The sequence below is a fragment of the Oncorhynchus gorbuscha genome, linkage group LG03, assembly GCF_021184085.1.
Source record: "Oncorhynchus gorbuscha isolate QuinsamMale2020 ecotype Even-year linkage group LG03, OgorEven_v1.0, whole genome shotgun sequence".
Taxonomy (NCBI): Eukaryota; Metazoa; Chordata; class Actinopteri; order Salmoniformes; family Salmonidae; genus Oncorhynchus; species Oncorhynchus gorbuscha.
In genome coordinates, this window is record NC_060175.1 from 46,584,110 (window position 1) to 46,656,198 (window position 72,089).

Genomic DNA, 72,089 nt, shown 5'->3' on the forward strand with positions numbered 1-72,089 from the left:
TGATAGGAGAGACCATGTGAGGTTATGACAGAGCCAAGTGACTTGGTGTATAGCGAGAATAGGAGAGGGCCTAGAACAGAGCCCTGGGGGACACCAGTGGTGAGAGCGCGTGGTGAGGAGACAGATTCTCGCCACGCCACCTGGTAGGAGCGACCTGTCAGGTAGGACGCAATCCAAGCGTGGGCCGCGCCGGAGATGAGTAAGTTGAGACCCCGACCCCTAGCAGCCCGGGGAACCTTAGCAACCGCTTATATAGTTTTAAATGTTTTTTTTAAAAGGAAAACTTTATTTAACTAGGCAAGTCAGCTAAGAACACATTCTTATTAACAATGATGGCCTACCCCGGACAACACTGGGCAAATTGTGCGCTGCCCTATGGGACTCCCAATCATGGCCGGATGTGATACAGCCTGGATTTGAAACCAGGGACTGTAGTGATGCCTTTTGCACTGAGATGCAGTGCCGGATGTGACACAGCCTTGATTTGAACCAGGGATTGTAGTGACACTTCTTTCACTGAGATACAGTGCCTAGGCCTGGAATCGGCCCTGCGCGTGCATTCACAATGACAATAAGGAGACTGAGAAGCTCTCAGGACAAAACAGCGCACAAATAGACCTACATGTTACCAAAATAAAAATGACCATAACTTTTACCTCATGAGTGTTGTGAACACTCATGTGCACTATAAGAGGGTAAGAAAAGGCAAATGAAAACTTGTAGTCTGTATCAAACATTAATCAGAAATATCTTAAATGTTGCAATAAACGGTAGGGGAATGGAATAGTAAAACGCTAGCAACTATTGCAGTATAATATGGAATATTGATTTACAACGTACGCATTTAAACATGTGAAAGCAACAGCAAACATTTCAACAACAGAACAAAGAGCTCTCCAATGGCGGGAGTTTGAAGAGAGCACAGTAGAGAGACGCGCCTATGGTGCATATTCGCCACAAATGGTTTCAGAAGCATTTTACTTGCTATGTCTGTGATATGTGGTTGTTTTAAATCACCAACACGTACTGTAAATGTAAAAATTAACACTTGCAAAGAACATTGGGTATTTTTCTAATGAGTTCCACCCCAAATTATTTGTATTTTAATAAAATGTGGTCTTGTTTGGGAGCAGAATAATACCCAGTGTGCATTTTCACATTTACATTTTGGTCATTTAGCAGACGTTTTTATTACACCATGGTGCCATTATACTTTTGACAGGAATGCAGCAGAGGATGGTAGGAGGAGTTACATAAGGATGGGCTTGTTGTAATGGCTGGATTGGCATAAATGGAACTGAGTCAAACGTGGTTTCCATGTGTTTGATACTATTCCATTTATTCCACTCCAGTTTATACAATGAGCCCATCCTCCTATAGTCCCTCCCACCAGCCTCATCTACAATGCAGTACATTTGTGTTGATAAGAGGCCACAAAATTGTGAATCGCTATAAATAAAAATGGTATAGAAAGGTATTTTGCATTTTGAAAGTGTGTAACTTGTTACAAAATCCATTGTATTGTAGTTCAGGCCAGTGAAATGTATATATACAGTACCAGTCAAAAGTTACGACACACCTACTCATTCAGGGGGTTTTCTTTATTTTTGTACTATTTTCTACATTGTAGAATAATGGTGAAGACATCAAAACTATGAAATAACACATATGGAATCATGTAATAACCAATAAGGTGTTAAACAAATCTAAATATGTTCTGGCAGGTTCTCCCATCTCAGCCAATTAACTCTGTAGTTCTGTCAAAGTTGTCATTGGGTTTTTGGTCACCTTCCTAACAGAAGTCCTTCTTGCCCAGTAGCTCAGTTTGGTCGGACAGCCAGCTCTAGGCAGAGTCTCAGTAGATGCATATTTTTTCAATTTCCCAATGATGGAGACCACTGTGCTCTTGGAAACTTACCAACAGCATAGAAATTGTTTTCTACCCTTCCCAGAGATATGTCTCATCACAATTCTATCTCAGAGATCTATGGACAGTTCCTTCATGACTTCATGGTATAGTTTCTGCTCTGATGCACTGTCAACTGTGGGACCTTATATAGACAGGTGTGTTTCTTTTCAAATCATGTCCAAACAATTGACTTGGCCACAGGTGGACTCTAGGATGATCATCTGAGTGTCATCTCAAGGATGATCAAAGGAAATTTAATAGACCTGAGCTCAATTTGGAGTGTCATAGTTAAAAGGTGTGAATACTTACAGTACCGGTCAAAGTTTGGACACACCTACTCATTCAAGGATTGCTCTTTATTTTTACTATTTTCTACATTGTAGAATAATAGTGACGACATCAAAACTATGAAATAACACACATGGAATCATGTATTAACCAAAAAAGTGTAAAACAAATACAAATATATTTTAGATTCTTCAAAGAGGCCACCATTTTCCTTGATGACAGCTTTGCACACTCTAGGCATTATCTCAACCAGCTTCATCTGGAATGCTTTTCAACAACCTTGAAGGATTTCCCACATATGCTGAGCACTTGTTGTCTGCTTTTCCATCACTATGCGGTCCAACTCATACATCTCCATCTCAAAAAAACATTCTGCTGACACCTTCAAAGACATTTCATCAAGTTCACCATTGCTATTTCCTTTAGATACGGTCTTGGCCTAATTCCAATACTTCCAAAGTATAAAGCAAATAAGGGCATTATTGTCACCATAAAAGATGAATGATGGATGTATTTCAGGTTACAATGCTCATTCACGCAAGCACAGTTTTATGACAGGTCTGATCTCAATATTTTTGTGCAATGGTGCACACAGATATTTAATGTAAAATGTACTTGTTTATAAGTGAGGCCACAGAAGAGGACAACAGGACAGAGGATACCTCAGGAAGCAGCCTGGTCTCAGAGCATGTCAAATGATTGTTTATGTAAATCTGAGACACTCCATTTAGTGTATGTTAGGTTTCGTATGGTTACATAAGACAGATGGTTACTTAAGGCAAAAATGATGCAGCACTCCAAGACATCAAAACTATGAAATAACACATATGGAATCATGTATTAATCAAAAAAGTGTTAAACCAATACAAATATATTTTAGATCCTCAAAGTAGCCACCATTTTCCTTGATGACAGCTTTGCACACTCTAGGCATTCTCTCAACCAGCTTCACCTGGAATGCCTTTCAACAATCTTGAAGGAGTTCCCAAATATGCTGAGCACTTGTTGGCTGCTTTTACGCCACTCAGCGATCCAACTCATCCCAAACCATCTCAATTGGGTTGAGGTTGTGTGTTTGTTGAGGCCCGGTCATCTGATGCAGCACTCTATTACTCTCCTTGGTCAAATAGCCCATAACTAGCCTGGAGGTGTGTTGGGTCATTGTCCTGTTGGGAAGAAAACGATAGTCCCACTAAGCGCAAACCAGACGGGATGGCGTATTGCTCCAGAATGCTGTAGTGTGCCTTGAATTCTAAATAATTCACTGACAGTGTCACTAGCAAAGCACCCCAACACCATCACACCTCCTCCTCCATGCTTGATGGTGGGAACCACACATGCAGAGATCATCTGTTCACCTACTCTGCATCTCACAAAGACACGGCGGTTGGAACCAAAAATCTCAATTTTGGACTCAAGACCACAGGACAGATTTCCACCAGTCTAATGTCCTCTGCTATTGTTTCTTGGCCAAAGCAAGTCTCCTCTTATTATTGGTGTCCTTTAGTAGTGGTTTCTTTGCAGCAATTCGACCATGAAGGCCTGATTCACACACTCCTCTGAACAGTTGATGTTGAGATATGTCAGATATAGTTACATTCCATTAACATGTAAATTCCATTGTAATTCAAATACAATTCCACACCAGTCTTTGAATTCAGAGATGATTCAAGTCATCCCAATTCCAATGTTAGGTCAATACTAAGAATTCAATTCCCAATTCAATATTGTTCTGAATAATTCCACAAATTCAAATTCAATTCCCACAGGCTTTGAAGCTGATAATGTCACTATTTAGACAGACTAGAAATATAAGTTGAAATTATTTAAAACCAATCCTGCAGTTCATTTTTTATACTAAGTGCATTAATTATATTAACTGAGAAATACACAAATATTTAATTGACATTCAATTCCAAATATTTTTGTCTTTATAATTCAGTTAGCCTAATTCCAATTCATATCCAATTCCATTTGAATTACATTTTACATAAATTCTCCACATCATGAGTGAATATAAGAATTTAATTGGAATTTCAAAATTAAATTGGAATTGACCCCAACCCTGCAAATTACACTACCCAAAAGGTACCCTATTGGTGAAACGGCATGCCTATTGTGATACTAGCTTGTGTTTTAGAGATTGTGGTCCTTCTGTAAGAGGTGACTGGGGATCTAGCGGTTGCTGGGGGTGGTGGTCAGTGGTCAGTTAGAGGAAGGGATATTTCTATATAGAAAACTTTTGAACAGTGTTTTTTCAGGCTGCCTGAGTCCAAACAGTGTAAAATAAATGTATAGATTTTTTCTTCCATAGCTTGCTTATAGAGATCAGCATGTATTGATTCTCAGTCCTGCATCACATTCGGAATGTACTGTATGCACTGACATGACCACAATGAAAAGGTTGGGAACAGGTTGGAGAGAGCTGAAAACATTCCTGTTTCGATTGCATCCCATGGATTCTTTACTGTTAACAAACAGTTGAAGTGTCTGACAAGTGTCTGTCTTTTTGGGAAACTGATGAGTCATTATAAACAGACAGAAAAAAACATGATTAACATGTGACTCTCCCTTAAGACCTGACACAAAGGGAGTAAAGACAAGATTTCTGTTCTCAAAGACTGAAAACCCCCTTAGAGAAGAGAGATCCATTGGTATCTTCCTCATTACTTTGTCCATGATCATTAATACGCTCTGTCTACAGAAGAAATGTGCTTTTTAGAGGTGTCAATAAAAGCAGATTGACTGAAACCTCTCTAAACTAAACTTTCATAAGCAATGTTTGATATGTAAACACCATCCTTTTACCTTGTAAACTCAAAAAGAAATGTCTTCTCACTGTCAACTGCGTTTATTTTCAGCAAACTTAACATGTGTAAATATCTGTATGAACATAACAAGACTCAACAACTGAGACATAAACTGAACAAGTTCCACAGACATGTGACTAACAGAAATGGAATAATGTGTCCCTGAACAAAGGGGGGGTCAAAAGTAACATTCAGTATCTGGTGTGGCCACCTGCTGCATTAAGTACTGCAGTGCATCTCCTGTACCAGATTTGCCAGTTCTTGCTGTGAGATGTTACCCCACTCTTAAACCAAGAAACATGCAAGTTCCCGGAAATTTCTGGGGGGATTAGCCCTAGCCCTCACCCTCCGTTCAAACAGGTCCCAGACGTGCTCAATGGGATTGAGATCCGGGCTCTTAGCTGCCATGGCAGAACACTGACATTCCTGTTATGCAGGAAATCACACACAGAACAAGCAGTGTGACTGGTGGCATTGCCATGCTGGAGTGTCATGTCAGATGAGCCTGCAGGAAGGGTACCACATGAGGGAGGAGGATGTCTTCACTGTATCGCACAGTATTGAGATTGCCTGCAATGACAACAAGCTCAGTCCGATGAAGCTGTGACACACCACCCCAGACCATGACGGACCCTCCACCTCCAAATCGATCCCTCTCCAGACTACAGGCCTTGGTGTAACGCTCATTCCTTCGACGATAAACGCGAATCCGACCATCAACCCTGGTGAGACAAAACCGCGACCCGTCAGTGAAGAGCAGTTTATGCCTGTCCTGTCTGGTCCAGCGACGGTGGGTTTGTGCCCATAGGCGACGTTGTTGCCGGTGATGTCTGGTGAGGACCTGCCTTACAACAGGCCTACAAGCCCTCAGTCCAGCCTCTCAGCCTATTGTGGACAGTCTGAGCACTGATGGAGGGATTGTGCGTTCCTGGTGTAACTCGGGCAGTTGATGTTGCCATCCTGTACCTGCTCCACAGATGTGATGTACCGATCCTGTGCAGGTGTTGTTACACGTGGTCTGCCACTGCGAGGACGATCAGCTGTTCGTCCTGTCTCCCTGTAGTGCTGTCTTAGGTGTCTCACAGTACAGACATTGCAATTTATTGCCCTGGCCACATCTGCAGTCCTCATGCCTCCTTGCAGCATGCCTAAGGCATGTTCACGCAGATGAGCAGGGACCCTGGGCATCTTTCTTTTGGTGTTTTACAGAGTCAGTAGAAAGGCCTCTTTATAGTGTCCTAAGTTTTGATAATTGTGACCTTAATTGCCTACCATTTGTAAGCTGTTAGTGTCTTAACGACCGTTCCACAGGTGCATGTTCATTAATTGTTTATGGTTCATTGAACAAGCATGGGAAACCATGTTTAAACCCTTTACAATGAAGATCTGTGAAGTTCTTTGGATTTTTACGAGTTGTCTTTGAAAGACAGGGTCCTGAAAAAGGGACGTTTTTTGCCGAGTATATGGGGGATACAATGATCCCAGCTCTGCATATTTGGCTGTAAAGAGACGGAATCATTAGATCATTTTGTCAGGACCCGGATACGAACCCGGGTCTCCGGAGTGAGAAACAGTCACTTAACCAACAGAGCCACGAATAGTTGGCAGAACCCAGAAGATGAGGCAGACACAGCAGTACTTGAGACGGTGTATTTAATGAAGTAAAAAGTGAAGTTCTTCAGGAAAACATGTAACTCCACAACCTCAAAAGGAATTCCACAAGAACAAAGGTAATCCTCCAAGACAAAAAGGTAAATCCACAAGGTGGAAGGTATAGCACAAAAAGCCTCAAAAGATACTCAAAAACAAACAAAGAAGAACAAAAAACAGAATTCCACAAGAGAGTCCACCGGGATCAACAAGAGTTCACAGAGTACTAGGGCTGGGTGCTAACATACAAACACAGAGCCAAGAACAGAGGAAAACAAAGGGTTTAAATACAATCAGGGGAAACGAGGCACAGGTGCAAATAATAATGGGGATCAAGGGAAAACAAAAGGTCAAAAGGCACAATGGGGGCATCTAGTGACCAAAAACCGGAACAACCCTGGCCAAATCCTGACAGAATCCCCCCCCTAGGAACGGCTCCTGACATTCCTACCAGCTCTCTCAGGGTGGAGGGCCCTGAACTGACGAATGAGGTCAGGGTCCAGTATGTCTTTGGCAGGAACCCAGGAGCGCTCCTCGTGACCGTAGCCTTCCCAGTCCACCAGATACTGCCAGGACCGCTGCACCCGGCGGGAATCCAGTATCTGATGGACGGTATAAGCCGGCTGGCCTCCAATGACACGAGGCGGAGGGGGAGGTCTGTCTGCCGGGACAAGGGGAGAAAAAACAACAGGTTTTAATAAGGAAATGTGAAACGTGGGATTAATCTTAAGGGATCTGGGTAAGTGTAGGTGATAAGAAACTGGGTTAACTCTCCTGGCAACCTTAAAGGGACCGATGTATTTTTGGGACAGCTTGCGAGACTCCACCCGTAGTGGTAAGTCTCTTGTGGAGAGCCAGACTCTCTGGCCGGGGCGCAGGGTAGGCCCGGGACGGCGACGTCTGTTGGCTTGTTGTTGGTACCTCTGTGAGGAACGCATAAGATTAAGACGGGTCTTCCTCCACATAAGCCGACAGTGTCTGACGAACTTCAAGGCTGAAGGCACTCTGACTTCTGCCTCCTGGTCCGGGAACAATGGAGGGGCATAGCCAAACTGACACTCGTGCGGGGACATACCAGTGGAGGAGGAGCGCAAGGTGTTGTGAGCGTATTCGGCCCAAACAATGAAGGACGACCATGTGGGCGGGTTGTTACGAGTCATACATCGGAGGGTGGTTTCCAGCTCTTGATTCATCCTCTCAGTTTGGCCGTTGGACTCCGGATGGTACCCTGAAGATAGACTGGCAGAAGCCCCCATGAGTTGGCAGAAGGCCTTCCAAAACCTAGAGGCGAACTGGGGACCTCTGTCAGAAACCATATCTTGAGGAATGCCGAAGACTCGGAACACATGATTAATTACCAACTCAGCCGTTTCCTTGGCAGAAGGTAACTTAGTCCGAGGGACGAGCTTGGCCGCCTTTGAAAACCGGTCGATAATGACTAGGATAGTAGTATTGCCATGGGATGGAGGAAGGCCAGTAATGAAGTCCAACGAGATATGGGACCAGGGTCTGTGGGGAACAGGTAAAGAGTGAAGGAGTCCTTGCGGGCGGAGGTGAGAAGATTTGCCCTGGCAGCACACGGGGCAGGCATTGACGAAAGTGGCAACGTCTTCTCTTATGGTAGGCCACCAGAACTTACGCTGGATGAACTCCAAGGTGCGACCTACGCCCGGGTGACAGGTGAGGCGAGAGGAGTGCCCCCACAGAAGGACCTGAGTCCTCACTGCCTTGGGGACAAACAACCGATTGGCAGGACCTCCTTTCGGGTCCGGTTCAATAGCTTGAGCTCGTCTCACGGTATCCTCAACTTGCCACGAGATCGGAGCCACGATCTTAGCAGCAGGAAGGACAGGCATGTCCGTGTCATCTCGAATGGCAGGAGCGTAGACTCGGGACAGGGCATCCGGTTTGAGATTCTTCGACCCGGGCCGATAGGTGAGGATAAACTGGAATCGATTGAAGAAAAGAGACCATCTAGCTTGTCTAGAGTTCAACCGCTTCGCCAGCTGGATATACTCCAGATTTTTGTGGTCCGTAAGCACTTGAAACGGGTGAGAAGCCCCCTCAAGCCAGTGTCTCCATTCCTTCAATGCCATCTTAACCGCTAGGAGTTCACGATCCCCCACATCGTAGTTCCTCTCAGCCGGGGTAAGCCGGTGTGAGAAGAAAGCGCACAGATGAAGTGTCTTGTCTTCACCCCTCTGAGACAGGACAGCTCCAACACCAACCTCTGAGGCGTCTACCTCCACCACAAATGGTTCATCCGTAGTCGGTAGTATCAGGATGGGAGCAGAGAGGACGCGCTGCTTGAGTCCTTGGAAGGCCGTCTCAGCTTCTCTTCCCCACAAAAACCTTGCATTGCCACCCTTGGTTAAAGCTGAGAGAGGGGCTGCCACCAAGCTGAAGTTCTTGATGAACTTGCAGTAAAAGTTAGTGAAGCCCAGGAAACGCTGAACTTCCTTAACGGATTTGGGGTTGGGCCAATCCGCTACCGCCCCTACCTTCCTGGGGTCCATTTGGACTCGACCGGGTTCCACTACAAATCCCAGGAATTGTACTCGGGATGAATGGAATTCACATTTTTCCGGCTTAACGTACAGATGGCTGTCTAGGAGGCGTTTGAGTACTTGTCTGACATGCTTTGTGTGTTCTTGAAGAGAGCTCAAAAAGATGAGGATGTCATCCAAGTAAACGAACACAAATATGTTAAGCATATCCCTAAGAACATTGTTTATGAGCGCTTGGAACACCGCTGGGGCGTTGGTCAGGCCGAAGGGCATCACCAAGTATTCATAGTGACCAGCAGGCGTGTTGAAAGCGGTCTTCCACTCGTCACCAGGTCTGATCCGCACAAGATGGTATGCGTTCCGCAGGTCAAGCTTAGTGAAAACAACTGCTTCCTGGATCAGCTCGAAGGCTGTGGCCATAAGGGGTAGCGGGTAACGGTTACGGACGGTTATGGCATTGAGTCCAGCGAGGATAAAGGTGGGGACTCGGAGCTGGGACTGATAGGGGCTAGAGGTCTACGGTTGAGTTCTCTCTCTCTCAGACGCTGGTCAATGCGTGAGGCCAACTTGATCAGGGACTCAAGATTGTCCGGTGGTTCCCGAGTGGCCAGTTCATCTTGGATAGTGTCGGAAAGGCCTTTCAGAAAGCACACCGTGAACGCCTCGTTGTTCCAGCCACTCGCTGCTGCCACCGTGCAGAACTGGATGGCATAGTCCGTCACGCTGCGCCCGACCTTGGTGAAGAGTCAGGAGCTGTTTGGCTGAGTCAGGACCACTGCTTGGGCCTTGAAACACTCGTTTGAATTCCTCAGCAAAGGCAGAGTAGCTGGCACAGCAGGAACTATGGGCATCCCACACAGTAGTAGCCCAGGCCAGGGCTTTTTCCGACAGCAGGGTGAAGATATATGCGATCTTAGACCGGTCGGTGGGGAATGACGAGGGTTGCAGCTCGAAGGAGAGAGAACATTGGGTGAGAAACCCTTCACAAGCACTTGGATCACCTGAGAACCGTTGGGGAGGTGGAAGACGAGGTCCAGCCAGAGGATTAACTGCCATGGGTACGTGAATCTGAGGTACTAGGACGGGAACTGTTGCCGGGGTAAGTCGATCAGATATCTGCTTTATGGAAGTCAGCATCTCCGACAGAGGATGAGAATGTCTAGCCATTAAGGCCTCTTGCTGAACCAGGGCGGCTTCGTGGCGTTGGACAGTCTCCTGGTGGTGGGACAGCATGGCAACAAGGTCCTGGGAACTGGCTGCCTCTGGGTTCATTTTTGCCTCTGTGTTTATGTCAGGACCCGGTTACGAACCCGGGTCTCCGGAGTGAGAAACAGTCACTTAACCAACTGAGCCACGAATAGTCGGCAGAACCCAGAAGATGAGGCAGACACAGCAGTACTTGAGATGGTGTATTTAATGAAGTAAAAAGTGAAGTTCTTCAGGAAAACATGTAACTCCACAACCTCAAAAGGAATCCTACAAGAACAAAGGTAATCCTCCAAGACAAAAAAGGTAAATCCACAAGGTGGAAGGTAAAGCACAAAAAGCCTCAAAAGATACTCAAAAAAAACAAAAACAAACAAGAACAAAAAAAACAGAATTCCACAAGAGAGTCCACCGGGATCAACAAGAGTTCTCAGAGTACTAGGGCTGGGTGCTAACATACAAACACAGAGCAAAGAACAGAGGAAAACAAAGGGTTTAAATACAATCAGGGGAAACAAGGCACAGGTGCAAATAATAATGGGGATCAAGAGAAAACAAAAGGTCAAAAGGCACAATGGGGGCATCTAGTGACCAAAAACCGGAACAACCCTGGCCAAATCCTGACACATTTGTTTTGGTACTTTCCATATGTAGCTTGTTTTTGGTCGCAGTTCCAGGAATGGCTGAAGAATTTCCCTGGCGCTAACCCTGCAGATAGCACTGCTAAGTGATTTGAAAAGTCATAGTCAATCGATCAATAATATAATAATACTTTCAGCAAAAATGTTTATCTTTAATTTACAATTTGTATAAACTAAGAGAATAGAAAGGTTCAGAACTTTTGTGAAACATCACAACACAGTTGCAGAATATATAGCAAATAGAAATTGTTTAAGAGATAGATGGGAGGGGTTGAGTGGAACTGAAGGGTGGGACTAAAAACAACAAGATAACTCATGTAAAATATACTGTGTCCGTAAAATGTATATAGGTTCAGAACTTTTGTGAAACATCACAACACAGTTAAAAATATATAACAACACCTGCACAGGATCGGTACATCCGAACATCACACCTGTGGAGCAGGTACAGGATGGCAACATCAACTGCCCGAGTTACACCAGGAACGCACAATCCCTCCATCAGTGTTCAGACTGTCCACAATAGGCTGAGAGGCTGGACTGAGGGCTTGTAGGCCTGTTGTAAGGCAAATAGAAATCAAACTGGATGGTCTTCAGGGATAGATGGGAGGGGTTGTGTGTAGCTGAAGGATGAGACTAAAAACAAACTAGAGATAACTATTGTAAAATATACCGTGTCCATAAAATGTATATAGTATGTATAAGCTGGATGTAGAAGCCTAAATGTTGATGTCCATTAGTTTACTTCCATTAGGGGAAGAGTGGTAGAGTTAGGGAAAAATAATAAAGGAAAATATATTTAAAAAATATATAAACTACTGTTCAAATGTTTGGGGTCACTTAGAAATGTCCTTGTTTTTGAAAGAAAAACACATTTTTGGTCCATTAAAATAACATCAAATTGATCAGAAATACAGTGTAGACATTGTTAATGTTATAAATGACTATTGTAGCTTTTTAGCTTTTTATGGAATATCTACAGAGGCCCATTATCAGCAACTATCACTCCTGTGTTCCAAAGGCACGTTGTGTTAGCCTTTTAAAATGATAGACTTGGATTAGCTAATTAATCATTAGAAAACCCTTTTGCAATTATGTCAGCACAGCTGAAAAGTGTTTCTCTAATTAAAGAAGTAATAAAACTGGCCTTCTTTAGACTAGTTGAGGATCTGGAGTATCAGCATTTGTGAGTTCGATTACAGGCTCAAAATGGCCAGAAACAAAGCAGTTTCTACTGAAACTCGTTAGTCTATTCTTGTTTTGAGAAATGAAGGCTATTCCATGTGAGAAATTGCCAAGAAACTGAAGATCTCGTACAACGCTGTGTACTAATCCCTTCACAGAACAGCACAAACTGGCTGTAATCAGAATAGAAAGAGGAGTGGGAGGCCCCGGTGCGCAACTGAGCAAGAGGACAAGTACAGTAGAGTGTCTAGTTTGAGAAACAGACGCCTCACAAGTCCTCAACTGGCAGCTTCATTAAATAGTACCAGCAAAACACCAGTCTCAACATCAACAGTGAAGAGGCGACTCCGGGATGCTGGCCTTCTAGGCAGATTTGCAAAGAAAAAGACATATCTCAGACTGGCCAATAAAAAGAAAAGATTAAGATGGGCAAAAGAACACAGACACTGGATAGAGGAACTGCCTAGAAGGCCAGCATCGCCTCTTCACTGTTGACATTGAGACTGGTGTTTTGCTGGTCCTATTTAATGAAGTCTGAGTGGTTTTGTCTGTCACTGTGACAGTGACATTTCGATAAAAAATCTTTGGCTGATTTTCTTTGTCATACAAAGCATTTTATTTGTTTATTTTATCAATATTGGTGCATATTATTTTGATATGCCTAATTTCCATTCATTTAACTACAGCCTTATAATCTGTGGATCTGTGGCGTGCCAATTTACCAACCTGCTTGACAGACCCTTCATCATTTATGTTTAAGTCACAATGTGCATTGCATCACCAGTAGTTGATTTATTAGACACAATTTATCCAGAAGCTGGATAAGAGCGTCAAATGTCAAATGTTTAAAAAAACAACTCCTGCAACCTACTACACATTTAAATGTTTAAACGAACCTCCTGCAACCTACTACACATTTAAATGTTTAAACGAACCTCCTGCAACCTACTACACATTTAAATGTTTAAACGAACAACAAAATCAAGAGGAGCGTATGTTGATGCGACTTGGTAATGCAGGCAGACAATGAGATGACTGTGTCTGCTGTTATACATACAATTTCCTTCCTCCCTTCAATGTGATACCACAAACAAGTCCATCGAGGATAAAGAAGGCATTTTCTGTTAGCATGAACAGTTGCTATCAGCAGGAATGAGGAAAACGGTTTGTGTTAGCAGTTCCAAGTCTGGGCATGGACAGTCTACCTGACTCCCTCCCTCCCTCCCCCTTTATTCTCTGTTTGGTCATGTTTGGCATTACAGTGATATAAAATGTGCCAGTCAGGGAAAGATGTACAACACCCAAAACAAGCACTCTTGGCATTTAGACTAATGTATAAGGTGCAAGGAGGGTGTACAAAAATCAAACATTGCTTATGAATGTTTAGTTTAAAGTAGTTTCAGTCAGTCTGTTGTTATTGACACACCTCTAAAAAGCCAATTTTCCTCCATAGACAGAACTTGATCGTGGACAAAGGAATGAGGAAGATACCAATGGATCTCTCTTCTCTAAGGGGGTTTTCAGTCTTTGAGAACAGAAATCTTGTCTTTACTCCCTTTGTCTCAGATCTTAAGGGAGAGTCACATGTTAGTCATAGTTTTTTCTGTCTGTTTATAATGACTCAACAGTTTCCCAAAAATAACAGTATTTTGTCAAACAATTCAACTGTTTGTTAACAGTAAAGAATCCATGGGATGCAATCGAAACAGGAATGTTTTCGGCTCTCTCCAACCTGTTCCCAACCTCTCCATTGTGTTCATATCAGTGCATACAGTACATTCTGAATGCGATGCAGGACTGAGAATCAATACATGCTGATCTCTATAAGCAAGCTATGGAAGAAAAAATCTATACATTTTTTTTTACACTGTTTGGACTCAGGCAGCCTGAAAAAACACTGTTCAAAAGTTTTCTATACAGAAATATCCGTTCCTCTAACTGACCACTGACCACCACCCCCAGCAACCGCTAGATTCCCAGTCACCTCTTACAGAAGAACCACAATCTCTAAAACCCAAGCCAGTATCACAATAGGCATGCCGTTTCACTAATAGGGTACCTTTTGGGTAGTGTAATTTGCAGGGTTGGGATCAATTCCAATTTAATTTTAAAATTACAATTCAATTCTTGTATTCACTCATGAAGTAGAGAATCTATGTTAAATGTAATTCAAATTAAAATGAATTGGAATTAGGCAGTCTGAATCATAAACAAAAACATCTTTGGATCTGAATAACAATTAAATATCTGCGTATTTCCCAGGTAATGGAATTAATGCATTTGGTATAAAAATTGACTGCAGGATTTTTTTTTAAACCTCTACAGGATTTGTGTCCCCCCCGTGGGATGTTTGAGCTAACGTGCGCTAATGCAATTAGCATGAGGTTGTAAGTAACAAGAACATTTCCCAGGACATATACATATCTGTTATGGTCAGAGAGCTTAAATTATTTTTAATCTAACTGCACTGTCCAATTTACAGTAGCTATTACAGTGAAAAAAATACCATGCTATGGTTTGACCAGAGTGCACAGTTATGTACTTCAAAATGTATTAATAAACCAACTTGGGCAGTCTTGATACACTATTTTGAACAGAAATGCAATTGCTCTTTGTATCAGTCTAAAACTTTGCACATACACTGCTGCCATCTAGTGTCCAACATCTAAATTATGCCTGGGCAGGGATAATACATTATGGCCTTTCTCTTGCATTTCAAAGATTATGGTACAAAAAAGAAAAGATGATGTGGAAGAAAAAATAAACATGTTTTTTTCTTTGTATTATCTTTTACCACAAACCTCAAAGTGTTCCCTTTCAAATGGTATCAAGAATATGCACATCCTTGCTTCAGGTCCTGAGCTACAGGCAGTTAGACTTGGGTATGTCATTTTAGTTTTTAGTTTTTTTTTAAGGGTTCGATCCTTAAGAGGTTGTTCTGTATTATGTCATGTTTTGTGTGGACCCCAGGTAGAGTAGCTGCTGCTTTCACAATAGCTAATGGGGATCCTAATAAAAAAATATATTAAAAAATAAAGAAACACACCAGAGGGATAATGTTCATATCAATCTTTTAAATAACAAAGATCTATATTTTTGGCCTAATGGCTATAGTCTGCCAGTGCAAGTCCATCCATTAAACCATCGTTGCTTGCATCTTGCATCCGCCTCTGTATTGTCACAGAAACATGACGACAATGGAGTGCTAACATGCAACTACACATAAACAATATCCCACAAACACAGGAGGGAAAAACAGCTACTTAAATATGATCCCCAATTAGAGACAACAACTACCAGCTGCCTCTAATTGGGAATCATACAAATCACCAACATAACAGAGCCATATCCAGGTGTTTGGCACCCTCGGCACGTTCTTCCTTGGGAATTGTGGCTATAACTTCCTGCTGTTAGAGATAAACTTGTGCAACCGAAGATTGCCGATGTTGCAAAGCTCTCTTGCTTCTGTCACCAGCTGGGCCGCTTCAGCTTCAGACGAACTTAAAAGTTCCTTTCTATGAACTGGATAGAATTCTCGCTGAAGCTTCCTCGTCCTTCGGCAGCAATATGTTTGAGACCATAGTTGGTGCAACCAGGAGATGAAGCTGCGCCGAAAAACTGGACCTTCATACGATACACTGAGGGTTGAGACTCTAGATCTCCGTTCTCCCACCAAAGGATAATCTTGGTCTTCTGCTTTCACATGAAAGTGGTGGAACATGTGCTCTACGTCACATATGATTGCAACTGGACCCTTACGAAAACGACAAAGGACGCCCAGCAATTTGTTTGTCAACTCTGGACCGGTAAGGAGATGGTCATTCAAGGACATCTCTCGAAACTTAGCTCAACTTTCCAGGCACTTGAGACGGTGAACTGCACATGTTTTATTGTTCGGCGGGTTGGGTCTTTCTTCCTTAAATGGCAGTGGCATCTCGTAATGTACATTGTCCTTGCGTCTGATGCCCGCTCTCATTTTTTTCAGGAACAGGATATCATCTTGAGATATGAGGTCCTCTTCTGCAGCTCTCTCGTTGAAGTCGGATTCAAGCATCTTGATAATGTCCAGTGCTGTGATTACCTCCCTTACGCGTGTTCTACAAACATAGTGTACTTGATTTGTGAGGTTGGAAGAAGATTGAAGGCTTGGCATCACCTGTCTAATGATAACCCGATGACTCACTCCAATAGCGTCGCCACAGTCGATACATGGGTTTCCATAGCTGACTATGCTCCAGCCAAGGTCTGTTCTCTGAGCAAAAGGCTGATTTCCCTTACCAGACACAATTTATCTTGGAAGAAGAGCCTGGGAGCAGTTGTAGCCAATTAAGAGACCGACATCACAGCTCTGTTGAGGAGCAATCTCCTCTGCAATGTGTTCAAGATGAGACCATGCTCTTGCAGTCTCTGGAGTAGGAATATGATCTCTGTTTGCAGGAATAAACTCTCTCGAGTAGGTCGTTGGCAGAGGGATGTTCTTCTCTAAGTAAAACCCTCTAACCTGCAAACCAGACAGCTTCTGGCAGGGCACGATGGTATTCCTTGAAGCCATTGTAGAGAGTTTCAGTTGGACTGGCTCCTTCATTGTATTGAGAGCTTTTGTTGTCTCTTCAAGGATAAAAGTGGTGTCGCTCTGGGTGTCAAGAAATGCATACACAAGAACTTCACGATCTGGCTCGCTTGTGGTTGACACCCATACTGGAATGATTGTGGAGGTGTATTGTTAACGTCCCTTACGACTCTGTTAGTTATGGCCTCACTTGACGCTCTTGTCCCCTTATCTTGTGGGGGCTCTGTCTTCCTATCCCTTAACCTTTCTTTAGTACGATCTTCGTGCAGGCAGGATGGATGCCTCCTCTGACATGTGTCGTGGGTGTTCCTGTTATCACAATCTTTCGAGCGATGCCCAGGCCTTAATTTCTTTGGAATAGGGGGCAGCATTTTCACTTTTGGATTAAAAGCGTGCCTAGAGTAAACTGCTTTCTACTCAGTCCCAGATGCTAATATATGCATATTATTATTAGTATTGGATAGAAAACACTCTGAAGTTTCCAAAACTGTTTGAATGATGTCTGTGAGTATAACATAACTCATATGGCAGGCAAAAACCTGAGAAAAAATCCAAACAGGAAGTGGGAAATCTGAGGTTTGTAGTTTTTAAACTCAGCCCCTATTGAAGTTACAGTGGGATATTGGTTATGTTGCACTTCCTAAGGCTTCCACTAGATGTCAACTGTTTTTATAAACTTGTTTAAAGCTTCTATTGTGAAGTAGGGCCGAATGAGAGGGGAATGAGTCAGAGGTCTGGCAGCAGCCTCGATCTCAGTCACGCGCATTCACATGAGAGGTAGCTCTCGTTCCATTGCTTTTCTACAGGCAATGGAATTCTCTGGTTGGAACATTATTGAACATTTATGATAAAAACATCCTAAAGATTGATTCTATACATAGTTTGATATGTTTCTACGACCAGTAATATACATTTTTTGAATTTTCGTCTGACCTTTCCGCTGGAAGTTGCACGCTCGTTTCGGTTTGTTTACCAAACACCCTAACAAAAGGAGGTATATGGACATAAATGATGAACTTCATCGAACAAATCAAACATTTATTGTGGGACTGGGATTCCTGGGAGTACATTCTGATGAAGATTACCAAAGGTAAGTGAATATTTACAATGCTATTTCTGACTAATGTTGACTGCGCAACATGGCGGATATTTATTTTTGGCTGTTTTGGGCGCCGTACTCAGATTATGCTTTTTCCGTAAAGTTTTCGGGAAATCTGACACAGCGGTTGCATGACGGAGCAGTTTATCTAAAGTTCCATGCATAACACTTTAATTTTCATCAAAATTTATCATGAGTATTTCTGTGAATTGATGTGGCTCTCTGCAAAATCACCGCATGTTTTGAAACTACTGAACATAACACGCCAATGTAAAATGAGATTTTTGGATATAAATATGCACTTTATCAAACAAAACATACATGTATTGTGTAACATGAAGTCCTATGAGTGTCATCTGATGAAGATCATCAAAGGTTAGTGATTCATTTTATCTCTTTTTGTGCTTTTTGTGACTCCTCTCATTGGCTGGAAAAATGGATGGGTTTTTCTGTGACTTGGTGGTGACCTAACATAATTGTTTGTGGAGCTTTCGCTGCAAAGCATTTTTGAAATCAGACACTGTGGATGGATTAACGAGAATTGTATCTTTAAAATGGTGCCTTATACTTGTATGTTTGAGAAATTTGATTTATGAGATTTCTGTTGATTTGTATTTGGTGCCCTGCAATTTCATTGGCTGTTGGCGAGGGGTTCCATTCCCAGACAGGTTAAACAGCCAAAGCACAATTTATTCTCTTTAACAAACTTATGTCGCTCTGCGGTGGGCTTATCCATGAATTTCCAGCATTTGTGGAGACTGTGACCTGACTTCTCACAGAAGACACAACTAGTAACAGTATCTTTCTCATCAGAGTTTATTGCTAATACCCTTGCTCCGGGGCTTTGAATCCTTGGCGTCTTAGGTTTTCCATCTTCGCTTGGATTCAAAGCATGAAGGGATGTTACAGGATTGCAAGCGATCTTTGCTTCTCTCGTGAGAAACTTCACAAACTGACTGAAACTTGGAAAGGTCTCAGTTTCTTCTAAGATATCTATAACCTTTCTATTCCATCTTGAAGTTAGCCAATCTGGACGTTTAGCGAGGATCTTTTGGTTTTCATTAGTCATTAAGCACATCCAGGCCCTTATTCTGAGACATAGCAGCCTCACAGCTGCGAAGAAAGTCTACAAGGTCTCTAAGTTCAAGACGGTCCTTGGATCCTATCTTAGGCCATGCATTGAGGTGATCTCTAAAGGACTTGGCGATGAGGAATTTGTTTTCATACCTTTCTTCAAGAATGGTCCACGCAGCATGGTAGGCTGACTCTGTTCCTAACATAAAGTATCTTTCGATGGCTTTCTTGGCAGTCCCACCGACATATTATCTTAAGTAATATATCTTCTGTTGCTGGTATGTTCTTCCTGTCTATCAGAGTCTGAAAAGAGACCTTCCAGTCAGTGAACGAGAGTGAATCTCCATTGAATGTTACTGGTTCTGGTATGGGGAGGCGGCTTTCACTGATTGATTCCGTTTGGAACCTGAACATGGTCTTGGTGCCATCTTCTTGTTGTGTGCTTGTCACATGTTGTGGTGAGACTGTGAAATGAGCCACTTCTGTGTATTACTTTTTTCACAGATTTGCAGTTAGAGAGTAGTTCTCTCTTCTCGTCCTCTTGAGTTTTCATCTTGCTCATACACTTGCATCAGCGCATTGGCAGCATTTAGTTTCTTGAGCACTTCTAGGCGCTCTAACTCTCTACGCTTGTCTTCTAGCATCTTCGCCTGGCAGCATTTTCTACCTCTAACTTGACTCGCAGCCTAGCTTCTTCTGCGTTTCACAGCCTCAGCTTCTTTCTCCACTGCCCTCTTCAAGTCTCTGAAGCTCTTCTAGTTGGCATTCTTGCTTAACCATTACTTATAAAGCTGCTTGGTTAGCAGCAACTTCCGCCACAGCCTCTTGTCTATTGACAGATGACACGCTTGAGCGTCTGGAGTTGACCTTTGAGTCTGGGAGGACTGGCAAATATTCAGAAAATACATGTATATTTATTGGAGTAGTACCTTCTTCACATTAAAGCTCAAAACTGTGCATGCACCAATTAAACAACTTGGAAGTATAATTATTACTGGGTACAGACATCATTTGGATGTTAACAAAAAATGTTCTGTGTAAATTGCAGAGTCAGCACATTCATTAACACTACAATATTTGCACAATAACATAATGGATATACAACAAGGAAAACAATTTGCCCACTCAGCCTGAAGTCTCAGTCAGAACTAACACAGAAGACATGTATTGTACAGGAAAACATTTATTCCGGTTGTGCAAAACCCCATGAAGGAGTTACTGCAACGAAATGAAAATAAATTAAACTCACAAGAAACTGTAAGAGAAATCAATTTAAATATGGTACTGTTTTTTTCTCCAGTGTAAGAGAGCTTGAGAGGTTGCAGTGCATATAACGCAAATGCATCACAAACAGTTGCAGGTATGATCAAATATGACAGGGGAGTAGTTTGGCTTTCCACAACCAAATGCATTCATAGACTTGAGTCTACAAGTATGTCAGAGAACTGGATATGAAATACATTTATTTACATATTCACTTAAATACACTGTAAAACTTCTAGTTTATTTGCCGTTTCAAATACCCGGTACTCTGTTAGAAAAGTAATAACAAAGACGTCTGGTGTTTGATGTTGGGGAGAACATGCTGGTCCTAAGAGGTAAAGTTGAGTTTGAAGAGCAGAGTCTGGGGAGTGGTGACATCAGCTACGGCCAGCTCCTGCCCATCTAACAGACCCAGCTCTGGGGAAAAAAATGTTAATTACAAGAATGAGTCCAACCACAAAGAGGACTAGAAGCACACACTATAGACAGTAATGAAGGCTGGGTAAGCATAATGTCATCAATATGAAACACTATTAAACCTGTATCAAACCTACATGGCATATATTACAATTAGGGACCTCACCTTTCAGTGACTTGCTCAGATTGGGGCGTGTCCTCTGTTCAATTGACGCGACAGTCTGTCAAAACAAAATATGAGTCAATAGCCATTCAACTACTTGTATGCCTGCTCAAGCCTATTATTTTCACCATGATCAGAACAAAAAAACTTTACATATTGCATATCAAAATGTGAAAATTCACCTGCAAATACAATGTTTTATTTTTTCCTTCCAATGTCGCAGTGATGGCTGGAGATTTCATTTGTCTGAAAAATGTACAGTTGTGCGTGTCATTATGACCAAGACGCAGTCCAAACTACTGTATAATATCACATTGGGGGTCACAGAATTCAGGAAACATAACACCTACGTGGCAGGTGAACTTACAGAGAAGCGTTTTCAGTCAGGTAATCGAGCACCTCCTGGAGCTTGGCTGAGGGAGAGAAGTGCAGGTCCTGGGGGACTTGGCTGCAGGATGAACAGTTCTCCTGACATTTCAAACAAATATAGAGGTATTAGATGTATTACCAGTTACCTTTCATCATACCATTGTTAACCTGAGAGCTGTACACAGAAATCCCAGTACACAGAAAACCCACCTTTCGCTCTGCCTCAAACGTATAGGTATACAGACCATCAACGTCATTGAACACCATGTAGTTGTTCAGAGGAATGTAGGCACTGCAGACAAAGCGGAAAGTCATGAAGCTGTTGTGAAATGCATATGCACTTCCATGTACTTATGGACTGGTTTTAGTAGTAAATCAACAATTGAAAACTCACCTTGATGCTATTTTGAAGACCTCCGTGGCACAAGCAGCTAAAATGGGGTCAAAAAGTAATTAGCTAAAGACATTTCTATTTACTAATAGTAAATACAGAAAGTCCTATCACAATGCTGCCTAATGTTTAATCTAGCTCGTAAAACCCTATATGCACAAATAAAACTAGCCAAATAAAACATTGACATTTCCTTTAGTGTGTACTCATTTACCAGCAATGACTGCATTTGTGGACGCCACAGCCGGGATGATCCTCTTTACAACACCTGTAGCACGTGAACAAAAAGAAAACATTCACTGTGACAATACTACCTGTCAACATTTTTAGAACACCTACTCATTCAAGGGTTTTTCTTAATTGTGTTGACTATTTTCTACATTGTAGAATAACAGTGAAAACATGAAATGGTAAACAAATCTAAATATATTGGTCCTATAAGAGCTATTTGTCACTGTTCTGACAAAAACTCACACTCATTCTTATGTTTAACAAATGTATCATATAGTGTGTGTGTGTTACAACGATTGCAAAAAACAACATATGAGAGTGCGCTGACCCTGGTGCTAGAAGGGCTACGCAGCTGGAGGTTGAATGTTTGAAGGGGTACGGGACCAGAGTTTCTCTGTGGAGATGGGAGAACTTTCCAGAAGGACAACCATCTATGCAGCACTCTACCAATCAGGCCTTTTGGTAGAGTGGCCAGACAGAAGCCACTTGTCAGTAAAAGACACGACAGCCCACTTGGAGTCTGCCAAAAAGCTCCTAAAGGACTCTCAGACCATGAGAAACAAGATTCTCTGGTCTGATGAAACCAAGATGGAATTCTTTGGTCTGAATGCCAAGCGTCACATCTGGAGGAAACCTGGCACCATCCCTACGGTGAAGCATGGTGGTGTCAGCATCATGCTGTGGGGATGTTTTTCAGCAGCAGGGACAGGGAGACTAGTCAGGATTGAGGGAAAGATTAACGGAGCAAAGTACAGAGAAATCATTGATGAAAACCTGCTCCAGAGCGCTCAGGACCTCTGTGGCAAAGGTTCATCTTCCAAAAGGACAACAACACTAAGCACACAGTCAATACAATGCAGGAGTGGCCTCAGGACAAGTCTCTGAATGTCCTTAAGAGGCCCAGACAGAGCCTGGACTGTGCAGCGACACTCCCAATCCAACCTGACAGCCCTTGAGATGATCTGCAGAGAAGAATGGGAGAAACTCCCCAAATACAGGTGTGCCAAGCTTTTAGTGTCATACCCAAGAAAACTCGAGGCTGTAATCGCTCCCAAAGGTGCTTCAACAAAGTACTGAATAAAGGTTGTTTTTGCTTTGTCATTATGGGGTATTGTGTGTAGATTGAGGGGGGGGATAAATTAAGGTATTTTAGAAAAAGGCTGTAGCGTAACAAAATGTGGAAAAGGTCAAGGGGTTTGAATACTTTCCGAATGCACTGAATATATAGGCTTATTATCTAGTAATCTATTTCTCTTGTTATTAGGTCTTTGGTTTACCAGAATATACCGTTAGACGATTAGCTTTCAGCTCAAGTAGACTATTTGTAGGTCTAGGTTTTGATTATCAGGTCAGTCTCACTGTGCATGCTGCAGATGCATCAGCTACTGCTGAACAATTGCAGTAGGACATTAGGCTATTTAGAAAAGGTGGGTACGTCGCCAATGTTAGTTGTGGTTTTGGGGGTTCGTTAGTAATACTGTATGTTATGCTATGTAATGGTACTGTATGTCATGGCTGAGCTGTGCTTTCAGCATGCAGTCTGCTCTAGAATCCATCTGTCTGCCTACTCTTCATGGCCTACGGAGAGGCAACAAACATGCATATCAGTATCGCTCCTCTCTCTCAGTAGCACAAGTTTGAGTTCACATTAAGGCAACGGTGTTGGGTTTACATTATGCTGTTCCAGTGGCGGTCCGTATGTTGGCATTTGGGGTACTTCCGTATGATTACACTAAATGTGCCTTCACTTCAATCTTGCATGATCTCTTAAGTTCTGTTTGCATTACGGAGTCTCATATGTGGAACATTGTCGTCATCATCAGAACTAACACTGCTTTGTCCTCTCATGTTGTGCTGCCTGCATGCTGAGCACAGGCAGCACCTGACGAACCTCTGTTCAACATTGATGATGGCAACCAATGACAAGATACTGGAACTCATCACAATTCTGGTTCCTTCATCAGCACTGAGGGATAGTGCAGTATTCTTGCTCCCACCCCAGCCTCCACCTGTTAGGTTCCCTGTTCCTGTTAGGGGGATTGGTATAGCTTACCGCACTCACTGCTCGTAGGCTATATTTTATATGGCTGCTTTACTCGGGCAGTGAGTTACCCTGAAGGAGCAGAGCCTATATCGCCAAAACATGCATTATTCATTGCTAAATGAATGGATGAACATATTTCTACGCAGCATTTTCTTTCTGAAATGAAACGTTCTGTTTTTCTTATCTTAATCTTTGTTATGGAATGCTTGAATAATATAGGACTAAAATAAGATGCAGACGTCTTTCACTTCTCTTCATGAAGATTGAATGGATATGGGTGTACAGGTCTGAGTAAAAAAAACATGTTACAGCCTACCGCCATCGTGCGTTCTCTCTTGATTCAAACACCCTGTGCATTCAATTGGCTGCTTTATTTAGCATTACATGTTCAAGTCTTTGAAAAAGCTATTAGTATAAGAAAAGCCCACCCTCCACCGATTAAGCTTTTCGTGGGACTCCAAGAGCTAAGGGGTGTTTTTTAAAGGAGAGGCCAAGGGAGCACAGGTGAGTATTGCGCAAGAGACAGAGGCTATAAGTTTGAAGCTCATGCATAACCCATCATTCCTTAGCTAAATATACAGCTAATACTCTATTGACTTTATTACCTGAAAGAGGTAGGCTAGGACATTGAGAGATATATAACCATCTTGAACAGGATGATCTATTTTGAATGCAATTTGAATGGAATTGATTAACAGAAAGATATGGAGTGGGTTTAAGCATGAAATCTCAGTAACCCGTTTCCCGGTATTCAACCCTAGACAGATCCTTATGGAGGTCCAAGAATAGGAGCACAATTCAGTATTGCAGAATGTGTGTTCTCACCCTGGGTGAGTCTGTAGGTGACTCCTGTGATGCTGAACTCTGCTGCCCGCTCCTGAGACTTCTGGTACACCCACTGGATGTGCTCCGGGTCATCTGCGTCCAGCCCCACACCATCTGACAATACAACACACAATCAGGTTAGAAATGTTAAGGGATCTTCATGTACAGTTGCAAAAAAAGTATGTGAACCCTTTGGAATTACCTGCATTTCTACATAAAGTGGTCATCAAAATGTGATCTGATCTTCCTCTAAGTCACAACAATAGACAAACATAGTGTGCTTAAACTAATAACACACAAATTATTGTATTTTTCTTGTCTATTATGAATACATCATTTAAACATTCAGAGTGTAGGTTGGTAAACGTATGTGAACCCCTAGGCTAATGACTTCTCCAAAAGCTAATTGGAGCCAGGAATACGATAACCTGGAGTCCAATCAATGAGAAGAGATTGGAGATGTTGGTAAGAGCTGCCCTGCAATTTAAAAAACACTCACAAAATGTGAGTTTGTTATTCACATGAAGCATTGCCTGATGTGAACCATGCCTCGCACAAGAGATCTCAGAAGACCTAAGATTAAGAATTGGGTTAAGGTTTACAAAAGTATCTACGAAAGCCTTGATGTTCATCAATCCATGGTAGGACAAATTGTCTATAAATGGAGAAAGTTCAGCACTGTTGCTACTCTCCCTAGGAGTGGCCGTCCTGCAAAGATGACTGCAAGAGCACAACACAGAACTCAATGAGGTTAAGAAGAATCCTAGAGTGTCAGCTAAAGGCTTACATAAATCTTTGGAACATGCTAACGTCTCTGTTAGAGGTCGACCGATTAATGAGATTGGCCGATTTCAAGTTTTCATAACAATCGGAAATCGGTATTTCTGGGCGCCGATTTGCGGATTTTTTATTTATTTTTACACCTTTATTTAATCTTTATTTAACTAGGCAAGTCAGTTAAGAACACATTCTTATTTTCAACGACGGCCTAGGAACAGTGGGTTAACTGCCTCGTTCAGGCGCAGAAAGACAGATTTTCACCTTGTCAGTTCGGGGGATCCAGTTCTTGCAGTCTAGTCCAACTAGTCCAACGCAATAACGACCTGCCTCTCTCTCGTTGCACTCCACAAGGAGACTGACTGCCTGTTACGCAAATGCAGTAAGCCAAGGTAAGTTGCTAGCTAGCATTAAACTTATCTTATAAAAAACAATCAATCATAATCACTAGTTAACTACACATGGTCGATGATATTACTAGATATTATCTAGCGTCTCCTGTGTTGCATATAATCTGACTCAGCATCCAAGCATACAAGTATCTAAGTATCTGACTGAGCGGTGGTAGGCAGAAGCAGGCGCGTAAACATTCATTCAAACAGCACTTTCGTGTGTTTTGCCAGCAGCTCCTCGTTGTGCGTCAAGCATTGCGCTGTTTATGACTTCAAACCTATCAACTCCCGAGATGAGGCTGGTGTGACCGAAGTGAAATGGCTGGCTAGTTAGCGCTTGCTAATAGTGTTTCAAACTTCACACGCTCTGAGCCTTGGGGTGGTTGTTTCCCTTGCTCTGCATGGGTAACGCTGCTTCGATGTGGTGGCTGTTGTCGTCGTGTTGCTGGTTCGAGCCGAGAGGGACGGAAGCTATACTGTTACACTGTTCTTAACTGACTTGCCTAGTTAAATAAAGGTTAAATATATATATATATTTTATATCTGTCCGCCAATTGAAGCTCAACAGAGGTTGGGTGATACAACAGGACAACAACCCAAAACACAGAAGTAAATCAACAACAGAATGGCTTCAACAGAAGAAAATACACCTTCTGGAATGGCCCAGTCAGAGTCCTGACCACAACCCGATTGAGATGTTGTGGCATAACTGCGACATCCTAAGAATATTGCTGAACTGAAACAGTTTTGTAAAGAGGAAGGGTCCAAAATTCCTTCTGACCGTTGTGCAGGTCTGAGACGCAACTACAGAAAACGTTTGGTTGAGGTTATTGCTGCCAAAGGAGTGTCAACCAGTTATTAAATCCGAGGGTTCACATACTTTTTCCAACCTGCACTATGAATGTTTACACGTTGTGTTCAATAAAGATATTAAAACGTGTAATTGTTTGTGTGTTATTAGTTTAAGACTGTATTTGTCTGTTGTTGTGACTTAGATGAAGATCAGATCAAATTTTATGACCAATTTATGCAGAACTCCAGGTAATTCCAAAGGGTTCACATACTTTTTCTTGCCACTGTACCTATGGCTGGTACTACTATTGAAATAAATCTGTCACTCCTTATGGAGCATGAACATATTTGAATCAAAAAATAATCTGTGAGAAAACGAAGGCACAGTAATATCTGGTCAAATAAGCATGTTAACAAGCTGATTGGGTACATACCTCCGAAGGGTTTCTCTTTAGGCCACAGCAGCATGCGGACATACTCAACACAATGTTCTGGTAACCGGGGCATGGAGGCTATCGTACACATGGGGAAGTTAATCTGAGAAAATAAACATATTTAGAGGAAGCAACACATTAGATCTCGGAATAAAAAGAATAGCCATCCTGATACATCTGGACGTAAAACAAAAGCTAGCACACCTGTGGTGGGTAGAGCTCCAGGGTGCAGTCGATGCAGGCAGTCATGCCAGGGAAGATGACCCGAGCGTTTCCCTTGAAGCCCTCTGTCCCCCCGTCAATCAGCGGGATGATGGAGCTGGGGTCCAGCACCCCGTCTTCATAAACCAGCAGAGACAGCTAGAGAGGAATGGGAAATCACACAGGGTCCTTCTGTAGCTCAGTTGGTAGAGCATGGCGCTTGTAACGCCAGGGTAGTGGGTTCGATCCCCGGGACCACCCATACGTAGAATGTATGCACACATGACTGTAAGTCGCTTTGGATAAAAGCGTCTGCTAAATGGCATATATTATTATTATTATTATATAAATTGTGGGTAAATTCTGTTTAACAATCAGTTTTTTTTATATCTAATGGACTGGCTTTTTATAGATTGATCATGGAAATCTGTGCAGGACATAAGGGTACTCGAACAAGTGAGCACTAGATTGCATTCCACTTGATCTATATTTCACTTAGAATACATTTTGTAATAACATACCAACATGCCATTCATCCATCTCCTGGCGATTATGGAGTCGAGTCCACAAACTATTATGTGGAATTCTGTGTGAGGGAGACAAAGCTGTAATTATTTAAAATGAAACATACAGCTAACTTGATATTTCCTATAATGAGTAATCTGAAAGAGGACGAGGATAGACGAATCCCAGGACTTACGTCTATAAAACGACTCATCAAAGTCTTGTATTTTCTTGAAATGGCTGTGCAATTTTATAAGGATATCAGTAGATTAGGGAAGCAGGTAGCCTAGCGGTTACAGTGTTGGGCCAGGAACCGAAAGCGTCCTGATTTGAATACCCGAGCCGAAAAGGTAAACAAAATCTGTCAATGTGCCCTTGAGCAAGGCACTTAAACCTAATTTGCTCCAGGGGCGCAGTACTATGGCTGATCCTGTAAAACAACACCTATCCGGGTTTTTTTATTAACCTGGGCTATAATAATAATGTATTATATATTATTATTATTATCATTATTATAAATCAACTCCCAAATCATCCATTTTACTTAATCTCCAAAGGATACGGGACCACGTTGCATCCTGGAATGCGTCCATTGATAAAATCCGCTGCAATGTCTGCCTTTGGCCGACCCACATCCTTTTGCCTTCAGAGATACACATACCATCCATTAGAAAAAGTACAGTGCATTCGGAAAGTATTCAGACCACTTGACTTTTTCCACATTTTGTTACGTTACAGCCTTATTCTAAAATTGATTAAATTGTTTTTTTCCCCTCATCAATCTACACATAATACCCCACAGTGACAAAGCAAAAACAGGTTTTTAGAAATGTTTGCAAATGTATAAAAAATAAAAACGGAAATATATCATTTACGTAAGTATTCAGACCCTTAGTACTTTGTTGACGCACCTTAGGCAGCGATTACAGCCTCTCGAGTCTTCTTGGTTATGATGCTAAAAGCTTGTCATACCTGTATTTCGGGAGTTTCTCCCATTCTTCTCTGCAGATCCTCTCAAGTGCTGTCAGGTTGGATGGGGAGTGTTGCTGCACAGCTATTTTCAGGTCTCTCAAGAGATGTTTGATCAGGTTCAAGTCCGGGCTCTGGCTGGGCCACTCAAGGACATTCAGAGACTTGTCCCGAAGCCACTCCTGCGTTGTCTTGGCTGTGTGCTTAGGGTAATTGTCCTGTTGGAAGTTGAACCATCACTCCAGTCTGAGGTCCTGAACACTCTGGAGCAGGTTTTCATCAAGTATCTCTCTGTACTTTGCTCCGTTCATCTTTCCCTCGATCTTAACAAGTCTCCTAGTCCCTGCCGCTGAAAAACAACCCCACAGCATGATGCTGCTACCACCACCATGCTTCCAAACCTGCTGGTGCCAGGTTTCCTCCAGACATGACGCTTGGCATTCAGGCTAAAGAGTTCAATCTTGGTTTCATCAGACCCGTTTGTGTACCAATGTTGTTTCTCATGGTCTGAGAGTCCTTTAGGTGCCTTTTGGAAAACTCCAAGCGGGTTGTCATGTGCCATTTTACTGAGGAGTAGCTTCAATCTGGACTGATTGAGTGCTGCAGAGATGGTTGCCCTCCTGAAGGCTTCTACCATTCCCACAGAGGAACTCCGATTGTTCAGTTTAGCCAGGCACCCAGCTTTAGGAAGAGTCTTGGTGGTTCCAAACTTATTCCATTTAAGAATGTTAGAGGCCACTGTGTTCTTGGGGACCTTCAATGCTGCAGAAATGTTTTGGTACCCTTCCCCAGATCTGTGCCTTGACACAATCCTGCCTTTGAGCACTACAGACAATTCCTTTGACCTCATGGCTTGGATTTTGCTTATATAGACAGGTGTTTGCCTTACCAAATCATGTCCAATCAATTGAATTTACCACATGTCGACTCCAATCAAGTTGTAGAAACATCTTAAGGATGATCAATGGAAACAGGATGCATCTGAGTTCAATTTCGAGTCTCATTGCAAAGGGTCTGAATACTCATGTAAATAGGGTATTTCCCGTTTTTAAAACATTTCTAAAAACCTGTTTTCACTTTGTCATTAAGGGGTATTGTGTGTAGATTCAGATATAAAAAATAAAAAAATAAAAATGTTGAATAATGCTGTAACGTAACAAAATGTGGAAAAAGTCAAGTGGTCTGAATACTTTCCGAATGCATTGTATGTACAAAATCAACGACACCAATAATGACAAGGGATGAGTAGAAAAAAGTGAAAGGCAAATGATCTGACCTAAAGAGGAACTGTCTGTTGAGGTTGGAAACGTCAATGGTATCCATGTCAACAACGTGTATGTGACGAAAACCTGACAAGGCCTGGTCCACAGCATCCCCAAAAGATGGGAAAATGACAGAGTGAATATCTATCAGAACCAATGTTGTTATAAGTGTCCTAATTAAACTACTTAAGTAAGACTACACTGGGTATCTTTCTCCTCAAGAAATAGGCTATTCAACATTTCCATGAAAGATATGATACGCAAACTGACGATTACTAGCAGCACAGTGTGTGCAGGTCTATCTCTCACATTGCCACTCATTGCAAAGGGAAAATATGTTGTAGAGTAGCATGTGCATTCAAGAGATGAAATCATACCAGATCTTTGAGAAGTTCACATCCAAGGCCACCTGCTCCAATAACAAGTATTTTGCAGGTGTCTAACAAAAACTGGAGCGACTGTAAGGAAATAAGCAACAGTTCCATTAGGGTTAGGTTCATCAGTAATTAAGGAAGCCATCACAGCACAATCAAAAGTATTCAGATGTGCCACTGAGCTCTGGTATGGCTTTTAGTATGAAATTATTTGCAACCCATTCGGTGCTGTTACTTGTTTTATTTACAAACGTTGAGTATGCACTGTGATGATTACCTCTGTGCTCGGCTCAAAGTCAGGGTGAGTGAAAGGTCCTGGTCTTTCCAGAAATGTATTGATGTGGTTCCATCGTCCGTCCCATTCGCCCCCGTCTCTGCTGCCCCCATCCACCACCATCCTGGAGAGAACACAGGACAGGAGTCCAGCTAAATATGTCAGTGGGGAGACATTTGAGGAATATAAAACTTCATTATCTAATAAATGTTTTATCAATTAGAAACAGCTGCCATACATGTTTATAGCAAACATGCAAATAGCAGAGAAGCACATTGTTATTTTATAAACAATCATATGTAGAAAGTACAGTCATGATTACCTAGCAGCAACCTTATGACATATCTTATTGTCTCATATGTTTTTTGTTTATAACTCTGTGGTGGTTTAAACGTGTATCGCTGCATCTAGGGTGCCATGCTACGGAAGAAGCCCAGTACCTTATTGACAGTCAGTAAGTGGATAGCTAGCTAGCCAACAAGCCTACACTACGGTAACTGTCTCAGCGCCTCTAGCACTGAGATGCAGTGCCTTAGATAGCTGGGCCACTCGGGAGCCCATTCAATCATTGAATCGGTTTAAAAGCAGCCATTTGTAGGGATACTATATTGTAGACAAATAACAACAGGGAATATTTACTGTAGGCTAGTTAGAACTAGCTAGCGTAGCTATATATTTATTTGGATTTAGCTGCCGTCTGAGTTATTCGAGACAGCGTTTTAATCCCTGCTCTATTCACCCTCTCAAACCTGCTGCCAGTTCTAGCAATTCATTACTAACTTCTCAGTCAGCTCCACTACTCTCCTTCTTTTCTTCTCCCTAAAAAGAGAGAATAAAAGAAGGTTCATACATGCTTTGCTTTCAGCAGGTAACCAGTTAATGGGATGTGAAAGCATCGTTCGGGCAGTTAACGGCTATGTCTTGCTTGTTTACTTCTACAGCTACTTACGGCTCGTCAGTATCCGCCATTTTCGTGCCCAGGAAGACCAATAGCTACCCACAATGCATTGCACGGACACCGGTGTGGAATGGACAATGCAATCCGAGATCCTTGGGACGTCCCTACCATAAAACCCTAACCTTAATTAATATAAGAAATTCTAAATGATTTATACTTTTACTTTTTATTTAAGTACATTTAAAACCAACTACGTTTAGACTATTACTCAAGTAGTATTTTACTGGGTGACTTTCACTTTGAGTAATTTTCTTTAAAAGGTATCATTACTTTTACTAAAGTATGAAAATTGGGTACTTTTTCAACCACTGCTGATTGGCTTCTACGTTTGTGGCTACTGGCTAGAAAATTGAGTACGGACCAAAACGTGCACGTTCGAGTTGCGTCAGGGACAACTGTAGCATTTTAGCTAAACCTAACCCTTAACCTACATTCAACGTTAATTCTCCTAACCTGCTACTTTAATTATTCAAACCTACTGCGTTAGTTCTCCAAACCTGTTATGCAAAGTCTGGTCATCAGTATTGAGAAACCAATAGTAGGCCTTTCATCTGTGTAAAACTAAAACGTCCACCAAGGGTGGAGGCGGCGCCCAAGACCGAGATTTGGAAACCGAGATCGAGACTGGAACCCCTTGGGAAAGCCTTTATTCACCATGATTACCAGTAGGTGGTAGTATATACTATGAAATGACAGAGAAACTCGTGGAAGATCAAACATATTGAATAAGGGTAGGCCGAGTACACAAAAAGCAAACATGCAGTGTATTTCAAGTACCCTGTTTGTCGTTCTCTTTCACATGTTCTATGTAACGTTTTACTTCTAATTGTGGTTCTTTTGTAACTACGTTTCTTTGGTCCCACGTGTTGGATGGATGGTGCTTTAATAATGGCAAAGAAGGTGAATGTGACTCATTGGTAATTACTTGATAATTACACTGCTGAAGGAACAGCTCTTTAAGATTAGCAATTACCCATAAAACCAGTAAACAGTCTCAGAGGGGATGGGAAAATAGCCTGTCTGAAGTACATTTCTGTTCAAGAAGAAATAGTCCTTGAGAGAGGCAATTAATGTCAGTTGTCCTTATTGGCCTGGATGCAATCTGTAGCACAATCAATTATTCAGGGATGCCTTGGCATATATTTACATCACTCTTCTCTTGGGTGTTATTTTTAGACGTAGGGCTATCTATTTACACCAATGGTTCCCAAACTAGGGTTCACGTCCCCACATGGTTTCACCCGATAAGAAAATGGGGTCTTGGGAGAATTTCCTAAATCCACAAAAAAAAAAATGATATACAGTACCAGTCAAAAGTTTGGACACACTAACTCATTCACTCATTTTTAATATTTTCTACATTGTAGAATAAAAGTGAAGACATCGAAAACTATGAAATAACACATATGGAATCATGTAGTTACCAAAAAAGTGTTAAACAAATCTAAATGTAATTTCTTTAAATTTACTGGAGTGCACTCGCAAAAACCATCAAGCGCTATGATGAAACTGTCTCTCATGAGGATAGCCGAAGGAAAAGAAGACCCAGAGTTACCTCTGCTGCAGAGGATACGTTTATTAGAGTTACCAACCTCAGAAATTGCAGCCCAAATAAATGCTTCACAGAGTTCAAGTAACAGACACATCTCAACATCAACTGTTCAGAGGAGACTGTGTGAATCAGGCCTTCATGGTCAAATTGCTGCAAAGAAGAGACTTGCTTGATCCAAGAAACACGAGCAATGGACATTAGACTGGTGGAAATCTGTCCTTTTGTCTGATGAGTCCAAATTTGCGATTTTTGCCAACCGTCGCGTCTTTGTGAGATGCAGACATGGTGAACGGATGATCTCCGCATATGTGGTTCCCACTATGAAGCATGGAGGAGGTGGTGTGGGGGTGCTATGCTGGTGGCACTGTCTGTGATTTATTTAGAATTCAAGGCACACTTAACCAGCTTGTCTACCACAACATTCTGTAGCAATACCCCATCCCATCTGGTTTGCGCTTAGTGGGACAATCATTTGTTTTTCAACAGGACAATGATCCAGAACACACCTCCAGGCTGTGTAAGGGCTATTTGACCAAGAAGGAGAGTGATGGAGTGCTGCATCAGATGACCTGGCCTTCACAATCACCCGACCTCAACCCAATTGAGATGGTTTGGGATGAGTTGGACCGCAGAGTAAAGGAAAAGCAGCCAACAAGTGCTCAGCATATGTCAAATCAAATCAAATGTTATTGGTCACATGCACGTTTAGCAGATGTAATTGCGGGTGGAGAAAAATGCTTGTGCTTCTAGGTCCGACAGTGCAGCAATATCTATTAAGTAATATCTAACAATTTCACAACAAATACCTAATACACACAAATCTAAGTAAAGGAATGGAATTAAGAATATACAGTGGAAAGAAAAAGTATGTAAACAATTTGGAAATACCTGGATTTCTGCATAAATTGGTCATAAAATTTGATCTGATCTTCATCTTGGTCACAACAATAGACAAACACAGTCTGCTTAAACTAATAACACACAAACAATTATATGTTTTCATGTCTTTATTGAACATCCCATGTATACAGTCACAGTACAGGGTGGGAAAAGTATGTGAACCCTCGGATTTAATAACTGGTTGACCCTCCTTTGGCAGCAATAACCTCAACCAAACTTTTCCTGTAGTTGTGGATCAGATCTGCACAATCATTTTGGACCATTCCTCTTTACAAAACTGTTTCAGATTAGCAATATTCTTGGGATGTCTGGTGTGACGTGCTCTATTGAGGTCATGCTGCAGCATCTCAATTGGGTTGTGGTCAGGACTCTAACTAGGCCACTGCAGAAGGTGTATTTTCTTCTGTTGAAGCCATTCTGTTGTTGATTTCCTTCTGTGTTTTGAGTCGTTGTCCTGTTGCTTCACCAAACTTCTGTTTCGCTTCAAATGGAGGACAGATAGCCTTATATTCTCCTGCAAAATGTCTTGATATATATATATATATATGGGAATTCATTTTTCCGTTGATGATAACAAGCTGCCCAGGCCCTGAGGCATCAAAGCAGCCCTAAACAATGACATTTCCTCCACCATACTTTACAGTTGGGATGAGGTTTTGATGTAGGTGTGCTGTCTTTTTTTCACCAGACATGGTGTTGAGTGTTCCTTCAAAACAACTCACCCGTAGTTTCATCTGTCCACAGAATATTTTGCCAGTAGCGCTGTGGAATATCCAGGTGCACTTTTACAAACTTCAGACATTCAGCAATGTTTTTTTGGACAGCAGTGGCTTCTTCCGTGGTGTCCTCACATGAACACCTTTCTTGTTTAGTGTTTTACATATCGTAAACTCATCAACAAAGATGTTAGCATGTTCCAGAGATTTCTGTAAGTCTTTAGCTGACACTCTAGGATTCTTCTTAACCTCATTGAGAGTTCTGCGCTGTGCTTTTGCAGTCATCTTTGCTGAACGGCCACTCCTCGGAGAGTAGAAACAGTGCTGAACTTTCTCCATTTATAGATCATTTGTCTTACTGTGGACTGATGAACATCAAGGCTTTAAGAGATACTTTTGTAACCCTTTCCAGCTTTATGCAAGTCAACAATTCTTAATCGTAGGTCTTCTGAGATTTATTTTGTTCTAGGCATGTTTCACATCAGGCAATGCTTCTTGTGAATAGCAAACTCATTATTTGTGTGTTTTTATAGGGTAAGGCAGCCCTAACCAACATCTCCAATCTCGTCTCATTGATTGGACTCCAGGTTAGCTGACTCCAATTTGTTTTTGAAAAAGTCATTAGCCTAGGGGTTCACATACTTTCCCCAACCTAAACTGTGAATGTTTAAATTATGTATTCAATATAGACAAGAAAAAATACAATATGTTGTGTGTTATTAGCTTAATCACACAATGTTTGTCTATTGTTGTGACATAGATTAAGATCAGATCAATTTTGATGACCAAATTATGCAGAAATCCCTGTAATTCCAAAGGGTTCACAATTTTTCTTGACACTTTATAAACTTGACTTGGAGTAATGTTTGCGCTTTACATACTAGGCATAGCCTGTAGATTTACCCTACTTTTAAGATCATGCTATAGCAGGGTGGGTGTAGAGAGACACATGATATGACTCCATTGGATATGACTTTCAGTCTACTCCTCTGCTTCTCACCAGTAAATCTACCCAGATTACACTAATGACACTGGGAGGTTAATCTCATCACAGAATGATTAATAAACCTTAGATGTGCCTCAACGTATTTTAAGATACATGCCTAGGAGCACATTAATGTCATTAATCCATCTGCCCAACCCTCACCCACCCACATTAAAGCACATTTGCAACCATTAACTTCCGCGGAGGTCACCAAAATCTGCCTAATGTATGCAATTACATCATGGAGCTCCCTGCAGTTTGATGCAGATATAATTCTGGGATTTGTTAAAAGACGTGTTTTAAGTGGTCCGGTTAGGGAGCTGTAAAAGAACGCTTTTATCCGTCCTCTGTGTTGTTGGGTAAATCATGAACTGCTCGCCATCCGCTTAGCCCTAGGCGAATGGCGATTGGTGGCTGAACATCAGCATTGGTGTGTGAGTCTCTCTGTGTTTGTGTATGCAAATCATGTGTATTCATGCAATATAAAGTGCTCTCTGGGTTCTATCTGAAGAGAACATTCAAGTTTTTTTCATAATGAGATTTTTGTTCCATGCGACAGCCTCTGACATCTGATGACTAATAATCATGTTAACCCAGAGATGTCCTTCATAGCTGACTAACTGACATTATTATAACCTCCCTCTCTCTCTCTCTCTCTCTCTCTCTCTCTCTCTCTCTCTCTCTCTCTCTCTCTCTCTCTCTCTCTCTCTCTCTCTCTCTCTCTCTCTCTCTCTCTCTCTCATCAATGATGTCAACAAGGCAGACAACAGAGCAATCCGATCAGAATTCTATCAAAAGAGCTTAATCACCGTGAAAGAATCTAATTTGAAAACATTAAAAAGTTCCATGTGGAATATGCAATTTGATCTCTTATTGTGATATCATTGGTAGAAGGTTTTTGACATTGGAGTGATTCCCCAGTACTTTTGTATACTTTTGAGCCAGTAGTTCTTAAAGTAGCACTCACAAGCCAAAAGTGGTCCCTAAGAATTGCATACTATGTCACATATGTGCAGATATGTGCACCATGTCATTGCTCTCTTGTTCTGCTGTGTGTGTATCTTGCTAGCTGTCACTCAAATGACCGGGGGCTGAAGCTCATTGGTGAGAACTCAAATTGCTAAGAGGCCTGACCCATGTCGGGGAAGATGCAGCGAAAATGGTGCAGCACACCTTCCAGAAAAACAGTCGCTTTCAAACTAGGGATTTTGTGGCCAATTGATGTAAAACAGTAATTTTGCTCATAGATTATGCATGTATGAACTACATATTAACACTTCCAGCCCAATACTTAGTAGTCGCCAAAGTTCCGTAGAATGTCTTTAAGACTCCATAATGTTTTATCTGGAGATAAAATTGGTGGCTTTAGCACTTGCTCTGTACTATGAGTAGTATTTTGATCTCAATAAAGTATTTACGAACATTGAAAAATATAAACATGAATATTGAAAACTTTTTGATTTGGCAAATGTTTTATTATATTGTGGAATATAATATACTCTATGGACATATCAAAGTTCCAAAGTGGGATCTCTGCTAGTTTTGAAGCTAAGGTCCATGTTAGACAGATACATTGGCCTAATAGGCAAAGTACAGTTGGAGTCGGATGTTTACGTACACCTTAGCCAACTACATTTAAACTCAGTTTTTCACAATTCCTGACATTTAATCCAAGTAATAATTAGGTCCGTTATGATCACCACTTTATTTTAAGAATGTGAAATGTCAGAATAATAGCAGAGAAAATTATTTATTTCAGATTTGATTTATTTCATCACATTCCCAGTGGGTCAGAAGTTTACATATACTCAATTAGTATTTGGTAGCATTGCCTATAAATTGTTTAACTTGGGTCAAACGTTTCAGATATCCTTCCACAAGCTTCCCATAATAAGTTGGGTGAATTTTGGCCCATTCCTCCTGACAGAGCTGGTGTAACTGAGTCAGGTTTGTAGGCCTTGCTAGCACATGTTTTTTCAGTTCTGCCCACACATTTTCTATAGGATGAGGTCAGGGCTTTGTGATGGCCATGCCAAGGACAACAAAGTCCTTAAGCCATTTGCCACAACTTTGAAAGTATCCTTGGGGTTATTGTCCATTTGGAAGACCCATTTGCGACCAAGCTTTAACTTCCTGACTGATGTCTTAAGATGTTGCTTCAATTTATCCACATAATTTCCCCCCCTCATGAAGCCATCTATTTTGTGAAGTGTATCAGTCCCTCCTGCAGCAAAAAAAACATAATGCTGCCACCCCCATGCTTCACAGTTGGGATGGTGTTCTTTGGCTTGCAAACCTCCCCCTTTTTCCTCCAAACATAACGATGGTCATTATGACCAAACTTTTGTATCTGTTTCCTCCAGCACCTTCATAAGGTCCTTTGCTGTTATTCTGGGATTGATTTGCACTTTTCGCACCAAAATACGCTCATCTCTAGGAGACAGAATGTGTCTCTTTCCTAAGCGGTATGACGGCTGCGTGGTCCCATGGTGTTTATACTTGCGTACTATTGTTTGTACAGATGAACGTGGTACCTTCAGGCATTTGGAAATTACTCCCAAGGATGAACCAGACTTGTGTGTGGAGGCACAGTCAACTTTATTTATGTAAACTTTTGACCCTCTGGAATTGTGAAATAATCTGTCTGTAAACAATTGTTGGAAAAATTACTTGTGCTGTGCACAAAGTAGATGTCCTAACCGACTTGCCAAAACTATAGTTTGTTAAAAATAAATTTGTGGCGTGTGGTTGAAAAATGAGTTTTAATGACTCCAACCTAAGTGTATGTGAACTTCCGACTTCAACTGTAACAGATCACAGTCCTTCTTTTACTTCTATCATTGCACATCCTGCAAATGACCAGCAGAGGGCAACCATTTTGAATTAATTTTCACATTCTCTCAGTTGGTAATGCTTCAAATATGATCATAACTCCAATAGTAGCAGAGATCCCACTCAGGAACTTTGATTTGCCGAGAGAGTATTTTATGTTCAACAATAATGTGAAACATTTGCCAGATTATTGTTTTGATATTTTCAATATTAATGATTATACTGTTCAATATTCATAAATTAATGTAAAAATCATTATTGCAATCAAAATACTATTCATATTACAGATCAAGCGGCAATGCTTCATATGACAATTTTCCCCCCTTATTTCTTCCCCCACACATTTGTAGGACACTTGTAGGACACTTAATGTATTATAAAATTGCTTCTTTATTATAAAATATATGTTTTTACAATGGCACAATAGGGAAGTGTGGGCTTAAGGTTCATGGTCCCCCAGACTACCACCCACAACTCCCCCAGAACACCCCCACCCTATTCAGCCCACTACCTTGATGAGGTGGACACACAAAAAAAACAACAAGCAATTACCCTAACAAGCTACAAAAGGACATAAACAGGAATTACATACAACAAAATAAAACAATACATGCACCTCAAGAAACATAAACAAGAAACAACTAGAATTGTCATAAGACTGGAGCACCTTCCCTTTGTATATGAAATTAGGCCCATCCCTCTTGACATGTTATTTGGTCCCACTTATCAGTCAAATCTTGGGACCTCCCACTTTCAATCCTTCCAGTGTATAATAGTGTTTTTCTTTAATATTGAAAGAATCCAATACTAACATATTTGTTTTCAGATTTTTTTAAAGTGAGAACCTTCCCCAGCAGAGTCATGAGATTGTATATCTTGTTGCATCTGTCCCCTAAGCCATACAATTTAACTGTTTGTGGAGAGATAACAAAATCTTGTAAAACAGGAAGTGACCACTCCTGTACTTTTGCCCAAAAGTTAGAAACTACGGGGCAATGCCAGAAAATATGTAACAAATCCTCCACTTCCAAACAATAAAAACAGCACAAAGGGAATTCTTCGATGCCCCATTTTGTAGCATCTTGTTAGTAGCCCGAAATGTGTCTGTTGTTTTATAAATCAAACCAAAAACCTATTTCCGAGGGTTGGGAGTATCAAACTGCTCTTTCCAGTAAGACGATTTGTTTTCCAAATGAAAATGGTACATGTCTTTATTGATTTTATCTCTAATTAGCATCTGTGAGATTTAATATAAGGTCTGCAAACAAACAGTTTATCTTTTCTTTCCCTTAAAACTTTTTCTTCCAATCTGTTGGAATTGCTGCCAGTAACTGATTGTAATTATGATTTGTACATACGATATGTTTACATACATTGGGGACAGTGTTTCAAATACAATACAATTCCCATTACTATCAATGATATCTTAAAAAAAATAAGATCCCATTTTCCAGAAACACTTTTTTTTATCAGTATATTTGAATTGAACTATATGATTTGGCTCAGAATATCTGTAATTTTTTCCAGGGGAAAATATTGAAAATGCAACCAAGCTTTTATTGATTCTTTGAAGAGTGTGGATATGTCCATTAAGAAATCCTGCAGGAACCAAGTAAAGTGCAGAGACTTCATTTGTATAAAAATGTATATTTTGGAATTGAAACGTGGGTTTGTCTTTTCTCAGATTTGACTTGAGATCCGACTCATATTTTACAAATAGTTTTTGAATCCATGAGGCTTTCAGAAATTGATTTAAGGCTTCAATATTCTTTAAGTACAGCCCTCCATTGTCATACGTAATATAGATAAAATTCAATTGACCTTTTCTGGTTTAGTATTATATATAAACAGAATGATCTTGGCTTCAAACTGATTAAAGAAAACCTAATCTGGGGATGGACATGACAGGAAAAGATAGATAAACAGAGACAATGAAGGTGTTTATCAATGTCACTCGGCCATATAAAGACAACGCTTTTACATTTCCCCGGCAATAGTATTTTGACAATTTTGGCTAGTTTCAAATCAAAGTTCTCCTTTACAAGATCCTTCATTCTTGTGTATGCCAAGCATGTCCACTGGGCCATTTCTCCACTTAGTTAGTACGTAACATGGCAAAGGATAGTTGGACTTTTTTAAAGGAACCCACGATCAAAATGGTCAATGTCTCATCATTTGGTTTAAGACTTTATAAGCTGAATGGGAAATGTTGTATCCTCTGGATAAGGACATGTTGGTTTCAAGACCATTGATACTCAGCCCGACTATATTGGAATTGTTCCTGATTCTGATGGCCAGCATCTCAATAGCCAATAAGAATAAATTAGGAGAAACTGGATCCCCGTGTCAGACCTCTCTAAATAGCTCAATGTTCTCCGATAAATACCCATTATTCCCTACTTTACTCTCTGCTTTCTGATATCAAATTTAAACCACTGAATAAACAACTTAACAAAATGTAAATACTGAAGGCACCTATGAATGAAATCCCACCTTTTCTTATTGAAATCCTGCTAAAAAATCTGCAATAAACACCAAACCCATCTTTTCTTCTTTTACATAATGTTCAATCGTTTCCAGAAAATAATGAATATTGTCACCAATGTAGTGACCCTCAATAAAGCCACATTGCTCACTGAGTCATTTTGCTTATTACTTTCTTTATTCCAATGATAAACATTTTAATACAATGCGGGTGTCACAGTGGGTCTCTAGTGTTTGAGGTGCACAGGGATTTTATGCTGGCCATTTGCCTCCTGCCTCAATAGAAATGTAATCAGTCTCTCTCATTGGGTTGTTGATAGTTCTCCCCGTTCAAAGGAAAATATTAAACAGTGTAAAAAAAAGACCCTGTACACCAGTTTTGAAAGGGTTCATTTACATTAGTAGTTCATCGTCAGCAATCAACCCCTCACAGGATGCGTTTTGTATTTCCATTAACTGGTACCCATCGTCTTCAGGGAAGGTTAGCTGCTCCTTGAAAGAAGAAATGTGACTGAAATATTGTACTTTCTCCTGTATTATCTGGTTGGGTGATAATAAATTAAGCCCTTCAGAGGAAAGTAGTTTTATGACAGTTTTCTTATGTTGATTCCTTTGGTTCAACCTACAAAAAAAAGCATGTGCCACTTTTCCACGTTTTCCATCCAAGCTGCGTTTGATCTGAAAGTAATACCATTAGTAATTTATATTCTCAGTTAATTCATTGTCATGTTTCGAGGCAACCTGCTGTTCACCTGCTGTTCAAGATCGAGTCTCCAGTTTGTCCTCGTCATTTCGAGTGAAAGTTGTGTTTTTTTGTTTGTATTTACTTTACTGGATTAAAGACTCTGTTTTCGCCAAGTCGCTTTTGGGTCCTCTTTCACCTGCATGACAGAAGGAACCGACCAAGGAATGGACCCAGCGACTTCAGACGCTCGTTACACTGCCGTCGAGATCCAAGGAGCCATGCTCGGCAGACACGAGCAGGAATTGTCTGCTGCTCGCCATGCCGTGGAGAACCTGGCCGCTCAGGTTTCCGACCTCTCTGGACAGTTCCAGAGTCTACGTCTCGTGCCACCTGTTACTTCCTGGCCTGCCGAGCCTCCAGAACCTAGGGTTAATAACCCACCTTGCTACTCCGGGCAGCCCACTGAGTGCCGCTCCTTTCTCACGCAGTGTGAGATTGTGTTCTCTCTCCAACCCAACACATACTCTAGAGAGAGAGCTCGGGTTGCTTACGTCATTTCACTCCTTACTGGCCGGGCTCGAGAATGGGGCACAGCTATCTGGGAGGCAAGGGCTGATTGCTCTAACAAGTTCCAGAACTTTAAAGAGGAGATGATTCGGGTTTTTGACCGTTCAGTTTTTGGTAGGGAGGCTTCTAGGGCCCTGGCTTCCTTATGCCAAGGTGAACGGTCCATAACGGATTATTCTATTGAGTTTCGCACTCTTGCTGCCTCTAGTGAGTGGAACGAGCCGGCGCTGCTCGCTCGTTTTCTGGAGGGACTCCACGCTGTGGTTAAGGATGAGATTCTCTCCCGGGAGGTTCCTTCAGATGTGGACTCTTTGATTGCTCTCGCCATCCGCATAGAACGACGGGTAGATCTTCGTCACCGGGCTCGTGGAAGAGAGCTCGCATCAACGGTGTTTCCCTGCTCCGCATCGCAACCATCTCCCTCCTCTGGCTCAGAGTCTGAGCCCATGCAGCTGGGAGGGATTCGCATCTCGACTAAGGAGAGGGAACGGAGGATCACCAACCGCCTGTGCCTCTATTGCGGAGTTGCTGGACATTTTGTTAATTCATGTCCAGTAAAAGCCAGAGCTCATCTGTAAGCGGAGGGCTACAGGTGAGCGCAACTACTCAAGTCTCTCCATCAAGATCCTGTACTACTTTGTCGGTCCATCTACGCTGGACCGGTTCGGGTGCTACATGTAGTGCCTTGATAGACTCTGGGGCTGAGGGTTGTTTCATGGACGAAGCATGGGTTCGGAAACATGACATTCCTTTCAGAGAGTTAGAGAAGCCTACGCCCATGTTCGCCTTAGATGGTGGTCATCTTCCCAGTATCAGATTTGAGACACTGCCTTTAACCCTCGCAGTGTCTGGTGACCACAGTGAGACTATTTCTTTTTTGATTTTTCGTTCACCGTTTGCACCTGTTGTTTTGGGTCATCCCTGGCTAGTATGTCATGGTCCTTCTATTGATTGGTCTGGTAATTCTGTCCTGTCCTGGAGCGTTTCTTGTCATGTGAAGTGTTTGATGTCTGCCATCCCTCCCGTTTCTTCTGTCCCTACTTCTCGGGAGGAGCCTGGCGATTTGGCAGGAGTGCCGGAGGAATGTCGTGGTCTGCGCGCGGTCTTCAGTCGGTCCCGAGCCAACTCCCTTCCTCCTCACCGGTCGTATGATTGTAGTGTTGATCTCCTTCCGGGGACCACTCCTCCTCGGGGTAGACTATACTCTCTGTCGGCTCCCGAACGTAAGGCTCTCGAGGATTATTTGTCTGTGTCTCTTGACGCCGGTACCATAGTGCCTTCTTCCTCTCCGGCCGGGGCGGGGTTCTTTTTTGTTAAGAAGAAGGACGGTACTCTGCGCCCCTGCGTGGATTATTGAGGGCTGAATGACATAACGGTTAAGAATCGTTATCCGCTTCCCCTTATGTCATCAGCCTTCGAGATTCTGCAGGGAGCCAGGTGCTTTACTAAGTTGGACCTTCGTAACGCTTACCATCTCGTGCGCATCAGAGAGGGGGACGAGTGGAAAACGGCGTTTAACACTCCGTTAGGGCATTTTGAGTACCGGGTTCTGCCGTTTGGTCTCGCCAATGCGCCAGCTGTTTTTCAGGCATTAGTTAATGATGTTCTGAGAGACATGCTGAACATCTTTGTTTTTGTCTATCTTGACGATATCCTGATTTTTTTCTCCGTCACTCGAGATTCATGTTCAGCACGTTCGACGTGTTCTACAGCGCCTTTTAGAGAATTGTCTCTACGTAAAGTCTGAGAAGTGCTCTTTTCATGTCTCCTCCGTTACTTTTCTCGGTTCCGTTATTTCCGCTGAAGGCATTCAGATGGATTCCGCTAAGGTCCAAGCTGTCAGTGATTGGCCCGTTCCAAGGTCACGTGTCGAGTTGCAGCGCTTTTTAGGTTTCGCTAATTTCTATCGGCGTTTCATTCGTAATTTCGGTCAAGTTGCTGCCCCTCTCACAGCTCTTACTTCTGTCAAGACGTGTTTTAAGTGGTCCGGTTCCGCCCAGGGAGCTTTTGATCTTCTAAAAGAACGTTTTACGTCCGCTCCTATCCTCGTTACTCCTGACGTCACTAGACAATTCATTGTCGAGGTTGACGCTTCAGAGGTAGGCGTGGGAGCCATTCTATCCCAGCGCTTCCAGTCTGACGATAAGGTTCATCCTTGCGCTTATTTTTCTCATCGCCTGTCGCCATCTGAGCGCAACTATGATGTGTGTAACCGTGAACTGCTCGCCATCCGCTTAGCCCTAGGCGAATGGCGACAGTGGTTGGAGGGGGCGACCGTTCCTTTTGTCGTTTGGACAGACCATAAGAACCTTGAGTACATCCGTTCTGCCAAACGACTTAATGCCCGTCAAGCTCGTTGGGCGTTGTTTTTCGCTCGTTTGAGTTTGTGATTTCTTACCGTCCGGGTAGCAAGAACACCAAGCCTGATGCCTTATCCCGTCTGTTTAGTTCTTCTGTGGCTTCTACTGATCCCGAGGGATTCTTCCTTATGGGCGTGTTGTCGGGTTAACAGTCTGGGGAATTGAAAGACAGGTTAAGCAAGCACTCACGCACACTGCGTCGCCGCGCGCTTGTCCTAGTAACCTCCTTTTCGTTCCTGTTTCCACTCGTCTGGCTGTTCTTCAGTGGGCTCACTCTGCCAAGTTAGCTGGTCATCCCGGTGTTCGAGGCACTCTTGCGTCTATTCGCCAGCGCTTTTGGTGGCCGACTCAGGAGCGTGACACGCGCCGTTTCGTGGCTGCTTGTTCGGACTGCGCGCAGACTAAGTCGGGTAACTCTCCTCCTGCCGGTCGTCTCAGACCGCTCCACATTCCTTCTCGACCATGGTCTCACATCGCCCTAGACTTCATTACCGGTCTGCCTTTGTCTGCGGGGAAGACTGTGATTCTTACGGTTGTCGATAGGTTCTCTAAGGCGGCACATTTCATTCCCCTCGCTAAACTTCCTTCCGCTAAGGAGACGGCACAAATCATTATCGAGAATGTATTCAGAATTCATGGCCTCCCGTTAGACGCCGTTTCAGACAGAGGCCCGCAATTCACGTCACAGTTTTGGAGGGAGTTCTGTCGTTTGATTGGTGCGTCCGTCAGTCTCTCTTCCGGGTTTCATCCCCAGTCTAACGGTCAAGCAGAGAGGGCCAATCAGACGATTGGTCGCATACTACGCAGCCTTTCTTTCAGAAACCCTGCGTCTTGGGCAGAACAGCTCCCTGGGCAGAATACGCTCACAATTCGCTTCCTTCGTCTGCTACCGGGTTATCTCCGTTTCAGAGTAGTCTGGGTTACCAGCCTCCTCTGTTCTCATCCCAGCTTGCCGAGTCCAGCGTTCCCTCCGCTCAAGCGTTTGTCCAACGTTGTGAGCGCACCTGGAGGAGGGTGAGGTCTGCACTTTGCCGTTACAGGGCACAGACTGTGAGAGCCGCCAATAAACGCAGGATTAAGAGTCCAAGGTATTGTTGCGGCCAGAGAGTGTGGCTTTCCACTCGCAACCTTCCTCTTACGACAGCTTCTCGTAAGTTGACTCCGCGGTTCATTGGTCCGTTCCGTGTCTCCCAGGTCGTCAATCCTGTCGCTGTGCGACTGCTTCTTCCGCGACATCTTCGTCGCGTCCATCCTGTCTTCCATGTCTCCTGTGTTAAGCCCTTTCTTCGCATCCCCGTTCGTCTTCCCTCCCCCCTCCCGTCCTTGTCGAGAGCGCACCTATTTACAAGGTACATAAGATCATGGACATGCGTTCTCGGGACGGGGTCACCAATACTTAGTGGATTGGGAGGGTTACGGTCCTGAGGAGAGGAGTTGGGTTCCGTCTCGGGACGTGCTGGACCGTTCACTCATTGATGATTTCCTCCGTTGCCGCCAGGATTCCTCCTCGAGTGCGCCAGGAGGCGCTCGGTGAGTGGGGGGTACTGTCATGTTTTGTCATTTATTATCTTGTCTTGTCCCTGTGCTTCCCATTCTATTCGTTTCCCTCTGCTGGTCTTATTAGGTTCTTTCCCTCTTTCTATCCCTCTCTCTCCCCCTCCCTCTCTCACTCTCTCGCTCTCTCTTCTCTCTATCGTTCCGTTCCTGCTCCCAGCTGTTCCTATTCCCCTAATCAATCATTTAGTCTTCCCACACCTGTTCCCGATCCTTTCCCCTGATTAGAGTCCCTATTTCTTCCTTTGTGTTCCGTTCCTGTCCTGTCGGTTCCTTGTCTAGAATTCACCGTGCTGTGTTTGTGTATCGCCCTGTCGTGTCGTGTTTTCCTCAGATGCTGCGTGGTGAGCAGGTGTCTGAGTCTGTCTGGTTCAAGTGCCTTCCCGAGGCAACCTGCTGTTCACCTGCTGTTCAAGATCGAGTCTCCAGTTTGTCCTCGTCATTTCGAGTGAAAGTTGTGTTTTTTTGTTTGTATTTACTTTACTGGATTAAAGACTCTGTTTTCGCCAAGTCGCTTTTGGGTCCTCTTTCACCTGCATGACATTCATTTTCCCTCCTAACATACTGTATACCCCCCCCCATGATGAGCACTTGACTGAATCGTGTCTGAACACATTTTTGAAAGTGTCCCAGACAACCTGAGCATCAGTAGATCCCACATTATGTTGACACCACTGTTTGCTTTGTAGCACCTACGGGGATGAAACCCTGTGAAGTCTTAAAGGAGGCCAAAATGTAATAAATAATTTCTCAATTATGCTTTTAGATATAAATGACAATAATCCTTCCTCCAAAGGACTATTCTATGAACTGCATTTCTTGAGAATCATGATCTTCATTTGTCTGGGTTTTATAAAGAATCCCTCATCGTCTTAGTATCTGTTGAAGAAGTTATCTGACTCCCATGGATATTGATCAAAGTGCACCATCATTCAGGATTTTCCTAATCAAGTCCTGATGGTCAATACAACTGTGATAAGATACTGTGTGTAGTCTAATTGAAGAAATGAGCAGATGTCTTCATAATAGAAGAGAGATTTTCTCATATTAGTGTAATAACATGCCACATGGTAGGCTACAGCTTACATAAGGCAGTGATAGCCTAGCTACACATTGCAGTGAAAAACACTCCTCAGGTATCCATTCCTGCCCTCTCATGTGAGATTCCTCTCGAGTTGAGGATACTTGAGGTGCTTTGAGGAAGTGAGAACACCACGTCATCTGTCAATTCTCTCTTTTCAAGAACATTCTGAATGTCACAGGTTCTCCTTTGACCTGTTGGAACTTTCTGTTATCCATCATAGTACAGTTACTGTTGTAACCAGGGAGGGACTGTAGTGACCAGAGGAATCCTAGCCCAACACTCAATCATAATGGGATAGTCCGTCTGTGGTCAAATAAATTGTATTTGTCACATACACATGTTTTGCAGATGTTATTGCAAGTGGAGCGAAATGCTTGTGCTTATATACTCAGCAAAAAAAGAAAACGTCCTCTCACTGTCAACCGCGTTTATTTTCAGCAAACTTAACATGTGTAAATATTTGTATGAACATAACAAGATTCAACAACTGCGACATAAACTGAACAAGGGGAGGCGGCAAAATCAAAATTGAAGTCAGTATCTGGTGTGGCCACCAGCTGCATTAAGTACTGAAGTGCATCTCCTCCTCATGGACTGCACCAGATTTACCAGGTCTTACTGTGAGATGTTACCCCACTCTTCCACCAAGGCACCTGCAAGTTCCCAGACATTTCTGGGGGGGAATGGCCCTAGCCCTCACCCTCCGTTCAAACAGGTCCCAGACGTGCTCAATGGGATTGAGATCTGGGCTCTTTGCTGGCCATGGCAGAACACTGACATTCCTGTCTTGCAGGACATAGGCAAGATGCAATAGATGGTATAAAATACAGTATATACATATGAGATGAGTAATGCAAGATTTGTAAACATTATTAAAGTGACTAGTGATCCATTTATTAAAGTGGCCAATGATTTGAAGTGTGTATGTAGGCAGCAGCCTCTCTTTGTTAGTGAGCGCGGGGACTCTCACTAGAACCTGACATCAGTTTTTGGCATTATCTTCCTTGCACTGAAATGTACCATTTTAAAGTCAATCAAACACATTAGCATTTGTGTCCATTCATTTGATACAGATTGTATTTTGTGGGGGGAAAGGTTATTCTAACATGAGTCCCATTGCCATACTGGACATTTAGAGTATTCTAAGTCTACAGTGGTGATAGTAGTAATGATGATGTGTCACCATTGTCTTCCATGGAGGGCAGTGAGCGGTGCTGTCAGGGCGAGGAGAGGATAGAGGGACACTACCCAGATTGTTATTGTGCCGTGAGTGATTCATTACTCTCTCCGCCTTAGTGGTTTGATTAAGGCTCCTGTGATTTATCTATGTTATTCAGAACATTATTATACCATCCATATATGCACTCAACAAAGACACAGTGTCGACTGGCTTGTGCACGTGGGTGCATGTGCGTGTGTGTGAATCTCCTTGCTATAATATAAATCTTGTGGCTTGCCAAGTGCGTCTGAATAAATTAGGAAATGTACTCCCTCCAACAATTGCGCATTAAAGCAGTATTGTGGAAAACTCTAACCAAAGACTAAGGCAGAGACTACTTAATTGTATAATATAAAAATCTTTAATCAAGCAGCTGTGAGGGAGATCTATCTCTGATTTCACAGAGAAGAAGTTCAAGAGTAAAATGGCCCTTATATAGTGGGAGGTAAAAATACAATGATTATTGCCCTCTGACAAACCATCAAACAGGCAAAGCATCAATACAGGACTAAGATTGAATCGTACTACACTGGCTCCGACGCTCATCGGATGTGACAGGGCTTGCAAACTATTACTGAGTCTGTAATACCAATATGTTTCAAGTAGACCACCATAGTCCCTGTGCTCAAGAACACTAAGGTAACCTGCCTAAATGACTACTGACCCGTAGCACTCACGTCTGTAGCCATGAAATGCTTTGAATGGCTGGTCATGGCTCACATCATCACCATTATCCCAGAAACCCTAGACCCACTCCAATTTTAATACGGCACCAACAGATCCACAGATGATACAATCTCTATTACACTCCACACCGCCCACAAATCTCATGACAAAGCTAATGACCCTGGGACTAAACACCTCCCTCTGCAACTGGATCCTGGACTTCCTGATGTGCCGCCTCCGGGTGGTAAGGGTAGGTAGCAACACATCTGCCACGCTGGTTCTCAACACAGGGGCCCCTCAGGGGTGTGTGCTCAGTCCCCTCCTGAACTCCCTGTTCACCCATGACTGCATGGCCAGGCACGACTCCAACACCATCATCAAGTTTGCAGATGACACAACAGTGGTTGGCCTGATCACTGACAATGATGAGACAGCCTATAGTAGGGAGGAGGTCAGAGAGTTGGCAGGACAACAACCTCTCCCTCAACGTGATCAAGACAAAGGAGATTATTGTGGACTACAGGAAAAGGAGGACCGAGCATGCCCCCATTCTCATCGATGGGGCTGCAGTGGAGCAGGTTGAGAGCTTCAAGTTCCTTGGAGTCCACATCAACAAACTATTATGGTCCAAAGACACTAAGACAGTCGTGAAGAGGCCACAACAAAGCCTATTCCCCCTCAGGAGACTGAAAATATTTAGCATGGGTCCTCAGATCCTCAAAAGGTTCTACAGCTGCACCATCGAGAACATCATGGTTTCATCACTGCCTGGTATGGCAACTGCTCGGCCTCCTACCGCTAGGCACTCCAGAGGGTAGTGCGAACGGCCCAGTACATCACTGGGGACAAGCTTCCTGCCATCTAGGACCTCTATACCAGGCGGTGTCAGAGGAAGGCCGTAAAAATTGTCAAAGACTCCAGCCACCTAGTCACGGACTGTTCCCTCTGCTACCGCATGGCAAGCAGTACTGGGTCGCCAAGTCTAGGTCAAAAATCTTCTTAACAGCTTCTACCACCAAGCCATGACTACTGAACAGCTATTCAATTGGCTACCCTGACCCCTCTATTACACTGCTGCTACTCTCTGTTTATCATCTGTACCGGTACCCCCCTGTATATCGCCTCACTGTTGTTATTTTACTGTTGCTGTTTAATTATTTGTTACTTTTATTTTACATTTTTTACTTAACACTTTTTTTCCATTAAAACTTCTTGAAGCGTTGTTGGTTAAGGGCTTGTAAGTAAGCATTTCCCTGTACGGTCTACACTTGTTGTATTTGGCTCATGTGACAAATAAAATTTGATTTACATAAGGTCTTTTATACAAGCAACAGTTCCAGAACACAATGGTCTTTGTTAGGGTGCAGACATAGCAGGAGTCTATGAAAGGCATGACATCACAGTCCAACACAGAACAAGAAGTTACAACATCCCCTGATGCGCATTACACACTTATTAAATTATTTAAAATGTGATGGATGTGTTTACTTTCAGCTGAAATTGCCTGGGTGTAGTCATTGTGCCAGAAGAGTAGTAAATATGTCTTATCTGCTGTGAAAATGCATGTTGTGCGTTTAATGGTTCAGATCTGTGAGCTTCAGTTTGTCTTCATGTCATCAGGTTGACAGAGTGGAGGAAGCAAGATAGCAGCAAATGCATAGAGTCCCTAGACGTGAATGGAAAGGTGGAAGTAAATACATACATAATCTACTAGGGGATGATTTCATTTCAAATGAGTGTAGATGCTGGATACACTTTCAAGAACTTTGGCTACATATCAATGGATTTGAGGGATTTTCAGATCTCCATCTTTCAACCTGTACAACGTGTACCTTTTCACCTCGAAAATGTTTTGATGACCCCCACTTCCTCCCTTTAACAACTGACCCAGGGCCTGCATTGGAATAGTCTTAATCATAATAGTATCAGTGAAGCTCTAATACATAGACCAGTCTAAATCAGTCTTTAAAAAACAACCAGGGAGTTCAGTAGTCCATCTTCTGGATTCTGCTGTCTTCCTGGTGTGAGGGGTGGGTGGGGCGTTATTGCTGGTTTGCACTTTGTACTTCCTGTTTCTAATGGGCAGATCCCCACATACAGGCAGTTTGTGCTCGGCAGTTCCTGCCAGGAGGGGTGGAGGGCTAGCACTGACCTTGTTTCGCATGTTTTTTCCCACTGTTGTCCCCAAGAGCTTTTCTAAGACGGAGGAAAGGCCCTGCCTCTGTGATGTTGGCTGGATCTGAAGTAGGCTAAGTCAGAGACGCATCTATAGTGGAATTCACATTGATCCCAGTGCTTATAATGGCCCAAAAGTAACATTTACACACACGTTGAATATGCATTGGACAAAAGGACAATCTTAGATGTTTTGTTTTAAGAATGCAAGGCCGTTTCTTTTGTCATATAACAATGTTTACACTTGGTATAGGCTTACTATAGTAGTCACCAAGCATATTAAACAAATTGAGTTGAAATCTGTTTTTGGGACCTGTAATAGTGCTAATATTACTGCACACATTATACAGCACCTTCAGAATGTATTCATACCACTTGACTTATTTAACATGTAGTTGTGTTACAGCATACATTTAAAATTGATTAAATATATGTTTTTTCTCACCCATCTACACACAACACCCCATAATGACATAGTGAAAACATTTTTTTCGACATTTCTGCAAATTGATTGAAAAGGAAATACAGAAATAGCTCATTTACATGTATTCACACCCCTGAGTCAATGCATGTTAGAATCACCTTTGGCAGCGATTACAGCTGAGAGTCTTTTGGGGTAAGTTTCTAAGAGCTTTGCACACCTGGATTGTGCATTATTTGCACATTATTTTCAAAATTATTCATGCTCTGTCAAGTTGGTTAATTGATCATTGCTAGACAACCATTTTAAAGTCTTGACCATAGATGTTTATGCAGATTTAATCCAAAACTGTAAGTCATTCTTCATCTCACAATGTCAGGTGTGGAAAGCAGACTGAACCAGGTTTTTGCCTGTGCTTAATAGGATTTTGCATGTGCTTAGCTCTATTCGGTTTCTTTTTTATCCTGACAAACTCCCCAATCCTTAAAGATTACAAACATGCCCATAACATGATGCAGCCACCACTATTCTTGAAAATATGGAGTGGTACTCGGTAATGTGTTGTATTGGATTTCCCCCCAAAATAACTCTTTCTATTCAGGACAAAAAGCTCATTGCTTTGCCACATATTTTTGTCCAGGCTTCCTTCTTTTCACTCAGTCAATTAGGTTTGTATTGTTGTTGATCGAACCTCAGTTTTCTCCTATCACAGCCATTAAACACTTTAACTGTTTTAAAGTCACTATTGACCTATCGGCAACTGAGTTAGGAAGGACGCTCATATCTTTATAATGACTGGGTGTATTGATACACCATCCAAAGGGTAATTAGTAATGTCACCATCCTCAAAGGGATATTCAATGGCTGCTTTTTTTTATTTTGACCCCTCTACCAATAGGTACCCTTTCTTGTGATGCATTGGAAAAACCTCCCTGGTCTTTGTGGTTGAATCTGTGTTTGAAATTCACTGCTCGACCGAGGGACCTTACATATAATTGTATGGGTGGGGTACAGAGATGAGGTAGTTATTAACCTCTTACATGTAATGGCAAAATTAAGATTTCCATCTAAGTAGACATACCCAAAAGTATCTGCTATTCATGTGTAATTACATGATTCTGACATGCAAATCCTTGGTATATCTGGAAAGAAGACATCTGGGAGATTATGAGGAAATGATCAGAAGACAGATAGGAGTTACATAGCTCAGAATACACAAGGTCAAGCACACACAAAATAACCTTGTTCAATTTTGAAAGTCATCTTGAAAGTCATTGATAATCTATAAGTGAATTATTGATGACCAGAGCTGAAAACACATCAGATAGCATCCATAACATGTGAAGAATATCAGAAAAAAATGGGATTTATAGACCTAACAACTAGAAATGGGAAGATGTTTTAATAAGTGCTGTCAGGTGTGGTCACGGGACATTTCCAAGTGTCCCTAAATCTCTCCAAAGTGGTATATGTCTGTAAATTAGATAATTCCAATGCTATTACATGTTTGTCCTTTCAACCTCTCCAAATTGTCCGAATGTGGTAATTGCACTGTTTCAGCACACTGAATATGCCGAAAAGGTATTGTTCACTTTAAAAAATAAATGTATACAACACCCAACTCTTTCAAACCATTGTGGTGGTTTTAGGTGCCAAACAGGGGATATCCCATTTTTTTCAACCTCTCCAAAGTGCCTTAACATTTAGCTTAGGCATATCCAATGTATTGGTCCTAAATAAAAGTTAACTGTTTACAAAAATAATATAAAAGCAACATATATACATACATTTTTTTATATAAAATGTCTTATCAAACACAAACTTGGTTACACACGTGTCCTTCACTAAAATAGGTGCAAAAACTATAAAAACTAGCTAACTATTTACCAATTGCATTCGTGTTTGTTTTACATCCATTGTGTAGATGATTAGATTTCACTTTCACCATGGCTTGTGCACGTCCTGATAGTCTTTGAAGCAGTCCCCCTCTGCCAGGAAACAAAAAGTGAACTGGCATTTCAGACAGAAGATCTGGCATTTCACCCTTTTCCCCCCACCTGTGTTTTGTGCAATGCTTGCAGTTCTTCCTTTTGTCTTTTTGCATGTGTGTTGGATAGTGGAGCTCACCTTGAGTGGGTCTTGTGACGGTTGTGAAGTTGCTTTGGGCCCCCAATTCAGCCATTTCCAACACCAGCTGCTCTCTGAATGCCAACTGGGAGAGAGGGGTTTGACCTTTTGCTTTGGCCATCTGCTTGTGGAGAATGAAAGAAAGCATTTACTGTAGCAATGTCCACAAAGTGGTAAAAAACATAGTCTTATACCACTTCCTGGTCTTGTGGAGGACCTGGTTGTAGCCTATCAGAGCATGATGTCATTGTAGTCCTTCACAAAAACAGGAATGGGGATGTTCTTCCTCACCCATGCCCATTCGCATTTTTCACTCTGGTTGTTATTGAATGCCTTATGCTGTGTGGTGAGCATGGTTATTTCCCTAGTGTCCTTCCATTTCACAAAAAGCAGCTTGTTAGTCCTGATGCAACGTATGGTCCCCCTCTCCGCTGTCTTTGTCATGCTGTTTACCTTGGTCTCGGGGAAACTGGTTCTGTTAGGACAAATGGTGTCACAAGCCCCTATTTTCTTTTTCAAGAGGTCTATGAAAAAAAATGGATGTAGAACCATCAGACGGGCTGATTGATATAGCAGTGGGGGGTGAAGACCTTGACCGGCGGGGGCGCTTGCTGGGGAAGGGTGACTCCCAAACATCAACATCCAAATCTTCTGCAACCTCCAGTCTGTGGTGAATAAAATAAAGGGATATATTGTTGTAAGACACATAGAATTACATTTGACAAAATCTACAAAATAATATTACTGTAATGTAAAAACACCAAACCTTAACTTTGTCTGTACAGTGACTCACATAGAAGGTGTGAAGCACACACACACAATGCAAACAGTAACACTTCGGAGACAAAGGTGAGAACCAAAAATAAACAATGGCCATGAGAGTTTATTAGCCTCTCCAAAGTTACAAGGATGAAACTTAGAACAGCAAACAGTGAACTAATATGAAACATAGACAATAACTACTTTGGAATTATATAACATTTAAATTATTTGTTAAATAGGCCTATGTGAACTAAATCCAAAGCACTAAGAGCAGACAACTTGTAAAAAAATAAAAATACATATAGTAAATTAGAAATATAAAGTCATGAAAATAATTTACTTACAGATCTAAAAGTGGATCCAATCCTTCTAGAAAGCAATCTTCGTCAGCCGAGTCGAAAACCTCGTTGTCCAAATCGCTCCCCTGATTCTCGAGTCTGACTCCGGTATTTTATTCAAAGATTCTATTTCGGTATACTTATTCATAGTTGTATTTTTTAGTAGCCATTCCCCTGTGTAATGGATGCCTACAGCACGTAAGCAGGCGACATCATATTTTTGATGCGCAAAGATATAGTCACTCGTGGACATTCAATGTTTTCATTAAGTCATACTTCATCAGATAACAATGGCAATAGGCTAACTGTATTCCTAACAACCTAAGGATTCATTTGATACCTATAGTTCAAACACAGACCAAATCCAAGCTTACCTTGTAAGATGTTTGCTGTTTGGTGAAAATATTGTGTAAAATAAACATTTTGACTCTCGGGGCTGGTGATCAATAATGGTAGGTCCCAGGCAGACAATTAATATATCCTCATGATCCATGGAGTCCTGGCTTTCAGTGTGTATCATGTATTCTGTGTTTATTTTGTTTATGCTTCATAACGCTGTCTGAAATGTAGGTAGCAGCCATCTTGAAATTAGGTTATCTGCTCGACCTTCCCTTAAATATTCGTATCTCCATATATGGTAGTAAGTGACACCAATGATTTTCAAGGAACCGATCAATAGCCAAGATACTCAGCTTTCCGCAGACACCCTGCGTTTGCAGCAGTGGTGTAAAGTACTTGAGTAAAAAATACCTTTAAATCGTTTTTTGGGGTATAAGTACTTTACTTTACTATTTCTATTTTTACAACTTTTACTTTTACTCCATTACATTCTTAAAGAAAATAATGTACTTTTTACTCCTTACATTTTCCCTGACACTCAAAAGTACTCGTTACATTTTGAATGCTTTGCAAGGACAGGACAATTGTATAATTCATATCATGGACTTATCAAGAAAACATCCCTGGTCATTCCTATTGGCTCTGATCTGGCAGAATCGCAAAACACAAATGCTTCATTTGTGAATTTTGTCTGAGTGTTGAACTGTGCCCCTGGCTATCTGTAAGTTTTTTTTAAAACAAGACCATTGTGTTGTCTGGTTTACTTAATATGAGACATTTTTGTCAGGACCCGGTTACGAACCCGGGTCTCCAGAGTCAGAAACAGTCACTTAACCAACTGAGCCACGAATAGTCAGCAGAAACCAGAAGATGAGGCAGACACAGCAGTACTTGAGACGGTGTATTTAATGAAGTAAAAAGTGAAGTTCTTCAGGAAAACATGTAACTCCACAACCTCAAAAGGAATCCTACCAGAACAAAGGTAATCCTCCAAGACAAAAAAGGTAAATCCACAAGGTGGAAGGTAAAGCACAAAAAGCCTCAAAAGATACTCAAAAAATAAACAAACAAGAACAAAAAAAACAGAATTCCACAAGAGAGTCCACCGGGATCAACAAGAGATCACAGAGTACTTGGGCTGGGTGCTAACATACAAACACAGAGCAAAGAACAGAGGAAAACAAAGGGTTTAAATACAATCAGGGGAAACGAGGCACAGGTGCAAATAATAATGGGGATCAAGGGAAAACAAAAGGTCAAAAGGCACAATGGGGGCATCTAGTTAGTGACCAAAAACCGGAACAACCCTGGCCAAATTCTGACAATTTTAAATTATTTTTACTTTTACTTTTGATACTTAAGTACATTTAAAACCAAGTATTTTTAGACTTTTACTCAAGTAGTATTTTACTGGGTGACTTTCACTTTTACTTGAGTCATTTTCTTTTAAGGTATCCTTACTTTTACTCAAGTATGAAAATTGGGTACTTTTGCCACCACTGGTTTGCAAATAGGGGCTACAGTTCTCATAAAAGACTGAATTGAATAAAAAAATATATAATAGGGACTTTACTTTTAATAGATTAAAAAATATATTTTTAAACACTGTCCATGCAACTTATTATATTTTTACTCCTGAACTTATTTAGGCTTGTCATAACAAAGGGGTTGAAAACTTATTGACTCAAGACATTTCAGCTTTTCATTTTAAATTAATTTGTAAAAATTCAAGCTGTAACACAACTAAATGTGGAAAGAGTCAAGGGGTGTGAATACTTTCTGAAGGCACTGTATATTATTTTCACACTAAAAAGGTTTATCAGTCCTAATGTGCCTCTAGACAGGGAGAAGTGGTTTGGTGTCTCCTCAGTGCTGATCTGTATCATGGTATTGGATGTTTGAATGTGATCTTCCTATCAGTACCTGCATCTGACAGGGAAGCACCGGCTGTGTCTTTCAAACACAGAACAGGAATATAACTATAAGAAAGCCTTCAAACAGAGGAACGGAAATTTCCTCTCCGGCTATTTCAACCCCGTTTATTCCTGCTTGTGCTTCTTATTTCCTGTCCTCCTCAGTATACTTCCTGTCATTCCATGTCTTGTGTTCCTCCAATAGCATTGGCTCCCCATGCTGAATGAGATTACGTTGGAAAGATAAGAACCTATCCCCAGTCCTGCAGAATTTCATCTGCTGAACAAAACAAAGAACCTGGAATTATTTATTTGACTATGGACAGTTTATTTATTATACATTTTTTACCTTTATTTTACCAGTTTTGTCTCACTGAGATTAACAAATCTCTTTTACAAGAGAGACCTGGCCTAAATAGCAGCAGACAAAGTTGCAGACACATTTACAACATAAAACACAAAGCACAGCTTAATTGACACATATTTGTGATCATTGTTGAGTGGTCCCTGCAGCGTACCATCGCAAATATGTGGTTGGAACAGTAGCAACAGAACGCATGATGCAACACATGCATCTGAACAGCATTGTTGTCTGAAGAGCATCAAAACAATGTTTTGTAATGATGGGAAATAAAAGGTACTCAACTTTATTCCTAAATTTCACCCTTTATTGTAAAAGATAAATGCGAACACATCCACAGCCAAATTCATTCCATAAACCAGTCTAAATAACAGGTTACCAGAAAAATGAACAGCCCCTCATTTAAATATTGGCATGACATTGATGAGTGTTTCATCAAAATCATTTCTTTGCTGCTGCTTCTTGTTGACTTTTGTACATTATGTAGTTGACAAAAAAAAAACACGAGTTAGCGACCTAACAGCTAGACTTGTTTGCAAGGTACCACATCTCTGGTGAGCGAGCACAAGGGAAACATTTAATATTGTTTAGAAAAGAGATGCGGGTCACAGCAGTTAACAGCAGCTAAATTCTTTATGATAGGAGCCATGTTTGTTTATGTTTGACAAGCAAAAACGTCCGAATGCCATTCACTATAGACGCAAATAAACAAAGTCAAAGTCAAAGACTGCTGCGCCCACTGGTAAAATATTTGCTTACTTTGGCCACTTACCAGCGTATAACACATCTTCGATGTACACATGTCCAAAGTTATTATTTGTAAGTAAAACAACAATGAAGGCAATGAGGGCGGCAGCTGGATAATGAGCCAGGGGGAAAAGTTTGTGCAAGTTCTGTTCTGACTAGAGATGCACAATGTCTTCATACTTGTTCTAGGAAACACTGGGGAAGTGCTTGGGCTCTTGTTAAAGAGAGCAGTTTGTCCAGCTCAAGTAAATCCTCAAACATAAATTGTCCGCAACAATGAAATGGGCTACTTCTTATGTGAATTAATGAGGAGGCAGCACACACCTCAATTCAAACTGTTGTTAGAAATGAAAACTTGTTAGAAAATAGTTAGAAATCGACAAGTTGTAACATAGCCTACAGATAATAAGCAGGCAGTGTGCATTGGTTTGAGGGCGGCGCAGGTTGACTGTCCTGTTGCATAACAATCACATTTTGGAACAGTTTGTGCATCAGACATCACTCTCATAAAAAAACGTATGCTGCGGCAACCGTTATGGATATTTGGAACTCAATAGGGAAACGGTTCAAAAACGAAAAAACTGCTAAATGGTTTGGGAAAATGTGGTGCAACTAGGTGTCAAAACATTGACAGCCCCCCACTTCATTTTCCATTATATTATTTGACCTATCTTTAAACTAATTTAAAAAGACAAGCTCCTGTAATTTCAGGACCCTTAGAAGCTTGTTCCAAGCGGAGGGGGCGGAGAACTGGAAATATTTTTTCCCCTAGCTCTGTATAGGCCTTAGGCACAATCAACAAAACATAGTCAGTCATGTGAGTGTAGGCGATAGTTTTAATTTGTCTGCTGGGCAATGTAGTTACACAAGTATAAATAAAAACGTGCCAAGGATTTCATCTCCAAAGAGCTAAGGATTGCCAGCCCACTCTTGTATAGAGGGTAGAGTAATGAGTGAGAACTTTAGAATGAGTGACAAACCTCAGTGCCCTATGGTACACAGTATCCAGCATACGTATTGACGTCACAGGGGCATACATGTACAAGGCATAACACATATAACATTGTCAGGCAGGCCTACCACTGCAATGCTGGACAAAGGGGAGCTATTTTGGAACAAGCTTATATGATGGGCCTTAACAGACAGATGCTCCATTCCTCCAACATTTTCCAATGGGTGAACGTATGTTTGTAGTGGAGAGGCTTTGGACTGGTGCTTCATGTGTGTCTGTTCCCACCCTCAGGTTCATCCCCTGGAGAGTCTTTCAGGCCCACATTTGTATACCCTCCTCTTTTCTCTCGGTACACTGGGCTTGGGCAGGGTGGAGCCCTAGGAAGTGGGGTATATCCTTCCTCTCCGCTGAGGACATTACTGAGGAGGGGGTGGCTGAGTGGAGGGAGTGCTGCAGGCCCTGGGCTGGCGATAGGGATACAGTGTGGGGCCCTCAGCCTGTCTCTCTTCTCTGACAATATGCCTTTATTAAACACTTCATAAACCACAGACTTGGCCAATTCACTTTTAAAGGAAAACTTGTGAATTGTGGGTTTTGTATCTTCAAATGTATGTTTCTGCAATCTAATAACCCATTTCGCCCCACCAGCAGATTGGCACAGAGGTACTGTAGCTGTAGATCTCCCATTCTGAGATAATTAGTCATTTTATATGCACATATAATGGAATGGAATCCCCAATATGCACAGTAATAAAAAGGGATTTAATGTCCTGCCATTATCACTCAATTTAACAGCAGCACCCCATAATCATATAATTGTTACGACTCTTGCCAGTAGTTGAGAGTACAATATGAGCTGTTTCGTTCATAATGAGCATTCATTTGAGCATTAACGAATCATAAGATTGTTCACCTGTGGCTACTCTGTGGTTCTTGTTTTCTAAAATGGGATATCCAGGTGTACATGCAGTATGTAACTACATAAATAGGCCACATTATTTCTTTCTAGTCGTACAATGACATTTACATTTGAGTCATTTAGCAGACACTTTCATCCAGAGCGACGTACAGTTGATTCATTCAGAAGATAGCGAGTTGAGACAACCACATATCACCGTCATCGTAAGTACATGTTTTCGCAATAAAGTAGTTATCAGCAAAGTCAGTGCATTTTTTTCATTGTATGGTAAACACAAGGGCAGTGGGAACAGAGTTCCATGACAGTGACTTAGAATGACTCTCCTCATCCTTCAGGCACCCAGAGAGAAGACAATAAGTGTCACTCACGTGCTTATTTAGAATGATCCCGTTGTACTTGACCAAATGGGGAGTCACAGGAACACACGACCCACAAGAACGCAAGAAGGCATTTATTGTTAAGTATGCTCAGTATTTTCCATAACCTACGATATTGTGTTGTGTTCATGAGTTCACAACTGAGATGGGCTCTTCATTAAAAACCAGTTCTGTAACAATGTGTTCATCATAGCACACACACACACACACACACACTAGTATCCTCTCTCCACCCCAGCCAATTCAGCCTGGTCCTGATCATGTGTAGCCAGTATGGGGAGGCGGGAGGAGCAGTCTGTCTTCTGCCTGTGGTAATGATGCTGCTGTGTGTCACTGTCTCCCAGCATCACCCTGAGTGATTGCCAGTACTGACACACGCCTGCTTGTACCATTAACAGACCCAAATGGCCAGGAAATGAAACGCTCTGCTGAGGTAACAACAAGAGTAAATCCTGGGCCTGTGTCTACTGAGGAGGTGGGCGGTCGGTGCTGGGCCTGATATTACCATATTAACTTGACTAGAGCTAGGGAGGTTCCATCTGTACAGCCACTCATTTTAAATCCTCTAAAGGCGGTACACTACTGACTTACTGCTACTTCAACATAACCGCTATGGTAGTATACCTGTAGAGCTCTATAACATTCCAATGATGTTGCATCATATCCAACTAGGTACTAGATGCTAGATGCTCCTCCATGTGTTGTATCGCAACCAATCAATCCAAGTAAGAGCATGAACCCTTTGGGATTCAATCAAAAGACGGGCTATATTTACTCAATATTCTCATCTCCACATCTCTTCTCCCTGTACTGCAAAGGGGGCAGACATCTACCAAAACCCTTAATATATTGTTTGATATCAACAACAGACGTTTGATTCCCTTGGTGATACTTCAGCTGAACAGTTTTGTAATATGTCATGAACAAATGATAAATAGCAACAATTGATGTACATAAAAATAACATTATCTTTTTTGAAATCTTCATCTCGTCAAAGCCCATTCTGTACTATAAGTATTGGTCCCCAAGGCACAGTGGAGATGAGGTAGTTCATACAATAGACTCTCCTGTGACCCACTCTAGATTTGGTGAATTTAACCCAGTGTTTTTATTTTTTTTCAGAGTGACCCTGTCTGCCTGTAGGTCCAACCCCCTGGTAGATTAGAACCAGACAGGCGAAATCTACTCCTGCCCGCCTGTTTCAATCCCTGCACCAGTCCATCACAACACCACAAATACTGCTCTTCCACAGCTACTGTACAAATACTGCTCTTCCACAGCTACAAGAGAAATACTGCTCTTCCACAGCTACAGTACAAATACTGCTCTTCCACAGCTACAGTACAAATACTGCTCTTCCACAGCTACAGTACAAATACTGCTCTTCCACAGCTACAAGAGAAATACTGCTCTTCCACAGCTACAGTACAAATACTGCTCTTCCACAGCTACAGTACAAATACTGCTCTTCCACAGCTACAGTACAAATACTGCTCTTCCACAGCTACAGTACAAATACTGCTCTTCCACAGCTACAGTACAAATTCAGCTCCACAGTGCTCCGCAGGAAGGTACAATGCACTACACTTCCAGTGAGCTGTACAACACTAATACAGAACCTGTGTGAGATGTGGTAGCTACTGTGCAGCTCTTCCACTGTTTTAAAAAAAATGTTATTTCAGAGAAGGCATGGTAGGTGTGTAAAGAGGTAGATGGGCCTGTACTGTAGATAGGGGGAAGAATAGGATGAAAGAGTAGTAAGAGATGGGAGGAGAGAGCGGTAGAGAGAGCGTTGCTAATCAGGGCAGAACGTAAATCAAATCTTTTGTCCGCGCTCCGCCACAGAGGGATACATTAAGTCTCTGAGGACACTGTACCACTGAACGCATACATTTGAACGTATGCTCCGCTGATCACACACACGTTAGATCACTTAGCCTATATGTGCTGAGACTGGATGTTCACATGAAAACCTGATGACTCAAAGAAGAGGCTGGGATTTATGCCTGGTGTGGCTGGCAGCCTGGCACTGTGTTCAGCATTAAAGGACACGATCACATTTAATGGCCTTCAATAGGATGCCAAACAGCCCTTCTTTATAATATAGCTTCCCTCATTCATCCTGCTTCTCTCAACACGCTGCCTTTATTACCATCGTGGCTGACCGTAAAACTTCATTACTTTATATGAATAATACAGTACATACTAGGGTCTTTGTAATAAACAAGTATTATTTCAGGAAGTGATATCATCAGGGAAAGAGAGAGCTCAAAGGGATAAGGTATAATGTAATAAGAGAGTGTTTTAAGTAGAAAACAGATATTAGCCGTACTGAGGCAGTGAAACATTTTAATCACGGTATTACTCTATTTACTAAGTGGTGTTCAGGGAGACGCTGGTGTCACTTTGAATGGCGGTACAATTAAATGAACCTGCCTGGAGAATGACGTGTAAAATATGTCGATGGTCGATGTTTAGCTCAACGTTCTGTTAATTACATTGGTTTACAAGAAAAACGCTGAGGGAGAATAAGTAGGGTGTCTATAAGTGTACACATACACTACGAATCAGAGGATGGACCGTTTATACCAACACAGTCAACACATCTGTTCCTTCCAGTGAGTATAAGTGGACGTTATGATTTATATTCATTTTTATTGCTGAGTTGTTTGGCGTGTTGAGAAAGTTGCGTCAATTGATCATGATATGGAAGGTGTATTAGCTGTCATTATGAAATCAAATCAGATTTTATTAGTTGTGTAGACATATTTTGCAGATGTTATCACCAGTGCAGAGAAATGCTTATGCTTCCCGCTCCAACAATGCAGTAATCAGGTTCAGCTGGAGATGTTTCTGCGGGTGCCTTTGTGGTGGCTGATCTCTCCCTGTAACGGCGTTCTTTGTTTGTCGAAAGAGAGTCGGACCGAAATGCAGCGTGGTTGTTACTCATGTTCTTTAATGAATGAATTGCGATACATGAAATAACTTATACAAATACAAAACAACAAATGGAACGTGAAAACCTAATTACAGCCTATCTGGTGAACACTTACACTGAGACAGGAACAATCAGCCACGAAATACACAGTGAAACCCCGGCTACCTAAATACGGTTCCCAATCAGAGACAACGAGAATCACCTGACTCTGATTGAGAACCGCCTCAGGCAGCCAAGCCTATGCAACACCCCTACTCAGCCGCAATCCCAATAACTACAAAACCCCAATACGAAATACAACAAAATAAACCCATGTCACACCCTGGCCTGACCAAATAATTAACGAAAACACAAAATACTAAGACCAAGGCGTGACAGAACCCCCCTGTTCGCCTTAAGGTGTCGGACTCCCGGACGCACCTCAAAACCATAGGGAGGGTCCGGGTGGGCGTCTGTCCATGGTGGCGGTTCCGGCTCAGGACGTGGACCCCACTCCATTAATGTCATAGTTCCTCCCCTTCGCGTCCTGGGATAATCCACCCTCGCCGCCAACCATGGCCTAATAGTCCTCACCCAGAACCCCACTGAACTGAGGAGCAGCTCGTGACTGAGGGGCAGCTCGGGACTGAGGGGCAGCTCGGGACTGAGGCAGCTCGGGACTGAGGGGCAGCTCGGGACTGAGGGGCAGCTCGGGACTGAGGGGAAGCTCGGGACTGAGGGGCAGCTCGGGACTGAGGGGCAGCTCGGGACTGAGAGGAAGCCCAGTACTGAGAGGAAGCCCAGTACTGAGAGGAAGCCCAGTACTGAGATGAAGCTCAGGCAGGTAGTAGGCTCCGGTAGATCCTGGCTGGCTGGCGGATCTGGATGATTCTGGTTGACTAGCAGATCTGGAAGATTCTGGTTGACTGGAAGATCTGGAAGAGACTGGTTGACTGGCAGATCTGGAAGAATCTGGTTGACTGGCAGATCTAGAAGATCATGGCTGACTGGCGAATCTAGCTGCTCTATGCAGACTGACAGCTCTGGCTGCTCCATGCAGACTGGCAGCACCTTGCAGACTGGCAGCTCCTTGCAAACTGGCAGCTCCTTGCAGACTGACAGCTCCTTGCAGACTGACAGCTCCTTGCAGACTGACAGCTCCTTGCAGACTGACAGCTCTGGCTGCTCCATGCAGGCTGACAGCTCTGGCTGCTTCATACAGACTGACAGCTCTGGCTGCTTCATGCAGACTGACAGCTCTGGCTGCTTCATACAGACTGACAGCTCTGACTGCTCCATGCAGGCTGACAGCTCTGACTGCTCCATGCAGGCTGGCAGCACCTTGCAGACTGGCAGCTCCTTGCAGACTGACAGCTCTGGTTGCTTCATGCAGACTGGCAGCTCAGGCTGCTCTGAACAGGCAGGAGGCTCTGGCAGCGCTGTAGAGGAGGAAGGCTCTAGAAGCGCTGAACAGGCGGGAGACTCCGGTAGCGCAGGAGAGGAGAAAGGCTCTGATAGCGCTGAACAGACAGGAGACTCCAGCAGCGCTGTAGAGGAGGAAGGCTCTGATAGCGCTGAACAGGCGGGAGGCTCCGGCAGCGCAGGAGAGGCGAGGCGCACTGTTGGCCTGATGCGTGGTGCTGGCACTGGTGGTACTGGGCCGAGGACACGCACAGGAAGGCTGGTGCGGGGAGCTGCTACCGGAGGACTGGTGTGTGGAGATGGCTCTGGATAGACCGGACCGTGCAGGCGCACTGGAGCTCTTGAGCACCGAGCCTGCCCAACCTTACCTGGCTCGATGCCCACTCTAGCCCGGCCAATACGAAGGGCTGGTATGAACCGCACCGGGCTATGCACCCGCACTGGAAACACCGTGCGCTCCATAGCATAACGCGGTGCCTGCCCGGTCTCTCTAGCCCCCCGGTAAGCACAGGGAGTTTGCGCAGGTCTCCTACCTGGCATAGCCATACTCCCTGTAAGACCCCTGAGCCCCCCCCCAATACATTTTTGGGGCTGCTTCTCGGGCTTCCTTGCCAACCGTGTTCCCTCGTATCGTCGGCTCCTATCTCCGGCTGCCTCTGCTCTCCTAAGTGCCTCCACCTGTTCCCATGGGAGGCGATCTCTTCCGGCCAGTATCTCCTCCCAAGTGTAACAACATTTGCCATCCAACACGTCTTCCCATGTCCATTCTCCGAATAATTCATCCTCCTTTCGTTGCTCCTGCTGTCGTTGCCTGTTACCACGCCATTCGGTCCGTGTGTGGTGGGTGATTCTGTAACGGCGTTCTTCGTTTGTCGAAAGAGAGTCAGACCGAAATGCAGCGTGGTTGTTACTCATGTTCTTTAATGAATGAATCGCGATACATGAAATAATAATAACTTTGTATACAAATACAAAACAACAAACGGAACGTGAAAACTTAATTACAGCCTATCTGGTGAACACTTACACTGAGACAGGAACAATCACCCACGAAATACACAGTGAAACCCCGGCTTCCTAAATACGGTTCCCAATCAGAGACAACGAGAATCACCTGACTCTGATTGAGAACCGCCTCAGGCAGCCAAGCCTATGCAACACCCCTACTCAGCCGCAATCCCAATAACTACAAAACCCCAATATGAAATACAACAAAATAAACCCATGTCACACCCTGGCCTGACCAAATAATTAACGAAAACACAAAATACTAAGACCAAGGCGTGACACACCCATTATTCCTTGCAGTAAGTGATGCACATATCAGACGAGACGAGGCGACTGAGGTGGCTCTGTCCTCTAAGAGAGAAAAAGCAGGTTTGATTGGTTAGAAGGTCTAGGCCTACAGGTCAGGATCCATCTGGACTGGAGGTTCTTTTATCAGACATCTCAGAAATGTGGTCTTCATCATGTCTAATCAGACTGTCGCTATGTTTTGTAATATGATTGATGAATAATGTAGCCTTGATTGGAATTCCTATCAAAGCTCTGCAATATATTTAGTGGTTTAGATGCTACAATGATTCTCTACTCGATACATTGCTTGCTTTGTCACGTAAAATGAAATTAGGCAAACCATTAGAATGTTAGCAACCAGGCATATTGCGCATTTAAAGGCTATTCTAGTCCCACCTACTTGTACTGTGGAGTGTACTATGCTGTTGCCCGTGGAGGCCTTAATTAGTCCCCTACCGTAGTATCTGAGTCAGACATCTCCTGTTCCACCTCACCGTCCACCAGCGCTTCATTTCCCTGCCTGTCACATCTCACTGTCTGCTGACACTTTAATAAAAAACGACTCCGAACGTTTCTTCTCATTTCTCCTCAGCTATAGAAGCAACGTGGAAGTGTGTTCCCTCAACTCTGTTACTCCTAACCTCCTCACCTTACCTTAGTAAGGTAATGAAAAGTGCAGTTGAGCATAAGCACAGGCCACCCCCTCCCCATTGGCAGGAGGTGGGAAATTCTGAAACTGATATAATAAACAGAGCAAGTGTTTATTCTGCAGAATAAGCACATATCATATTATGTCCAACCTGAAGATAATATGATTTCAATAGTGAGTTTGCCCTGAGGATGATGTTTTCCATTTTATGACCCATTCATGTCTGTGTTAGCACAAACTCATGATAGGACTCATCAAATCTGTTGTAGTAGAAAGGACAGCATTCCCTCCTGTGAGAACCTGTATCAGCTGCAGTAGCACAATCGCTGAAGCTTGTCTGTGCCTGCTCTTTGTTTTAGTATCACTCATAGCATAGAGATCTCTACATCCTCACACTGCACCTTCAACATAAGCAGTCAGTGGTTGTTATAAGTGCCACATAAATCACAAGCAGACATTCTGGTGGAGAGGTTAAGAAATGATAGTGTTCCAATGCAGCAAGCTACTGAAACATTTCAAATGTGTACCTGCTCTTTATACAATTTCCCAAGAGCCCTCAGAAACAGAGTAAATTTTGAAAATGGCGTACACTCGACTCCGCCCTCACATGGCGTGTGTGCTCGTGTGCAGCTTGTGTGAGCGTGTGTCTGTTCAGTCTGCCTTGTCAATCTGTCTGCTCCGCTTCAGTGGAATCTGAGAATCTGTGTTTGTCTTGCCACAACGTCGAGATCTTATGCTAACAATGTCAAGGTCAATCCACCATGGCTTTATCAAGACCGTGAATGCCACTTCAAAAGAGAGAGGCGGCTGCCATAACAACTGCGCTACTTAATACCACAGCTCATGAATCGGGATGCAATTTGAGAAATCTCGTCTATCTAATCAATTGTATTTGATTGTGATTGAGTGAACTGTTCTCGAGTTATCACCACATCTATTACTCATTAACAGTCAGATACATTTCGACAGTGCTCAGTGGTCGGAGGGAAATTGGGTTTTACTGGAGGAGTGACAAATGAGGTCTGAAGGAAATAGGTTGTAAAGGCCGTTTAAGGCTGTGTATGAGTTTAAGAGGTTAACGGATAAAGGCAGCTGTCTGCTGCTCCAGCTCCGACCCCAGCTGGGTCTCACCTTTATGTGCCACAACCTCGTTACAGGGAAATGAAACGCTACTCAAAACACACACACACACAGACAGACTATACACGCTTTGCACTTTCCACAACACTTTATCAAGAGCTATTCCTTTTTACTGCCCACTTAGGGTAAAGTGCCCCAGTTAGTTGAGGTTTAATCTCTCATTTACTGCAATGGTGCCTCAACAGTGGATCCATATAATGACGATGAATGACACAACATATCCCTAATCCTTGTCAAGAGGTGAGCCCCTGTCTGGGCAATAATGACTGGAATCACAAAAGACAGGTGAAGGAGGGGAGTTTAACCCTGGAGAAAAGGAGAGATGGTGGTTTCATTTTAAACCTGATAATAAAGGGACAAACAATATCCGTCGTCAACTGTTTGCACAAGACAGTGATTAGTGACATTCAGAGGGGGGATCGTTGTATCAAAAACAGACCTCTTTGACCCCCATGTTGCCATGGCAACAGCAAATCCATCACAATGCAGGTGCCCAGAGTGATAGACATCAGTTGATATGGAGGTTGGCAGGACAAAAACGCAAAGATACAGAAAAATAATGTCACCAAACATATCCCATTGAAAAGTCCCCCTTTCATGTCCTTTTACTGATGCCCCACACAGCTACGTTTATTTGGGACATGCTGATTTAAACATGCACAAAACCTTCAAAACATATTTTGCACTTAATAACATTGCTATTGTACTGCCATAAATTAAAATTGACTTTGCCATTTATGCTGATCTGGTGAGAAAGGCAATAGCCAGTGCACGGAGCATCCTCCCTCCATCTCCTGGGGATTCTTGTGCATGTGAGCTCCTGCTAAGACCACCGCAGCAAAACCCTGACCACAAACAAACCTCACAAAAGGGTTTGGATACACAACAGACACGCAGAGATCTGAATATGGATGACACACTATGTGCCATTTAGTCTGAGCAGTGCCTCAGAGGTCCTCAACAGAGAATCCCACTAGCTTGTTACCTATAGGAGGGTCACCTTGCCCACCCATTGGACCCTAGGAACGTGGGGTGTGGTATGTCCTGCTTATATCAGGAGATCGTGTCAGAAGTTATCTTGAGTAAACCAAAACATCCCTGGACATAACGGCGGACATTGGGTGGCAGGTAGCCTAGCAGTTGAGACGTTGGGCCAGTAACTGAAAAGAGCCAACTAGGTGGAACATATGTTCATGTGCCCTTGAGCAAGGCACTTAACCCTAATTGATCCTGCAAGTCGCTCTGGATAAGAGCATCTGCTAAATTACTAAAATGTATGAATGTAAATAAGGGATAAAGGGCCTCCCGGCTGGCGCAGTGGTTAAGGGCGCTGTACTGCAGCACCAGCTGTGCCACCAGAGACCCTGGGTACTTGGGGCGTGACTGGGAGGTCCTTGGGGCGACGCACAATTGGCCTAGCATCGTCCGGGTTAGGGAGGGCTTGGCCGGTAGGGATATTCTTGTCTCATCGTGCACCAGTGACTCCTGTGGCAGGCCGGGTGCAGTGCGCACTAACCAAGGTTGCCAGGTGCACGGTGTTTCCTCCGACACATTGGTGCGGCTGGCTTCCGGGTTGGATGTGCGCTGTGTTAAGAAACAGTGCGGCTTGGTTGGGTTGTGTATCGGAGGACGCATGACTTTCAACCTTCGTCTCTCTCGAGCCCGTAAGGGAGTTGTAGCGATTAGACAAGATAGTAGCTACTAAAAACAATTGGATACCACAAAATTGGGGAGAAAAAGGGGTAAAAAAAATATTTAAAAAAGGGATAAAAAAAGGGATAAAGACACGAGGACAAAACTTTAAGGGCACTTCCTGTACTGTACAGTAGATGACACGACGGTGGTAGGCAAATGACGATGATACCGCCTATAGAGAGGAGGTTAGTGACATGGCAGTGTGGTGCCAGGACAACAACCTCTCCCTCAACGTCAGCAAGACAAAGGAGCTGATCGTGGATTGCAGGAAACGGAGTGCCGAGCACGCCCCCATTCACATCAATGGGGCTGTAGTGGAGCGGGTTGAGAGCTTCAAGTTTCTCGGTGTCCACATCCCTAAAGAATCAATAAGGAATTAACATAGTCCACATGTAACGGATGTGAAACGGCTAACTTAGTTAGCGGTGTGCGCTAAATAGCGTTTCAATCGGTTACGTCACTTGCTCTGAGACCTTGAAGTAGTGTTTCCCCTTGCTCTGCAAGGGCTTTTTGTGGAGCTCTGCTGTTGTTGATGTGTGCAGAAGGTCCCTGGTTCGCGCCGGGTATTTTAAAATTATACTGTTACATTGATGCTGTTGACCCGGATTACTGGTTGCTGCGGGAAAAGGAGGAAGGTCAAAGGGGGTGAGTGTAACAGATGTGAAACGGCTAGCTTAGTTAGCGGTGGCGCTGAATCTTACGTCACTGCTCTGAGACCTTGATAGTGTTTCCCCTTGCAAGAAGGGTCCGCTGACTGTTGTTGATGTGTGCAGAAGGTCCCTGGTTCGCGCCCGGGTATGGGCGAGGGGACGGTTTAAAATTATACTGTTACACACACACACCAACACAGTTTGGAAGAGGTCACAACAACGCCTCTTCTTCCTCGCACCATACCCAAACCGGCCTCGTGCGTGCTGTTGCTAGCTAATTTGTCCTGGGATATAAACATTGGGTTGTTATTTTACCTGAAATCTACAAGCTCCTCTACTCCAACAATTAATCCACACATAAAACGGTCAACAGTCTTTTTCTTCTTTGGACTTATATTGTGATTGGCAACTAACTTTCATAAAAGGTGTATTACCACCACCGACCTCCATTCGTCTTTCAGTCACCCACGTGGGTATAACCAATGAGGAGATGGCACGTGGGTATCTGCTTCTATAAACCAATGAGGAGATGGGAGAGGCAGGACTTGCAGCGCGATCTGCGTCACAAATAGAACTGACTTCTATTTTAGCCCTTGGCAACGTAGGGAGCAGTGTGGATGCAATAATTGAATAACATGTATGTCAATAATTGAATAACATGTATGTCAATAATTGAATAACATGTATGTCAATAATTGAAAAACAACATGTACGCGGACGCTAGTGTAGTCAACATGTCAGAATGCTGAAAAGACTTGGCATGAGCCCTCAGATCCTCAAAACGTTCTACAGCTGGAGCAATGAGAGCATCTTGACTGGCTGCATCACTGCTTTGCATGGCAGATGCTTGGCATCCGACCGTAAGGCGCTACAGAGGGCAGTGCGTATGGCCCAGTACATCACTGGGGCTGAGCTCCCTGCCAACCAGGACCTCTTTACCAGGCAGGGTCAGAGGAAGGCGCCTTAACATTTTACAGATGCACAAAGTCTGGAACCAACAGGACCCTGAACAGCTTCTATCCCTTAGCCATAAGACTACTAAATAGCTCATCAAATAGCTACCTGGACTATCTGCATTGACCCTTTTTGCACTAACTCTTTTGACTCCTCACATACGCTGTTGCTACGGTTTTTTGTATCCTGTTGTCTAGTCACTTTTACCTTATCTAGTATATATGTACAGTACATATCTATCGCCCCGTGTTATCTTTACTCATTGCGTATTTAATCCTAGAGATATTATTTTTCTATATTTGTCTCTCTGCGTTGTTGGGAAGGGCCTGTAAGTAAGCATTTTACTTACAGTTGACATCTGTTGTTTATGAAACATGTGATAATTACACTTTCATTATATTTTGATGTGTACCACTGACTGCTGGTATAGAACAAGACTGATTCATGACGCCCCATTTAGACTCCTAGTGAACAACACGCAGAGCAGTTTAACAGTCCAGTGGTATTACTGGTCCCATATCTCCTCCTCTGAAGGGCAGGAGAACTCACATACACATACAGTATATTCAGTTTACACCCGATAGGTGAAGTTTGGACAGTATACTTTTGTCAAAACTCAGTTCAAATACTCTGCATGGCATTAATTAAAAAATGAGTTTAGAATGACACTTTTGAGTGTCAGCTGTGAATGCTGAATATGCATCCCTCGTAGACCGGCGCTCCCATATTACTAAATAACAATGTTATTTTGA

The 72,089-nt window shown here is 42.6% G+C and overlaps 1 protein-coding gene across 3 annotated transcripts; it reads right to left on the reverse strand.

Moving 5' to 3' along the window:
- Window positions 1-19,833: 19,833 nt before the first annotated feature.
- LOC124031431 (NEDD8-activating enzyme E1 catalytic subunit) lies at window positions 19,834-31,710 on the reverse strand. Of its 3 annotated transcripts, XM_046342655.1 has the most exons (18): window positions 31,571-31,689; window positions 31,402-31,440; window positions 30,625-30,745; window positions 30,351-30,431; window positions 29,988-30,070; window positions 28,305-28,385; window positions 27,939-27,982; window positions 27,760-27,824; window positions 27,242-27,397; window positions 27,038-27,140; window positions 24,643-24,756; window positions 21,757-21,810; window positions 21,546-21,582; window positions 21,362-21,443; window positions 21,150-21,250; window positions 20,965-21,028; window positions 20,786-20,840; window positions 19,834-20,619 (listed from the first exon to the last, which is right to left on the reverse strand). In XM_046342655.1, exons 1-18 carry the CDS (start codon window positions 31,588-31,590, stop codon window positions 20,531-20,533), a joined length of 1,389 nt encoding a protein of 462 aa, XP_046198611.1. In that variant the 5' UTR covers window positions 31,591-31,689; the 3' UTR covers window positions 19,834-20,530. The 3 variants fall into 3 exon arrangements, with proteins under 3 accessions (XP_046198611.1, XP_046198612.1, XP_046198610.1); XM_046342656.1 differs by lacking the exon at window positions 31,402-31,440 and having other exon boundaries at window positions 31,571-31,710; XM_046342654.1 differs by lacking the exon at window positions 31,571-31,689 and having other exon boundaries at window positions 31,402-31,469.
- Window positions 31,711-72,089: the final 40,379 nt, after the last annotated feature.

Coding starts and splice junctions, on each gene's coding strand:
- LOC124031431 (XM_046342654.1), bottom strand. CDS start 31,469: ATGAACCTTCTTTTATTCTCTCTTTTTAGGGAGAAGAAAAGAAGGAGA. Junction 27,398..27,759: donor GATGGATGAATGGCATGTTG/GTATGTTATTAC, acceptor ATTCCTCTCTAG/CTGTCTCTGCTGGTTTATGA. Junction 21,811..24,642: donor CACCTACAGACTCACCCAGG/GTGAGAACACAC, acceptor CACGTGCTACAG/GTGTTGTAAAGAGGATCATC.